Source organism: Choloepus didactylus, chromosome 11 (genome assembly GCF_015220235.1).
Source record: "Choloepus didactylus isolate mChoDid1 chromosome 11, mChoDid1.pri, whole genome shotgun sequence".
NCBI lineage: Eukaryota > Metazoa > Chordata > Mammalia > Pilosa > Megalonychidae > Choloepus > Choloepus didactylus.
In genome coordinates this window covers 65,737,520-65,809,608 of record NC_051317.1, presented here as the reverse complement: position 1 = coordinate 65,809,608, position 72,089 = coordinate 65,737,520, and the positions used below count along the sequence as shown (strand labels likewise).

The 72,089-nt window shown below is 41.0% G+C and overlaps 1 long non-coding RNA gene across 1 annotated transcript; it reads left to right on the top strand.

Annotated features, from left to right (window-relative positions):
* Positions 1-13,188: 13,188 nt before the first annotated feature.
* Positions 13,189-31,607, top strand: LOC119505901. Its single transcript, XR_005210899.1, has 4 exons — positions 13,189-13,314; positions 25,186-25,404; positions 31,059-31,109; positions 31,274-31,607. It is a non-coding gene; the product is annotated as an uncharacterized LOC119505901 (long non-coding RNA).
* Positions 31,608-72,089: the final 40,482 nt, after the last annotated feature.

The window sequence follows — 72,089 nt, the reverse complement described above, 5'->3', positions numbered from 1 at the left end:
ATGTAATGGTACTGTGAACAATCGAAAGTACGATTTGTTTTGTATGACTGCGTGGTATATGAATATATCTCAATAAAATGAAGATTAAAAAAAAAAAAAAAAAAAAAAAAAAAAGACATAATGCTGAGCAAAATAAGCCAGGCACAAAAAGAGAGATATTGTATGTTACCACTAATGTGAATTCTGTGAAAAATGTACAATGTTTTATACTGTAGAATGTAGGGGACCTAGAGATACCAATTAGTGGAGGCAGAATGATAATCTAATAAGAACAGATAAACTATGGAGGGTAATCTCAATGTTATGGGAATGCTCAGGAATGATTATGGTTTGTAAATTTTCTTGGATATAGTAAGATCATGTTGGAAGCAATAGAGATATTTTAAGTTTTTTTTTTCTCTTATTCCTTTGTTTTCTTAGGGGTTGTTAATTTTCTTGGGGTATGGTAGGAACATGTTGGAAGCAATGTAGTTATTTTAGATTATTTGTTTTTCTTACTCCTCTGTTTGGACATGGTTTATTAATTTTCTTGGGGTATGGTAGGAACATATTGGAAGCAAAGTAGTTATTTTAGGTTATTTGTTTTCCTTAATCCATTGCTTTGTTTGAAATGTTGTGGGGTTTTTTGGTTGTTGTTTGCCTGTTTGTTTTTAATTTTTTGATAAACAAAGTTAAAAAATTGAAAAAAAAATCAGTAGAAAAATGGGAGTAAAAACTAAATGACAAATAGGGTGGGATGGGGGGATGGTTTGGGTATTCTCTTTTCACTTTTATCTTTTATTCTTATTCTGATTCTTTCTGATGTAAGGAAAATGTTCAGAAATAGATTGTGGTGATGAACGCATAACTATATGATCATACTGTGAACAGTTGATTGTATACCATGGATGACTGTATGGTTTGTGAATATATTTCAATAAAACTGAATTTAAAAAAAAAAAAAAAAAAAAAAACCGAGGGCACAGAGCTAAGAGAGAGCCAACAGAGTTTGGCTTCTCACATTAGCCAAGCACCTGCCTTTTGCATGTGTCTGAGAAGCTGCAAACTGGGTCCCTCCAGAACAACATGGATCATGATGGGCTGCTTGGGACAGGGCCCAGAGGTGCCCCTTAGCATGGAGGTGCTATGGCATAGTATTTGAGAGTGCACCCATGGTGCCAGATGGCCTAAGCTCGAAGCCCAGCACTGTTACTTACTACTTGTAGGCTCCTAGGCAAGTTGTTTACTGAGCATCAGTTTACTTGACAGTACAATAGCGAATAGCATCTATTTCATAGGTTGGCATGAAGATGAAATGAGATGGTTCACATAATGTTCATGGAACAATACCTGGCATGTAAAAATTAGCTTACTCATCTAAAGCGGATGCTAACCCTGCTACTTCTTCGATCTCCAAGGAAAGAAATCCCATCACCTGCCCCAGTGTTCAATCTGCCCCAGTGTTCAAGACTTCCTTCTGTTAGGAAATTCTCCCTTTTCCCTTGCTGTGAAATTTGAGAGGACCCTTAGAGATTTTTAGAAACCAATTCACTCCTCAGATGAGGAAATTGAAGCCTGGAAAGTTTAAGTGACTTGCCCAAAGTCATCCAGATGATTAGCAGCAGGGCAGGGACTGGCTTCCTGTTCTCCTGCCACCCAAACCCACACTCTTTCCACACAAGCTGGCGGTATTGTTTTCCTTTGCAGGTCTCAAGCTCATTGTGGCAGAAACCTTTTGGTCCACATGATTCCAAACTCCTGGGCACAGCATTACAAGCCCTCCATGATCTGGCCCTCATCTCCCTGAGGGGACACCAATATAAAACATCCCTCTTGCTTATGGGTTCTGGATAAATTGCCAAATAAAGCAAAAATATGCAAATGGAGCCAGAATATCACCTGTTTAACAACTGTTTAAGGAAAAGTTTAATTGGAGAACATAGGTTAGTGTGAGAACCAAATGGGCCTGCCAATTGAGCCCCTGAATCAAGCAGACTCTCCCACGCCATCCCAGGCTTAAGAGACTGGAATGTGAAGGGGCAGAGGTTCTCATGTTGCATATGTTCCTGATCCCAAGAAGAAGAAGAAGGACAGGGCTGAGCAGAACACACCCAGAGAAATCACGTCATCTCCCTGAGGGTAGAGAGAGTGAAGGAGAATAGAGAAGCCATCTTTCTGCTTAGGAAAAATCTCTTTTCTTAGAAACCAAGAGTAGGAAAAAGGCTTCCTTTCTAGTTTCACCTCTTTCTGACCACCCTGCCTCTTGCTCCTGATCCTCTGGCTCTACCTTTTGATCTCACTCTGTAGTTTCTGCTCACTTTGGTCCTCCTTACCAGGGTGCACTTACCTTCTGGGTCTCCTAGTGGTGAGTACCCACTCATCTCTCAAGACTCATCATGTACCACCTTCCTTATGAAACTCTTCCTTCATATTCTCATCCCCGTCCTCCCGCCCCTTCCCCCCTCAAAAAGAACTCTGTGGGGTAGAATTGGACAAGCCTTTTGTTGTTTTCAGTACAGATTATCATTTACCCTTTAACCATCTTAATCCCCTTAATTTCCTGAAGGCGGATGCCACATCTTACTCATCTTAGGTTCAAAGACTTACACAGAAATTTGAACCCTTTTAGTTGAATAAATGATGTTGAATATGCTTTTATAAGCATATTATATGAGATTAAGCCAAGCCTTTGCTTTCTTGTCATATTAAAGAATCTCATTTCATTTACTGAACATACATTAAGTAAGTACCAGTTGATACACATCCATGTGTTAGACCCTACCAAGATATATAGCTTGTAGCTTCCCCTTTTAGAATCCTAGAGTCTAGTTGGAAAGATAAGGTATGTTCACAAGAAACAACTGAGTATATGTACATGATTGATATAAGTATTTTGTACCCATAGAACACTTTACAATATGCAAAGCAAAATCTGCACCATCTGCCACCTCATTTGATCTAACAACCATCCTGTAAGTGAGTCTGAGTGGATTTACTAACCCAATTTGGGATAAGGAAATGGAGCTTGAGAAGTATCAGGTGACTTACCCCAACACACCCAGGTGGTAAATGACGGATCTGGAGCTTGAAGCCAGACATTTAGCTCCTAACTTTGTGTGGTCTTTCACATTAAGCAGCCAAATGAAAGTGGTAAAATAGAGGTTATTTGGCCATGTCATGAAGGGAGAGTGAGTTGCACACACTGGTAGTGTCCCAAACACCTTTAGCTGTACTGAAAGGTCCAGTTTGTGTTCTGGCTTCCTGAATTTCAACACCCCATGTTTTGATGAAAACCTTCCAGTAGGTGAAGTCCAGGGCTTTTTGCCAAGCTTAAGGGAGAAAGCTAGAGGGAGTTTAAGTGTTGAGAAAATACTTTCTAAGGTAGAATGTTAGCAATCCAGGTGTACTAAACAAACAAGAATTTGAAGGAAATGCAGATATTGCAGATACAAGTATATAATTGTAATGTCTTTGTACATGCATGCTATCCTAACTGACAGCTTTAAGTCTATATGGAAATTTTTTATATAGAAAATGAGTCTTGAAAACTGAGTGGGATGGTGATGGAATGAATTTGAGTGGGAACTGAGTCATTTTCCAGTAAAAAAAAAAAAAAAATGGAATTACAATGAACAAGCCAGAATCATTCAGATAGAAATCATTCAAATTGGAGAGAGTACAGTTCGTTCCTCTGTGTAAACAAGTCACTGCGATTCTCCCATCTATCTTTAGATTGGTCTTTAAGGATGTAGGCCTTCCCGCATCTTCTGCCTAACTCTTCTGGTTATAGTATCCGTAATTTCTCTTAAAATCCTCCAGCATAGACAGTGTGATGTATATGTGTGAGTGCAAGTTAACTGAAATCATTAGCATGCACATTCGTGACCATTTGACGACATACAATCAGAAGTGTGTTCTGATTGTGGAGGAATAGAGAAGGAAATAGAAAATGGTTCAAGTTTCCTGATCTAAACCTGTATTTGAGAGTTGGTTAACTGGCATAAAGGATGCTAAAATTTTTTTTTTTTTTCTGCTGGTGAAATAAGAGGTGTGTAAGATACATGATTGGCCAGAAAGATTTGGAAATGTATGCCAGCCTTTGCCTGAAGTGGGTATAAGAATCTTGTGAGACCAGTAGTTTAACATCATTGATGGGGTGTCCCAGGTCTGGAACTTCATTTATCCTCTGCACTCTGCACTTGGTGGAGGATTTGTTTGCTGTGTCTGCCATCAGAAGTTTTGATACCTTTGCCTTTGGGGTGAATCTTTGATTCAATGGATGCCACATTGCCTGAAAGGATCCAGAGTGGGGACTTTTCTGAGCTTACAGGATCAGTTTATATGGATATATGTGGAATCTGACCTCGGGAAAATATCATAATGTGGCAGATTTTGGTCTGAGACTCGCTTCCATTGTTGCCTATAACAAGGTAGCTAGGTTGTGGGGAAAGAAGACATGGAGTTCCCACCCCCAACTCACCCAACCGCTACGTGTTGGAGAATACCAATATTTCCTGCTAGATCCCATCAACTATTAATGACCAAAGTAGCTTAGGTTCATTTGCAACAGTCCTTAACAATCCCTTCCATTTTTTCCACCTTCTTACTTCCTTCCTTGCCCTTAGCTCTGTAAAATGACATAAATCACAGGAAAAGGCACCAAAAATGTTTGCTGAACACTTAAGCTATGCCTTTTATATGCATTATTTCACTTAATCCTCATTTATAATGAGGTATCATCATCATATTTTAATATAAATTGAATCTTGAAAGGGTTAAGGAGCCACCCAAGATCATACATCTAGTTAGTGATAAAACTGAGATTGAAAAGCTGGGAGTCAGGATCTTTCTGGCAGATAACTACACACACAATTTTGTAAGGGTCTAATAATTGTCGACACTTTATGCTCTTGCACTGGATAGCTTTATTTGGGGTGTGTTGAAAAACTGGAAAATCAACATAATGGTCTGTGAACAGTTTTCCCCTGCAGATCCATCTTTCTGTGATGAACAGGGAGAATTCTTGTACTCTGTGAGTAGAGAAGTTTGTTTCCACTCATCAATTGTTCACCAGAAAATCTCAGTTATTGTTAGAAAGTGAAGAGGTGACAATTAGTAGACAAGAAGGAAGTGAGTCCTTATGGTGTCAAGAAGCACCTGAGATCTATGTGGATATGCTTTATTTGATAATTTTGAACCACTTTCATCACCAACATCAAAGTGTGAATGGCACTCCTGTTTCTACACATGCTCCCAGACTGGCCATTGATGATTTGAGTCATCTTCTTACCTGGACTTTGGCCTGATTTCACCTGGATCAACGTGGTGGATTTCTGGGAGCTGGAGGTATTGTTTACCATCAGCTTATAGCCTCTATGGATGACCCTGAGCCCTACACAGTTTGTCCTCCCCATTAATTGCCTCAAAGAAACTTCCTTGGTGCCTTCTTAGAGAGTTCTGTAAAGAAACATGTGTTGCCAGAAGTCCTATTTCCTCAGTGTTCTCTCTCTAAGACTTTCTATCAGAGTACTCACTAGAGTACTCTGCATTCAGTTGTGGTCATCATGGAGTGAGCTCAGAGGATGGATCTTGATAAGGAAAGCTTAGGAGATCATGCTTATGAGATTCAGCTCAAGGACCACAGGGGAAAAGTCAAGACAGAGAGTTAAGTTCACATTTTGAGGACCTTGTGTTCTGAAAACATCACCATGATAGTTACAATGTAAGAGGAAAGAATTAAAAGAATAACCTGTAGATACAATTAAAATAGATATCTCCATGCAATAGAAATTTAATAGAAAAGTAAATTTATCCATAGATAGAAGCCATATCCTAGAGCAGAAAGAGGTAGACTGGAGTTTAACTCTTGTGGAGTAATAAGGAATAAAGTATATATAAAATTTAAAAAATAAAACAGTATTGGGTGAATACTACATTGGTCAGAGTCATAGAGAGAATCTGAGAATTGGAAGATAATTCTAAGGAATTCATTCAGAACACAGATCAGAGAGATAAGGAGATAAATATGAAAGAGCTGCTATACGAGATAAGAAAGGTCAACTTAGAGGTTCCAACACATGGCTGATAGTTCCAAAACAGAAAGAGTGGCTGAGAGAGAGGCAATAGTTGAAGAAGTAACAGCTAAAAATTTGTAAGAACTGAAGAAGGTCATGAATCCTCATACTGAAAATCCATACTGTCTACAGGGTAAAATTGGAAGAAAAAAAAAAAATCTAGATTTCATGGCAAAATTGAAGAAGAAAAAAAAATTGGAGAAAATCTTAAACTGAGTGCTTTGGGGTTAGCACAGTGGGACAGGGAAGTGTCTTCAGACATCTGAAGAGCTGTGTCTTAGAAGAAGAGTCAATTAGAGTGCCTCTGAGTTCCTCATAAGGTGGCTGGGACCTGCTTTCCACAGGGAAGCAGATTTTGTGACCTTAAAGAGCTTCTAATCACAGAGGCTACCCAGAACAAACAGCTTGCCTTGCAGTAAGGGAATAGAGTGGATTCTATATCACCAGAAGGTCTCCTTCCTGCCCAGAATCCTCCATTTCAAAGGGCACTGGAGAGAAGGAAGGCAAGCTTGGGAGGGACTGGATGGCTGGGACCTAGATTATTTGGGCAGCCCAAAGTCTAAGGCAAATGGCCTCTGAAGGAGGCAGGGAAATGGAGAGAAAAAAGCAGTGTCCAAAAGGGAAATGTAATCTTACCTGCGTAACAATTTTGTGTGGGTCTGTCTTCTTTGCCATTTTTGAAATAAATTATATACCTTTCTTCAAATCCCACTCCACAACCTTACCAAGATTCAGGCAATATTTCTCTTTCATTGACCCATCTCTTCCCCCAGCTGTGTCTTTTAGCTGAGCGGCTCACCATCCTGAAACTGCCAGCCCTCATCACCTTTTGCAGAAGACATTGGACAGCTAACATAAAACTCACCAGTAATTTCTGTATATGAAGGGGTCACTGAGAGATGTCTATTTCTGAGCTCCTTTTTCCTAATTCCCTGATGAAGAAGACAGAGAGTGACATGACAACTATTTTATGGTTTACAGGGCTCTTTCAGTTACACTAATCTCATTCAATTCTCATAAGAAAAGGTGAAGTGATTATTATCACGTCCAAGAAATCAAGGATCAGGAAGGTTACATGAATGTCCAAAGACAAAAATCAACACTCAGCAACAAATCAAGTGCCGCAGGCTCCAAATCAAGAGACGGTTCTAATATTCCAAGTTGCCTCCAGGAAGGAGATTTTGTATTATGGGCAACCAATGACACTATGGAGTTACTGGTATCTTATCTACATGTCTCTACTCCCATGCTGCCTTGAGGGGTTCTGTATGTTCCTAACACACCCAGCTGACACTCAGAAGGGATATATACATAGAACCATGGTTAAGGATAGTCAAATGACTGGTATCAGTACCAATGCATAGTGCAATCTCTGGCATATGGCATACAGTAGGCACTCAGTAAATGTGTATTGGACTGAATTAGAATTACTGTTCAGATTTGTTATGGCTAGAAGGACTACAGTGAGTTAGCAGGGAAACCATCTGTAATTTTTCTCTCCCCATTGCTTACTCTGCTCTAGCCCCTCTTGTGTTCTTGCTGTTCCTTAAACACATCAAGTTCACTCTTGCCTTGAGCTTGGAGTGCTCCTTCCCCACCCCCTTACTTCTTCAGGTCACTCTCAAATGTCTCCTTCCCAGACCAGCCCCATCAGCTCCCCCCTTCCCCTTCCCTGTTCTGTTCCTCCCCAGGGCAAGATCATCCAATATGTCACATACTTATTTGCTTATTTGTGGGTTTTCTGTCTCCTCTTGGCAGGGTATAAGCTCCTTGAGGACAAGAGTTTTTATATTCTTTGCTGCCTGCAGATTCCTCAGCACTACTTCCTGGTAGTGAGTGCTCATGATTATTTATTGAATGAATGAATGAACAAATGCATTTATAACATTGTGTCTATGGGCTCCAGATTCGAACACCTAACTTACAAGCTGACTTTTGCACCACAACTGGTTCATAAGAGGAAATTTTAGGGCATTTTTGACACACTTATAATGAAATACAGAAACTAATTTACTAAATCATTTAAACTCGTCTCACCCAAGGTAAGTTGTGGACCATCCAAACCTTGGGATAGGTGTAGGGAAATAAGATTCACAGAGTTCTATCAGTAAGCTCAAAGCTAAGTAAAAACAGACTGGGGGCTTTTCTGAGCAGAAGTTAGGTCAGGGTGGGCTGGAACTAAAAAAGAAGAAAAAACATCTGAAAGGAGAAAACTAATCCATCAGCTTGTGGATACCCAATACCACTCACACCCCAAAATGGTTAAGTGCTCAACTGTATGTCACGCTAAGTACCGAGGAAGGAAAGCTAGACTGGGGCATGGGGTTTTCAAAGAAGGCTCTTTGGAGGACGTGGTCCTGGAGCTGACCTTCAAAGAAAGGAGGGACCTGTTGCCCCAGGAGGGAAGGGGTGCAAGGAAAGCATACTCCAAGCTGGGCCAGTGGAATGGGTGCTGCAGAAATGGGACCAGGGTGCTCCAAGTACAAAACTCTGTGCTAGCAACTCTAAAAATACCCATCCTCTCTCTATTTTTTCTTTGCCTCTTGGTGTCTTAATTTTCTTCTCACCCTCCTTCCTATTTCTTCCTTCTCTGATTATCCTTTCTGGCAACACTTGGTCTCATTTGCTCATCCATTCCCGCCAGGGAGTCTCTTACCAGCTGGGTGGGCCAAAACCTTGCTAGACTCCCCGCTGTTCAGGTACAGGTCGGCAGCAGCTCCAAAGGTTCCCCAACCCCCCGCTTGACTCAATTCTTTCAAATGCCAATTAACAGGTGTCAGAAGCGCTGGCCCAGACCAAGAGACCATGTCTGCATAACCACCCAACTATTTTGGCCATCCACCCTGTGAGCATAAATATCGTGGTGTTTGAGCCCTTGGGGCCTGTGGAGTTTACAAGTATGCTGTCAAGATCTCTTCATTGGGCTAGTGCTTGAAGTGCTGCCAAAAAGCCAGGAGACTCCTGTGCTTTTATGTGTTCCCAAGCGCAGGCCTCCCTGGCTCCGGGAGGAGCCCTCTGGGGACCGAGTGTCGGTGTGAATCTCAAACAGCGAGCTGACATTCCGGTTGGGAGTGTGACAGTGCATGCCTGGGTGATGATGCCAGGACGGCAGGTGACACGGGTCCACCACAGAGGGGGAGAGTAACTGGAGCAGCTTCTAGTTACATGTCCTCAGAGCTCTGAAGGATGGAATCAGGGTGGGGGGAACAGTTACCAAACGATGTTACAAAATCCGGATGTCCTGATCAAATTGAGACCACTGAGATGGGGCGTTCTGGGCACAGGCAATAGCAGGGTTCCCAACAAAGACATCCAACTTGGTCTAATCCAGGATTAATGACACTGCAAGCTGGAGATCCAAACCACTGTCAACCAGTGAAAACAGAAAGACAGAAGCGGGTGGATGGGTGGGTGGGAGCTAACAGAACACAGAGAGAGATAAGAGGCATCCAATTTGACTTACCCTACAAGCATCACAAAGGAATCCCTCCTTCAGGGCCCTCTACCCTCCCCCAGGCCCCACAAGGGCCACTGAGGTTCTGATGTGGGGTAAACATCTGAAAACAGGGTGGCTGCCAGGGAGGAGAAAAAAGAGGCGAGGGTGGAATGGTATGGGGTGGGGCATGGCGACAGGAAGAGCTCAAAAGATTCTCAAGTTGGGTGCCTACCAAGGTTGGCTTGTCCCAGAGGGCAGTTGGGCCCCAGCCTGGCGGGCAGTGGGGGGAGCAGGTGTAACGCAGGCTTCTGCCGGTGGGGCAGCATTTCCTGCCCCATGATCACCACCTCTCAGACTCAGCTCGGACCTGAGAGAATTTGCTGGACCTCTGGAATTTGCACAGCAATCTGGAAAAATCCATTGTAAGAGGCCTGATCCAGGCGCTACTGAGACACTCCCTCAGGATCAGCCTGGTTATGTTTCTGCAATAATTGTCTAGAAATCCCAATAGAAACGAGGAAGGCTCTCCTGATTTCCCTAGCCCTTTCACCATTTGTCACAGAAGCCCAGAATAGTATAGATTTTATATTTGTAGGAACCAATGCCCAGAGAGATGTTGTGAAGTACACAAGACCCCACACTTTGGTGGAAAACCTGATCTCTTGGTCCCTAATAATCTTTCTCTACACTAGTCCTTGTTCTCTCAGTTTTGAACATATCCTGTTAACTTATTGAGATGGTAACTTACAACAAGTAAATGCATCCTTGGGAATATTTCCTTTTTCCAAAATTAGACTACAAACTCTTTGGAAGCAGGCAGAGATGGTCTTTGTTCCTTTGCTCCCTGGTCCTGATTTAACTTTACAATGATCTATGCAGGGCCCACTCCAGGCACTCTGATGCTAACCCTGACAATTTGAGGGAAAAAGTCCAGAAGACAAAGTGTCCTGAGACATGGCCAATGAACATAACAAGAATCCCAAAGAAGGGGTAGAATCCTGCCCTCAAATGTCAAGATTTGTAAGAAGTCATCAGCCTCAAGGCAAAAGCCAGACACCTGTAGAGGTGAAATAGGAAGCTTTCAAAAGGATGAGGTCAGTTCTCTTGGAAAGAAATCTTATCAGATGGAGGCAGAAAACAAATAAGTTCCAATTTCTCTCTGCTCCATTGTGACTGGGGGCCACAGTGCTCTAAAATCAAAAGGCAGTGTAAGTTTTAGAAGGTTGTCAGTGGGGTTGTTTTTAATGTACAGTGAGTGCATGGCCAAAGGGGAGTGTGAGAGCTTCGAATCTTTGCCCTTCTTTGGGAGAGCTTCTCTGGGCAGACATTTCGCTGATCATAATCACTTTTACATGTAACTGGACCTTAATTCATTTGGTAGTATGAGCTACGGAAGGGCGGCACAGATTAGAGAGCTATGTCTGTAACTGACGAAATCTGCGCCTGGCGTGCGTTTGTGGGGAAATTAAAAATAAAGTGATGCTCATCTGAAAAATGCGTGGACTGGAATCAGCCGTCTCCTGACCGGTCACACATGGAACTTGTCGGAGACGACCAGGACAGAACAGTGAGCCCTGGGCGGCAGACCGGGCCGAGCCACCCGCCAAGCTCTCGGTAACCTGTCATAACTTATAATGGATTATTTTAGGAAATAGATGAGGACGGCTGGTGTACAGGAGCCAGGAAAGACTACTTTGATTTACCAAAAAAAAAAAAAAAAAAAAAAAGCTCAGTAAACATGTCTCAAAAAGGCATGACCCATTGTTCTTCACGCCACAAGTTACTTAATGCCTTGACTTGGTTTGAATTAACTCATCAAATCCTATCATGAAGATGACATTTGAAGGGACCCAAAATCTCCACACCAGGGTAACTGGTACTCTTCCTGGCTCTGGTGTGCAGGTCAAGTTTGCACATCACACCACAAGGAAGCTCTAAATGTATTGGGATTTTTAAAGTTTATATTTATTTCAAAGACTAGGGCTTCCTCTCTCTCTCTCTCTCTCTCTCTCTCTCTCTCTCTCTCTCTCTCTCTCTCTCTCTCTCACACACACACACCCATACACCCCTGAGGATATATATTGCCTTTGACTTCTCTTTGCTTCCAAAGCTACCCTTGATGTCTACTTACACTTGATTTCATCAAGTGTAGTAGCTCTGAACTAACTATATTTGGTTGCACAGAGAGGAGAAAGGGAAGTAGCATCTGTTGACACTTCTCTGGGCATTACTTGAATTATGTTGTTTACCTTCACAGAGAACTTTTGAGGTACTATCATTCTTTTGATTTTACTGATGAGGAAATGGAGATGTTGAGAGATTACGTGACTTGCCAAAGTCTATCATCAAAGCCTAGCTGGGTTTTGAACCCAGGTGCCTGTGGCCTGATAATGGACACCCAGTCGAGGTCAGACTCCAACTGTAAATGGGCAGGATCTGCAATGTCAGAAGAATTTTGATGTAGCAGGAGGCTCCATCTCAATCCTTAGCTCACCCAACCTTGTCCTCCAATCCAAGCTTCTTTTCCTGAAACAATTATGAAAGAAAAAATGCGCTTCGAACTTTGAAAGGTATTAGCAATTAAACAACTCAGTTTCCATTGTCAGCCTGTTTTCTCTGCCTTAGTGGAAAGTCTAATGGAATGTTTTACAAGGATGACAAAGATAGATAATGAAAGTCAAGCTTTTGCACAAAGCTTCTTTGAAAGCTTGGTAATTAATGGCTTTGCATTGTTCCTTAATAACTGTCACCTTTGAATAACTGCATCGGAACAAAGGCACAAACTCTGACATACGGTTGCATTTCAGCCACACTGTGTGAACACAGCCCCTAGATTCTCATTCAGAGGAACTGCATTTCAACCTCTGTAGAAAGAAAGTCCAAGAGGTAGCTGTTTCTTTCAAAATTCTGGTAATATCCAAACAGTGCATCAGAGATTAGGTATTAACCGTCACAGCTATGTTTCTGGGTAGGCTTCAGGGTTGTAGGGAAGGGCTGACAAGAAGTCTGGATGCCAGAACATAGTCATAACCTTCCTACGTGAAGCGATTATGTCTCACAACAATGGGTCCTGGAGTGTCTGTGTGTGTGTGTGTGTGTGTGTACATGTGACTTGCTGGGGAAAAGTTCATTGTGTTCTTTAACAAAGCCTCGTGTCCTCTATGGAGTAGAGGAAGTAGGAGAACAGCTACTGATGAGAGATTCCCGAAAAAACATGTCCCAAAGAATTTTTACTCCTGCCTAACTCATGCAAGGATTTTGCTATCAAGGTGAAAGGAAAGGGAGATAAACATTTAATAGGCACCTACTGTGTGCCAGGCACTATGCTAGGCACATTCTCAAATCTTTTTAATCCTCATCACGACCCTGTGAGGTATTGTTCCCTTTTTAGAGACAAGGAAGCTGAAGCTTAGAGAGGTTAGTTTACTTGCCAAACATTGCATAACCAGTAGGCAGCCCTAGATTCAAGGCCACGTGTATCGGACTCCCAAACTGAACTCTTTGTCCCTCTTAAAATTCCTGGGAATGGTGACATAGGAAGCCTTATCAGTGGTTCACACTGTAGTGTAACGAACTTATCCTGTCCTTTCCTGGGAGACAGTTTTGATTTTACAAAGCCTAAAGGTTCTGGAATCCACAACGGGGAAGAAAGAATGGTGGTGATGACAAAGACAAAGACACACATCGGACACTTCCTGATTTTACCCAGCCATAAATATCTCTGGCAGTCTTAACAGAGCAGGTCAAAGAGGCAGAGGAAGATGTGAAGAACAAAGTCTTTCCTCAACTCTCACTCCTGAAAAGATAGTGAAGAACGGAGATCTGGTATGTTCCAAGAGTGATGACGTGGGGATTTTAAATTTAGCGCATGGCCCTGGGTCTGCAGAGCCCAGGGGCTGAGCAGGTCTGAGGATTTGTCCACCTGCCCTTCTCCTGGGCTGTGCTCTTGGCATTGGGAGGCAGCGTTGTGGACACGAGCAGAGCACAGGCCCCGGGCTCTCCCTTCCCAGCCACGAGACCTACAGCACGGTTCCTGCCTCTCTGTTTCTTCATTTGTAAAATGAAAATAATAATGCCTACCTCACAAGCTTGTGAGAATTCAGTAAGCCGATGTGCACATACCACTTCGAACCTGGTAACAAAGACTACCGTATTGTCTGGAGTCAGGACACACAGGGAATTTTGATCAGAATTTCGGGGCTGAGTTGACCTTAGCCATCAGCAGAGGTTTAAGTTGCTACACAGTGTGAATTGAGGGGAAGGACTTTCAGCCCCAAAGTAATTCCCCTTTCCAAAAAACATGTCTGAAATTCTACATTTGGGATATATTCCTTTAGCAACTGCCCCAAGCTTCCTTTTATTAATTCCTTTAACGGAAAACACATTAAATCTGTGGCTATGACTCTCCCATCCCTCTCTCCCCTGCCCACTGGAATAGCCTGGGGAGTTTTAAAGAAAACTGATGTGGCTCCAACCCAACTCAAAAGAATCAGAATCTCTGGCAGAGGCCCAGGCATTATTAAAAAAAAAAAAAAAAAAAAAAAATACTTACAATTGTTTCCGCTGTGCAGACAGGGTTTCCACTTTGTAGCCAGGGTTGAGAACCCGGCACTGAATTATTTTATTCCACTAGAATTAAGAATCAGGAGGCCAAACAACACAACACAGTATCCCAAAACTTACCGGCACGTTTCATACATGAGTAATTTAAGTCATGGGGTTTTTTTTGTTTTTGTTTTGTTTAAATTGTTGTGTTGGTGATTGAATTCCACTTTAATGAGAACCAGAGGTGAGGTGGGAGCCAAAGGGTTAAAAGAAACAGAAAGGGGGATCTAAACTCTAAGTTATTACAGAAGAGCAAATCACACTTAGAAAATTCAGCTGCTTGTTACTCTAATACTATTTCTAACAGGAAAGGACAGGCCTCTTGGAAGGAGGGGCAGACCCTGTACTATGGGTGAAAAAGGCATGCTTCTTTGGGTTTCTAGATGTAACAGAATTCAGAGAGAGAAAAAATTCAATTAAGTATTTCAAAAAATGCCCCCCAGCAGGTGGGAGAAATAGAAAACTGCATACTTCAGAACCAGAGAGCTCTAGCTTCAAAACTTATACCGTTTATTAACTGAATGACCTCATAGAAGGAATTTTTTTTTCTGTACTTTTTAAGACCCTCTCTGAGCCTCAGTTTCTCGTCTATGAAAGCATGGGTAGTCTTATCTACATCGCCAGCACAGAGCAGGTGATCGATGCATCTTAATTTCCTCCCCACCTGCTCCCTCCTGTTCTCCGTTCCTTCCTGGAAATCGAGGCTGTTAATTACTCGAGAGATCAACAGCTTTTCAAAACTGAGATATCAGATTAGTGATTCCTGTATTTCTTAAGTGCTAGCTTATGGAACTGTCAGAGAGAAGTGAGGTGAGTACATGAGTCTTCAAAATAGCGAGAAAGGAGAAGGACGACACAAAAAGGTCAGGTGCACTGAAAGTCGGCCCCATGAGATTGGTGGTCAAACCCAGAAATCCACTTTGTGGAGTTTATACTGACTTTAGGAAACGGATGAGGGAAATTTCCTTTTTTTTCCCAAGGTCTGGAAGAGTTTAAATAATATTGGAATTACCTTCTTTTTTAGAGGCTTGTTAGAAATCATCTGTGAAGCCAATTAGTCCTGGTAACATTTTAATGGAAAACTGTAATCACTTTCCTTATATTCTCATAGTAAATTTCCTATACAATTTTTCCATTTAGTCTTGGGTTATTTTTGATACTTTATATTTTTCTAGAATTCCATTTTAATTTATACACTGGCTTTTTAGCTACACCTCTTTGCATCATTATAGTTTTAAATGGTTTCTCCATGGATTATTTCTAATATTATATTAACATTAATGTAATATGATATATTGGTATACTATCAACATAATATTAATATTAATATGATGATATTAACATATTAATATTTTACAGTCTCCTTAGAGCTAATATTATACATTGCAACAATACAGGTCCATTTTCCCTTGCCCTCTCCTTTATGCTGTAGTTGTCATATGTATTTCATCTATGTCACATGCCCTATAAGAGAACAATAAAATGCTGTAATTTTTGCTTTAAACAATCATATATCTTTTGAAGAAGTTAGGAAAACTAAATCTCTTATATTTATCCAAATATTTACCATTTCTCACATTCCTCATTCATTCCTAAAGAGCCAAGCTCATCTTTGGGCTTCATTTCCCTTTGGCTTAATGAAATTCCTTTAGTCCTTTCTTACAGTTCAGATATGCTCGTGACAAATTCCCGTAGTTTTCTTTTGTCTGAAAATATCTTTATTTCACCTTCATTCTCAAAAGATATAGAATTCTGGCTTGACAGGTTCTTTTTCCCTTTCATCACTTTAAAGATATTGTTTGACTGCCTTCTTACCTCCACAGTTTCTGACAAGAAGGTAACAGTCATTTGAAACACTGTTCCCCTGTATGAAATGTGTCATTTTTCTCTGACTCTTCAAAATTTCCTTTTTCCATTTTGGTTTTCAGAAGTGTGAGGTGACTAGGTATGTTTTTCTTTTCATTTATTCTGCTTTGGGTTTGCTGAACTTCTTGAATCTGGAAATTTTTGACTTTTGTCAAATTGGGAAGTCTTCAGCCATTTTCTTCAAATATTTTTTGTGCCCTATTTTCTCTCTCCAAACTCTGAGACTCCAGTTAGACATGTGCTAAACCTTTTGATATTGACCCACAGGTCCTTAAGGCTCTGTTCATTCTTTCTCAATATTTTTCCTCTTTGTTCTTCAGAGTGGATAACTTCTGCTGATCTATCTTTAAGTTCACTGACCCTTTTCTCTGTCACCTCCATTCTGCTGTGAATCTCATCCAGCAATTTTTTTTTTTTCAGATATTGTAGTTTTCAATTCTTACTATGGCTTTTATTTCTCTGCTGCAACATCCTATCTTTCCATTAATTTCAAGATATTTTCCTTTATATCACTGAACATAATTATAATAGCTGCTTTAAATCTTCGTTATTGCACCATATGGGTCATCTTTGAGTCTTTCTTTCTCTTAAGAATGGGTCACATTTTCCTGTTTCTTAATTTGTCAAGTATACCTTGAACATTATAATGTTGTGTTATGGAGATTGTGCCTTCTGTTATATTCTTTCAAAGACTGTGGACTTTTTGTTTTAGCAGGCAATTAATTTGGTTGGATTTGGATCACAAACTGTCTTCTGGGTGGCACCTCAAACATCAGTTCTGTTCTTTTAGTTTTCAATGAACCTCTCAGTGTCTGCTCTGTATATGCATAGAGCAAGGGTTAGCCAGAGATTTCAGCAGCATTTATATAAAACCCCCCTTACTTTCTTGAGGCTGTGGTTGTCCTGAATCCTCTCACTCTCCAAGCCAGTAAGATTGAAGGTTTTCTATTGGAGTTTCTGCCATTCTGTATGGTATAGACTGAAACTTGTCCCTGTGATAAAAGCCTTCCTCCAAGCTGAGACAATACTGGTTTTTGTCACTACTTATAAAATCTGAAAATTGTTAGGTGGTGGTAATGAAATGGCAAAAGGCAAGTTAAGGATTAGCTCTAACCATTAGTTCTGGCCAGCTCCTGAGAACTCCAACTGGCCAAACCTGGAGAGGACAACACAAAAAGGAGGAACAATAGATTCCTCGGTAGAGTCATTATGTATGCCAACTGCTTCTGATTACAAGGCACCTTTGGGCCCCCTGCTCATCCGTGTTGTCAGGGAAGGATTCTCCCTTAGCTCCAGCCAAGCTGACTTACCCATGGGACATGCTTGCAGCTTCAGGGTACTCTGTGAGCAGAGCAGAGAAGGGGTACCAGGACATGCTCTCAGCTCTGAGGAAAGAAGCTTGTCTGGAGCAGACAAGAAAGTCTGTTCCTTCAAGCAAATGATGGATGAATGTACAAACCTTAGTTATTTACATCTGCTCTTTTCTTCCCAGATTTAAAGCTCCTTAAGTGTAAGCCTTGTGCTTTCTTCTGCTCTTTGTTGCTCATAAAACTTCACATAAAGCCTGGCACACAGTAAATATTTGATAAATATTCCTTGATGCCAGTCCACTTAACTTTTTTCTATTTTTGTTATTTATTTCCATTTTACAATTCAACTCCACCATCTAAAGTTTATGGTTGTATCTGTAAGAGGGTTGGTCTGATGAGAGCTTATTTGACAAGAACAATCCTGTCTTTTGGCTGAAAACTTCAGGGAGAAGACAAGGCTTGAGATGATGGCCAGACTAGGTTCTCTAAGATCAGACACTATGACCACTGTGACATTTGGAACCTCATTGTGGTACATAGAATAATAGCTCCCTAAAGACGTCTGTGTCCTAATATCTGCAGCCTGTGAATACATTACTTTGCAATGGCAAAAGGGGCTTTGAAGATGTGTTTAAGTTAAGGATGCTGAGATGGGGAGATGAGCTTGGACTATCTATGTGGGCCCATTGTAATCACAAGAGTCCTTTAAATGTGGAAGAGGGAGGCAGACGTGTTCGAGTCTTGGCTGGCCCTGCTAGCTTTGAGGATGGAAAGGACCAATGAGCCCAAGGAATGCCGGCAGCTTCTAGGGAATCTGGAAAAGGCAAGGCAGAGGATTCTCCCTGAGAGCCTCCCAGAGGAATGCTGCCCTGACAACATCTTGGTTTAAACCCAGCAAAACTCATTTTGAACTTCTGACCTCCAGAACTGTAAGATAATAAATTTGTGGTGTTTTAAGCCACTAAGTTTGTAGTAATTTGTTCAGGCAGCAATAAGAAACAAATACACCCATCTAGATTTTAATGTTTTACAGAAACTTTTCTGATTGTACTGGACTGTCAACTTTAGTTGAGAGGAATGTTTCATAAGTCAAAGGATCCCTTGAATATACCACTTAGTTTTCAGAACTATATGAATTTTCTCTTTGGTAAATGATTAGCTACATTATTTATTACCTAATAATCTGTAGGTATATAATCACCAGTTTGTGTCATAAGTAATACAGATGTACCAGCATAAAAGTGCTTAAGTTAGAGGTTCACACTTTGTGAATAAGTTATTTTCTCTACTTTCATAATTCTTTAAATTTATAATTTGGCATTTTGAGCAGGAGTGATTTTCCAACAATTTATTGACTAGTACGGTACAAACCAACACCAAACAGAATGGATGATAGACAATATGCTCTACGAGTAAACACAGATGACAGTGAGCCTTGATGTTGAATTTCTTAAAAACTACAAATATCTCTATTTGCAAATGGATAAGCTCTAATGAATCCATCTTTGTTGATCAGTATACGCTAACAGGCCAACTAGGTTGAGACATTCCAATCTGATTGTGAAATGAGGAGAATGTTGATAAAAATGGAAATTTTTGATTAGAATATCAGAACTCTATTTCTTAAGACTCTTTGTGCTACTGAATATTTCTGCTATTAGCTTCTTGGTACATCTTTGCCCTATAGTTGAGAAAACTGGTAGATGGTAGATAGATAGAAATATGGATAGATATTTCAGGTTAGTAAAGGTAAGTCTACCCAGCAGCCTGGCTGAGTCACCTGGTTTATGATTGTTACTACAGACAATGGTGGCCCTTAGCTTTTGCAACACTTCCCACTTCCCAGTCTTCATCGAATGCATCGTATATAGTGTGGTCTTACCTAAATCTCTATGAGACATTCTACTCAAATATAGACAAAACAGTTGGGGAAGTAAATACTAGAACTCTGGACCTGCTGCCAAGAATCTCTGAAGTACAAAATGAAGAACTAAGTATAGTAGGCAGAAATGCCTGTGTAATCATAGCTGCTATATGGAAACTACCTAATGAATAAAAACCCTAAGGAATCAAGGGCTCACCTGTCATATTAGGGTTTCATAAATCAACTAAGGCAACATGAGTTGCCAAGTTACTTGGAAAGTAAAAAGCAGAGAGAATATTTGGGCACAGGTTGATGCCAAATCAGCGAATGCCTGGGGCCAGAGACAGTGGTTGAAAACCCAGTCCATAGGCATAAAGAAGCTGTCAGTACTTGGAAGACATCTCTACACAAGGCTAAATTTGCCATTAGCCTCCATGCCAACCCCTGAACCCACTTCGAACTTCTTGGGGACCCTAATGCCCTTCTATTGCGTTGTGCATATCCAAGACATTGCATTGAAATGGGTCGTGTGGCCCTAAATTTCTCGACCATATCACTTGCTCTGAAATGTTTCATCTTTTCTCCTCTAAGTCATTGAAAATATCCACATACATTTGCTTTATGATTAGCTAGGTCCTTTTAAATAACAATATCTCTAATCAAAGACCACTTCCTTTCTTCCACTACTTTTAATGGATCCCCTCTGTATATGTAATAAATTCCAAATTCCTTAGTGGCACACCCTGTGCTCTCCAGGATCTGGTTCTCATCTTACCAACCATGGATTGCTCCAGGCAAAAGGGAACTCTTTGTTTCCCGGGATGCACCCTGAGTTTCCCCAACTCCCTGACTTTGCTCATGGAAGCCTTTTGTCTAGATTGTCCTTTCCTCTATCTCCATTTCAGAGCCCTTCAAGATCCACTCAAATACTAACTTCTCCACCCTTCCCCCTCCATCCTCCCTCAGCATTAAGAAGTTTTAGTTCCTACCTCGGAACTCCAGTAGCCAATCACATCTCTATGGCATCACTTTCTACATGTATTTTGTCCTTTGTGAGCAAAGTTCATTCAAATTAGTAGATTGTCAGTATGGAAGGCTATTTGTGAGGTATTCTTGCATCTCCCTTGGCACCTAGCATAGCACCTTGCTCTGAGGTGCTTTAAAAAGAATTGTTGAATAAGAAATAAACAAATATTCTGAGGTGCTTATTTAACTGTGCTATACCATTCCAAAATTCTATATGCATTTTATTAGGCACTTTCATTCTGGATAAAATAACCCAAAGGAATAAGGTAGGAATTTTCAAAAGATTCATGGGTGAAATAATTTTGGGCACCCTAATAGTACCTGTATCTTCACTTACAAGCATGAGTAGCCCTTCCCAAAAATCCCCTTACATCCTTCAGACACATCCATCTCTACTGCAGTGGTGGAAGAAGCAGCTGGCTTCCTGGAAAGGTAGGAACAGACATTTGGTTTCCTGGCCATCAGCTGTTCCTCCCTTCCTTCTATTTTGTTCAGGTCTTCACCCGTCCTTTACTTGACTCAGAGAGCAAATCATGATTAATCTTATCTAGCCATTGTACTTTCATTTCTCTTGTCAATGACTAGCTTAGAAAGGAGCATGGATCCAAAAGTGGCATGAGTACATAAGGGGAAGTCTGTTTGGGGGCTTCTGAGAATGGTTTCCTTACAGATGAAAAAAAAAGACACATGGGAAAGGCAGCCTCTCTTCTGCCAGTCATCCTATAGATGTCCTACAGATCCTATAAATGTCCACATTGTCTATTCTAAAGTTGCCAACTACTATAAAATTGTCAAATCTCATAAACTTGGACTTTCTAATTTGGTATTTTCAATAATACAGTGGATTAACTGAAGTTACCTTTGCTTTAAAAGAAGCTCGTAAAGCCAATTCACAGTGTAAATAACATTTTAGGTATCATCACTGAAGAAAGAGATACTGGTTCTAAATAAGGTGAATCAATGCATGGATTGATAACATTCTATTTTGTTCATCCATTCATTCAACCAAGAATTGATAAAAACCTTTTACTGAAAGACAATTCAGCCGTGATTACAAACCCCTATCATTCACCCTTGAGGGATCAGTCAGAAACACTGAGAACAAATTAAGACAAAATAACCTTTTTTATTTTAATTTAGATGAGGTCACTAATAAGACCTAGTATATTTTAATTTAATCAAGACGTCTGGTAAGTCCTTGATGGTGAAATTTCTTTCTATATGAATTTCTGTACAAAATATTCTTTAATTCAGTCTGCATTAATTAGCAAGAATGATAACCACTGAGATTGGACTTCCTCTCAACAAATCAAAATTCATGAGACATTAACTCATTTACCTTCTAATGACTTCACAGTGCTCTACTCTGTGTGACACACTTCGAGGTCATCAAAGCCAATCTCTCTGAAGCATAAGGTGCTATTGATTATTCCTTGCTTTGGACTCCTTGGACAATGTGGCATTGATTCACTCTTATTTCTCAAGGGATTAAAAGGGGACAAAGGAGGTAAAAATTCAGCTCATCAGTTTCAGACAAATCATCAGATTTGGTCCATATGACACAGTAATTCCCTTTCTCTTCCCAGAAATGTTCTTGTTATTAATTTTGGAACATTATAAAACAGATGAACTATGGAAAGTCTGTGCATCATTAGTATCGGTGGATGTACAATAGAGTAATCATCACATGGGTGTAGCCTCTCTCATAGATTGGCATTTCTTCTGAAAAATCAAACAGGGAGTCGGAGTCATGGTGGTGGACTCATGCTTTGGATGGCCTTCCTGACGGGCAACCAGTTAGTCTTAAAAATCTGGGCTCCACCAACTGGCACTTGCTGGCTGGTACTGATTTCTCTCAGTGCTTTTCCTGTGATGCAAGCAGACAGACACTACTTTTGTTCCACTTCACCCACACGCCCTGAAAAGTCACAAATGCCTTCTTGATGGGTTGGCTTCTAGATCTGTGCAGCCCCCACAGCTGATTTTCTTTCTGGCAAGCTGCCTCCTGGTAAACATCACTGGTGAGCAAGAGAATATGTGGGTGCAGAGCGTTGATATAGGGCTGTGACTATGATTATGCTTTTGGTCATCATGGTTTCCAAATTGCATGTTATAAATACAGATTGTATTCAGGATGCAGGAAAAAGAAAAAGGCTTGGTCATTTCTCTTCAGAAAAGAGTTAAGAGGGTTTCCCATCTCCAAACTTCGATTGCTTTATCCCAGGAATTGAAAGAAGAAAGGATGTGGAGTGGAGTCTTAGAGATGCAATCCTGGTTCAGCTGCATCATCACATCCCTTTCTCTTGGCTTTCTTTTTTTTTTTTTTTAAATCAAATTCAGTTTTATTGAAATACATTCACACACCATATAATCATCCATGGTATACAATCCACTGTCCACAGTACGATAACATAGTTATGCGTTCATCACCACAATCTATCTCTGAACATTTTCCTTACATCAGAAAGAACCAGAACAAGAATAAAAAATAAAAGTGAGAAAACAACACCCAAATCATCCCCCCATCCCACCCCATTTGTCCTTTAGTTTTTATCCCCATTTTTCTACTCATCCATACACTAGATAAAGGGGGTGTGATCCACAAGGTCTTCACAATCACACTGTCACCCCTTGTAATCTACATTATTATATAATTGTCTTCAGGAGTCCAGACTGCTGGGTTGGAGTTTGGTAGTTTCAGGTTTTTACTTCTAGCTATTCCAATACATTAAAACCTAAGAGGTGTTATCTATATAGTGCATAAGAATGTCCACCAGAGTGACCTCTCGACTCCATTTGAAATCTCTCAGCCACTGAAACTATTTCATCTCATTTTGTATCCCCCTTTTGGTCAAGAAGATACTCTCAGTCCCATGATGCCGGGTCCACATTCATCCCCGGGAGTCATATTCTGCATTGCCAGGGAGATTTACAACCTTGGGAGTCGGGTCCCACGTAGTGGGGAGGGCAGCGAGTTCACCTGTCGAGATGGCTCAGTTAGAGAGAGAGAGGGCCACATCTGAGCAACAAAGAGGTACTCAGGGGGAGACTCTTAGGCACAACTACATGCAAGTTTAGACTCTCCTCTGCAGTAACGAGCTTCATAAGGGCAAGTCCCATGATCGAAGGCTCAGCACATCAAACCGTCTATTGGCTTTCTTTTACAGGCTTTTAACCCAAATTGGAAGATAGGCCCAATTTCTCATCTTAGGCTGCATTTCCCAGAGGCAGATTCTGAGCAAAAGGATTTGTTTTATAGTAAAGGAGAGAAAGATGAAGGACAGGGAGGGGGAAAAACCTAAGCAAGCCTGTGATTTTAGGAAAAATTTCACAAGACTATTTAAGCCTGATCCCGGGAACTCTGGAGTGTTCTCCTAGTTGCCCCACTGGACTGTTACTCTCCTATGCTAGTCAGTCACTGCCTGATGGTTGCCCCCAGGGATATGTTAACTCCAGGCACTGCTGACTTTCAGGCTTGTAGGCAAAGGGTCAGTCGTCTGAGAGAGTCACAAGTGTGGACCTAGAAGAAAATCACACGGGAGCCAGGGGAAGGGCACACCAAAATGGTACAATGGACCCAAGGGCAGGAGGACAGTGTCCACTACACTACTGGTCAGAGATGCTGCATCCCGAGGTTTTTCTATAGCTTTCAATGCCTGTCTAGGATCTTTTCAGAATGTAGTTTTGTGGGAGTCATAGCAAGATCCAAACTCAGTATAGTCAATACGCAGATCATGCAAGTTACAGCCTATACTTGGAAACTGGTCTGGCCAAAACATTTTATGGAATCTTGAAAACCATTAGAGTTGATGACATTTGGTTTGCCCTTTGTCTGCATCCCTGACAATTAAAGCCTGTCTTCTCCATCTGCTTTAGCTTTACCAATCCTTTAAATGCATCAATAGATCCTCCTCTAGAAAAGTGTCCCTGATGCAGTGAGGTGGTAGGACCACTGCCTAAGCTCCTACCATTTATTTGGCACTCAGAATCTGCCCATGTTATTCATTTTTATTTGCATATTAATTTTCCAAATAGACTGCAAGATCCTTGAAGGCAGAGATCTTGCCTCATACTTCTTTTTTACTCCTTCTCCCCTAGTACCTAGCAGAGTGTTTCCAGCCTATTGTAGGGCATTAATAAACTCTTATTGCTTGATTAGTTTTCAAGGTGGAATATTTGGTTAGTACATTGTAATAGGCTTCATTCATTTTCTTGTGCTGTTTATAGCTGTTGATCAGGTACAGATCAAAAAATATATTTCATTGATAATAGACCTTTTTCACAATATGCTACCTCTTCAGTTGAATTTGTGACCTTGATGTTACTCAAATTTAGACAAGAATGACCAGCCCATTTGTAGATATATAGTCATGTAAATCCACACAGAGAGAAGCAAGAGGTCAGTGTGGTGAAAGAACACTGGATGAGAAGTTAGGAAATGCCAATTCTTGTATCAGGACTGTTGCTAGTTAGCTGTGAGAGCTTCATCAGGTATTTCATACCTTTGTGTCTCAGCTGAAGAAGTTACATTTGATTATCCCTAAAGTTCCTTCAACACCAAAAGTTCTGTTAGCTGTGTTTTCTTTAGTTGTGAAGAAGCAGAATACAAGAAGCCCAATTTAACCAACTGCTTGAACTCTTCCTCCCCACTGGGCTCTATCAATATGGAACCATGATGATGTTATCCCACACATCTACCTTAAAGTTGACTTATACTCCATCTGTGGGAGGAAGAGCGTGAAAGGATTACCGGGGATAAGAAAAGGAGACAATAAAAACAGAAGATAGGGTGGAAAGTTATTTATTCATTTATCAAGCACGTGTTTCTGACCTACTACATGGGAGAACTGGGTTAGGTATAGGAGATATAGAGGAGGCACAGTCTTTGCTTTTGTAGAACTTACACATTGATTTTAGAACATTTCAGTCAATCAGGGAAATGGTGGCAGTGTTTTTGGTTTTTATTGCAGTAAACCTACTTCAAATGCCTCGTTAACACCAGCTCTGCTTTGACTCTCATTCCAGGCATCCACCTTGCTTCCTTTCTAAGGGGAAAGAGCTTTGGACTCTGATTCACCACACCTGTTTCCAGTTTCATTTCGGTTGCAAACAAACTGTGTAATCTCGTGCAACATGGCCAACCTGCAAAGCTCAGATCTCCCCTCAGTCAAGGAACACTTTACACTCTTCCCACACAATTTTTCCCAGGACATAAAGGTGTTGGGGAAAAGAAGCATAAAAAATGTAAGTTAACTATACAATATAGATAGTTGTTTTTTAAGTAGTCAATAACAACAACATTCATCCTTTTTAATTTGCTTCTTCTCCCTCAAAGGGAAAAATATGAATTTGTTAAATTCTTTGGAATTTATTTTTGCCAGTTGCTTTTTACCTCCAGTATACAGGTTTTTTTCTGCATCAAATTGCTGTACAGCTTATACATATCGTACTTTCTCATTCCCTTGTTCTGACTCAGGAAATATGGAAATATATTTCTCTGGAATGAAGAGGGGGAATATGCTATCATTCATTTAATAAGGACTAATGAAAGGTTATTAAAAATATTTCCATTCTAATTCACAATTATGATCTCCTGCAAATGGTGGAACCTAAAAAGACCCATCAGATGCCAACAGTGTAACTGAAAATGTTCACCAAATCAATTCTTAGTCTAAAAATTAGAAAAAGAAAGAAGACTTGAAGAAGCTCACATTTGACAATTCTTAACACTTGGAAAATCAAGTCAAGAAATAAAGCTCCTGGTAAAGGCCATGAAGAAGGATATTTACAATTTAACCACACGTAATTCATCAGGCCTTTGTCCATTCACTCAACCTTTCAACATTCACTGAGCTCCTAGAATGTTCAAGGTACTGCGCTGGGTGCTGGCAGGGCTTTAGGTTTCTAAATGAACGTCAGCATCTTCTGGGCTATTACTGAATTCACAGAGTAGTGGAGTGCATTAAAACAAGATCACATTGGATTGAACAAAGCCACCTCTTAAGGCTGCCTTTTAATATCAGGTTGAACAGGTCTTCCTATTTGTCCATCTGCTAACCTTTAAAAGGTTCTTCTTGCAGCGGATAAGGCCAGTTATCCTGATGATTACCCTGTCTCTCTTCTATAGTGCATGAAGGGCATCTTTGTTTGCCTCCGAGTGAACTCAGAGGCAAGCCCAGGGAACAGTGAAATGCCCAGGATGGAAATGAGGTGTCTCTATGACCGTAGACTCCTTCTCTGACCCCCATTTGTTGAGATCAACATGACTGACTCACCAGTGGATGAAACCAACAATTGTTTCACTCTGCCTTCCCGGAGTCACTCACTGAGTCAGTGGGTAAACTGGGATAAGAATCCAGTCTTGTCCTATCAAGGCTGAGTGGTTCTACTATATTTATCCAGGGTCTCATGACACTTAGTGCTTTTGCTATGCCCTCTAATTTGCACTGTGCCTGCTGTAATATCTGAATGGGAAGTTGCCAGCTAAAATGGTCATTATCCAAGAAATCTATTTAAACATGTTTATAAGGTCAAATGAAGTGGGTGGTGGATAAGCTAGATAGAAAACAACAAAAGCTTTGGCTCAGCATTGGCAGTGAGGCGAAAGCAAAAGAGAGAAGTCAAAGGATAAGGCAAGCTAATGAAAATTTTACCTAACTGAAAGAATGAGCAGTCGAAATATTCAGCCAACTAACTGATTTCTTATAAGAAGCTGGACAATGGATTTGACTCAGTTAAGCTCAATGAACTGAAATAGTTTGAGGCAGCATGTCAATAGAGACATGCTAACTGTGGAAGGATCCTTGTGTTCATAGTGCATTCCAACCAGAGGGAAGATTTGGAATAATCAAGAGAGATGCCCAGAATCCACCAAAAATGATCTTTGGTGGACTAACAATAGGTAATGGTGAGTGCTATGCGACTAGCGACGAATAAGGAAATTGGGGGTTGGAGGGAAACCTAATGTCTCTTGGAGCTCAAGCTGGGCTCCTCTGCATTCACAACTTTAAAGAATGCAGGCCCAGCAAAAGCTGTATCTCATCACATGACCCCTAGGCTCTGCTCAACTGTTCTTGAACATCAAAGAGGAAGAGAAAGACAAAGAGGAAAGAAGAGGGCAAGAAGAAACTGGTTGTTTCCTCTGTTCTTGATTTCTAAGAATGTGAACATGAGTTGGGGAGGCAAAAAGGAGTGTAAATGGCAAAGGATGGCAAAACGGAGTGCAACATTTGAAAAAGCCTCCTATACACTCCACGTGAGCTTGGATGCTAGTTTATAAAAAATAATAAAGTGGTGGCACAATTAAATAGATTCTACACAGCTGATAAGTATCCAGTATGATTACTATTGGAAAATTGGACACACACAGCCATTGAGTAAATCATAGAAGAGAGTTAGTATTTGTTTTATTATGAATGAAACTAACTTAGTGACCTCCTTCTATACAAAATTCACTTGGAAATATTACTTCTAGAGCTTGGTGGGACATGGTTTTGGCTAAGACTACATTCTGTTTGCACCTTTAGCCCTTGCATTCCACCACAAAAACTCTTTTTGTCCCCTTCTACCCGGTCCTGACACTTTCTTCGTTTCTAATTCCCCTAAGTCAAATATAACAGATCACTGAGACTAACTTAGTGATAAAGAAAAGGAGACAGAAAAAAAAGAGTAGAGAGTATAGGGAAAGAATGGGGGGAGGGACAAATAGAAGGAGAGAGGGAGAGATTAGGAAATAATCAGAGAGAAAGGGCACTGGGAAGACACATAATAGGTAGCTTTGATATATGGAAGAGATGGCTCTTCCTAGAGCTGTGCTGATCAGTGCCGTAGCCACTAGCCATACGTGGCTATTGAGCATTTGACATGTAGCTGGTCTGAACTGCCATGTGCTGTAAATATAAAACATATACCAGGTTTTGAAGATTTCATACAAAATAAGATTGTGAAGTAGCTCACTACTGCCTTTGTACGATTTATACATTGAAATATAGTATTTTGGACATCTAGGATTAAATAAAATACTTGGTATTTTTTACTTTTCTAATGTGGCTACTAGAAAATTTTAAATTTATAGGCAGAACACATTTCTATTTCATAGTGAAGATCTAGACCTCCCTGATCTAAACCTTCACTCCCTCCATCATCCCCACCACACACAACCTCCAAATTCCTTGTCCAAAAGTCAAGTCCTGAAAAAACTATGAACCTTCAATAGCAATGCCACTGCCTGAGGCAGGTAAAATGTCCAGCAGCTTCCAGACCTAGGGCCCGTGGGTGCCATCAGGTAAAGCAGATCTCAGACCTGCCCTTTCTGCCTGTCCGAGGTGAAGCCAGGCTTCCTGGGCCCTGCTGCTCCTCCAGTGTCCCCCACTTCAGCCCTAGGACTCCTGGTACCTGGGAGATTTTTCCTAACATTCACCACCCTCCACCACACCCTCACAGGTGCTCCCTCCCCAAAAAAGATTGACGTTTTTCCTTTTTTTTTTTTAATCATAGGGTACTTTCAGCATAATTTTTTGGAAAGCATAAAAATCTTGCACAGCTCAGAAAGCATAATATGTCAAAGGAAACATGGGACCAGGCCTAGAGTATGTTAGGATGCTAGGACCATTTCAGTGATTCTGGGGCAAAGATCAGAGTAACAGAAGGCTCCAAGGGAAAAGAAAAAGGAGAAAGAAAGAGAGAGGAGAGAGAACTGGTAGAGTGGGTACAATCCAGACTTTTAAAAAGAGATAGGCAAGTACCCATTAACTGCTAAGATTTACGCAGTCTGTCTTACCTCTAAAGTCACTACATGCCATGGACAGATGGGGATTCTCCCGGGGCTGCTGCTCCCATAAGGTCAACTTACCTGTTTTCAGGATGCTTGGGGACATAGGAGAGCCCAGATAGAATTTAGAGTGTGAATACTGGAGTGGAAATTCTTCACCACTACGGGATGTAGCACAAATCCTCCATCTCACCCAGGGTGGGGCAGCAGCAGCATGCTGTTCTGGAAGAATCACTCACCCATGAGGATGCTCCTCCTGTGCACTGAGCATCTTCCTCCCATGCTGAGTTGCTGCTTGGTGTGAAAAACCACATCTCCTCACTCTGAAGCACAGCCAGCTCAACTGAAAGCACAAACTTAACACAGCCATTTTCAGGGAATCACAAATAATCTGTATCCAAGTGAAGCCTCAGCGAGACTGCATCGGAAAAGAATACATCTTTTCAGGGTTATCCCCTGAGCGTTATGGGAATGATAGGAATCCATTTTCTTCTGCCTTCCCTCTGTCACCCCTCATCATATTCCTTGGGATTGGGGTGTGTATGGTGACTCTAGTCATTCATTAGCATGGAGGCCAAAAAGAGCCCCGAGATCAGCTCCCCAAATAGGAAGACTCTTGTGACTTTAAACTGGTGACTGCCTGCTGGGGTTAGAAATATCCCTTTCTTGGGCCCGTGACCTTGAAACTCATCCTTTTTGCTTGTGTCCAAGGGTTGACATTATGTTTCCTCACTTACTTAAAATTTGGGCCCCAATCTTCAGAAACAGTAGTGTGTGGTATTGTGGCCAAGACTATCTACGCCTTCTCCTTTTCTTTCTTACCAAACGAATTATAAATTCTAATTCTATTCCAGGGAGCAATAATGTGCCCAGCTGAAAGAATATATTTCTCAACCTCCCCTGCAGGTAGGAGTGGTTTCTGAGCTGTTGGGTGGGACCTTAAGGAAAACTCCTTACAAGAGACAGGCGGCTAACAACGTGCCTTTGTCCTTTCCTCCCTCTTCCTCCTTCCATATAAACCCTAGAAGTGATGGCTAGAGCTCCAGCAGCCATCTTAGACCCTGAGGTGGCCTTAAGGATGGAAGGCAAGCCCTAAGGACATTCAAGGGGAAAAGATAGAAGGATTCTGGAATGCTGATGACTTTGTAGGCATCTGTAACAGCCTTGGGTTGTCTACCTCTTACCTCTTTTACAGAAGAGAAAAATAAACCTTTACCTTAAGCCATGGCCATTTGTGATTTCTCTTATAAGCTATACAACCTAATTCTAACTGATACTTTAGAAAAAATTGTAGGTCAGTTCTTCAGAAATCAGATTCTGAAAATGCCATTCACTAACTTAACAACTTGCTAAGTTATCACTTTGCTAAAATTTAGTCTCCAACAATAATTTAGGAAGCTTATACCAATTTGTGTTTTGCTGGGGCCTCTTAAAGTTCACCATATTTGGGGATATTATGATTTCTTGTGTATTTTTTAAAATTTCTAGTGCTGAAGAAATAATGAATTTCAAGGATTTTGTAAACAATAAAGTAGATCTCTCTTCCAAGAAAATGTCCAATTCTTCCTATAGCCTTTCCTAAATTCATAGAAGAAACAAAAACTTCAACTCATGGGTGGGACTTGATTAGGAATACCTTTACATGCGTATCGTTCATGCACAAACACCCAGCACCCTTGTGTGAGCTGAAGGAAATACCCTCCCACTCATGCACAAACACCCCTTTTCTCACATGTAAACTTCAGATTCAGATTCATGCAGACTTACTATGTCCATCTGACAAAAGAAAGTCTCTGCTTAATCCATGACAAGCTGCAATGAGGGAAAAGCCATCCCATTCATATATAACACACTCAGCTTTGGAGAGGTGCTCAGATATGTCTGAAATGTGAGCCTGACATTCAGTAGAACAGCACTGACAAATCGGTACATTAAAGAGAGGTAAAAAAGACTGTGAATCATGTTGACAGGGACGACTATGCATCAGATTTTGTATATTACCCATGTTTTCTTTATAATAACCTTTTTTGGACATTTCTTTCTGGTATGTTTATACTTCTACACTGTATTATGAATGATATAGTTTGTTCCTGCCAACAGCTAACTCAATTTTCTTTCATTTTTTCAGATTTGTAAAATGGTAATAGGAACAACTTCAAAGGACTGTAGCACGGAATAGGTAAGATAATGCCCACAAGAGCATAGCACTACTCATAGCATATAATCGAGGCTTACAACTTTTGATCCTTGATATTATTAGTGTTCATTATAATTAGTGAATACTGGATGAATGCAAGCTCCTTAACTCATCTATTTTTTAATTTTATTTTCTGTTTTTTCTAGAAACCCCAAGCAACTTGTCTTTGTTCAAGATCATTCTCTGCTACTCCAGGCATGTCCTTACCAAATCAAACAATTGCCTTCTTCAACATCAGGCCCCCACCAACTTCCTGCCTCAACTATCACCACCACCCCCTTTACCAGCTGCATGTCTCACCCCTTCCTTTGGATTCCTGTGAGCTTCCAACACACTGCACCAACCCCTTTAGGGCATGGTTCACACTGTTTTGTAATTTGCCCCATTAACTTGTCTGTCTCCTCTACTAGATTGTATCCCATGTATTCATCTTTGTATCTCCAATGTCTACTGTAATTGTCTCCTGATAGGCGAGAATCTCTAAACGTTTTAATAACACCACTGCATTTTTACTTCTATTTTCAGGTTGAGTATCGTTCATTAATTTCATTTAGATAGCGTGATGGTTTGGAATTCTGTACCCCAGAAAAACATGTTCTTAAAATTAATCCATTCTTGTGGGTGTGGACCCATTGTAAGTAGAGACTTTTCATGAGGCTACTTCAGTTAAAGTGTGGTCCACCTTAATCAGGATGGGTCTTAATCCTCTTACTGGAGTCCTTTATAAGCTGAATGAAATTCACACAGTGAGAGAAATCCATGCAAGAGAAGCAAGAAGCTGAAATTCAGTGGAGACTGGAAGAGAATTAAGAGGCCAGGAGAGGCCGCCATATGCATTGCCATGAGACAGAAGAGCCCAGGACCAAGGATCACTGGCAGCCAATCTGTGGGAAGAAAGCATTACCTTGATGATGCAGAGATTTCGATATTCTCTTAGCCTCAGAACTGTGTACAAGTAAATTTCCATTGTTTAAGCCAACCCATTACATGGTATTTGCTTGAGCAGCCCAGGAAACTAAAACACATAGCTTGGGTTCATATCCAGCTCCGCCACCTACAAACTGTGAGACCTTGGCCAAACTCTCCGTGCCTCGGTTTCCTCGTTTGTTACACAGGAATAACAATGGTGCCTATTTCAAAAGCTTGTTATATGGATTAAATAAGTTAATACATTGAAAGTCCTTAGACCAGTGCCCAGCACATAGGAGGCACTATAAGTTTTTGGTCTTATCAAACAAATGTTTGTCGGTGCCCACTGCATGACAGGCATTGTAGCAAGCTGCAGGGATATGGCATCGGGGGAAAACAGATAATCCCTGCCCTCCTGGGGCTGGCATGACCTGAGCAGATTTCCAAAGCTCTCTCTCAGAAATCTGGATTTCAAATGTGTAGTTAGAGTCCAGGAATTTGTATTTTTAACAAATGCCCTGAATGAGTTAATACAGGCAATCAATGAACCAAAATTTGAGAAACACAGAAAACATATCCACTCCTGCAGAGGTAGATTGAAATCCCTGCTTCAGTTCAATTGCTAGTTCCTATATATCATGAATCCTTGAGAAGAGCCAAAACTCTGAGCACTGAATAATGGAGGGACTAAAGGACAGAGCTGGTAGGAAGTGGGGGCTTGATTTTTTGTTGGTGAGAATGGTTCCATTGAATGTGTGCATATGGAGGAGCAAGGAGCAGGGAAGGAAGGGGAGGCTCCACAAATATTAACAATTCCCATGTTGCTCTATGAGCAGACAGTGAGGACCATAAACATGGCGAGGTTTAGGAACTCTCTGTCAGCTCTGCTCTTCCCCCTTCCACAGAAAAGACCAACTTGGAAACAACTACCTCTGTGTTTTTCTGTACCGCCCCCCTCCCAACATTGTTGAATTTTCCCTCAAAAAGTAGATTGGCTGAAAATAAAAATAGATTCAAGCAGGTTTTAGATATATTCAGGATAACAAATCTGCATGAACTATTTATTTCCAGGGATGTTTAGGACACTCCCCTCAACCTTTGGTTTAATGGGATATTGGGGCAGACCTGCTAGCTGCCCACCTCTCTTCCTCGCAAACCTCAATGCTGCCGGAAGGTGCAAGAGCCCAGCTGAAAGGCCACCCTTCCCAGCTTCCCTTGCAGACCAAGTTCTGACCCAGGAGGTGTGAGCAAAGTTTTATGCAAGGAGTTTGAAAGGAGGACAGACCTAGCTGGGCTGCACCATGTTCCTCTTTGTCCTTCCCCTTCTTCTCGCCCAGAATCTGGACTTGAGACAGGAAGTGGAGCTGCTGTAAACATGAGATGACCGAGAAAAGGCCAAGAGAATCACAGAAACCTGGGCCTTGGTATATCTGAGCCATTGAACCAAAACCATTAAGCACTTGCCTCTGGACTTTGTGAAAGGTGAGGTAAATAAAACCCCTAATTTGTGTAAGCCACTACTTGGAGAGGGGGAGGGAGTTGTTACTTGTAGCTGAACACATTTCCTGATATAGATATCAGATGGCTCTGGTGCCAGGACTAGTGATAAAACATAAACCTATTTCCTAGAAATTTTCTGGAACAAATAAGAACTTGACCCTGAATGTTAGAGAAAAAAACAAAATAAATTGCCGCCTTATGTGGTTTTCTCTTATATCTTTAGAATAACTTATTATTCTCTCATTATTTTGATTACTGTTTAAAGTAACATTTTTACCAGCAATAACCCAGGCACAAGAAAGCCTACAGTTTTGAAAAATAGATAACACCTACTTATCCTTATAAAATCATAAAATAGAGATTTAATTTCAATTTGGGACTCAAAATGGGCAGATGCAGTTGAATACTTCAGGGAATATCTTTTGCCAAATGAACTTTCAAAAAGTTTCTAGGCCAAAAGGCTGTCTGAAGCCAATATGGGAATAACCAAAGGCAGCCATTTATCCTATCAACGAGGTTAATGAACTTCACCTGTGTCCTTAAGGACCCCTATAAAACAACACTTGTTAATCTAAAAGTATTCAGGAGATACCAACGTTTCCTCCTCCCGGATAGTTGAACTTATTCTTTCCAATATGTCCACAAACAATTTCAAGGTAATTCTGGAAACGGAGGTGTACATTACGCAATTAGAGAAGCATTGAATTCATCTCCTCAGACACTGAATATGATTTGATCCCAGGTCTAACTATAACGTGAAGGAAGATAAGTTTAACCTCACATTTAGGCATCTACGGAGAATCTCAGTAATGGAAATAAATGATTTGTGAACTAAGTTTTTTGCAAGTAGAAAATTCAACCACTGATTCTTTCTATAAACTATATCTTCAAAGACCCAACACCATTTTTTCCTCTCCTAATTGGTATTATGAGACAATAAATCTGTTACATTGGAAATGATGCAAACATAACTGCGTGGCATAGTGGCATATGCAGGCCATGTGTTCTAGCAAATCCATTAAAATGTTTCATTTATGCTTTGATGAAAAGCACAACAATCTTCCAAGAATATTAATCATTATTTTTGGAAATGTAAGATTAATATCTGACTTAGCTCAGTGCTAGAATATGACTTAGTAAATATCTGCCAAAGATTCATTCATTCAACATACTTAGTACCACTTAATATTTAGTATCATGCTTTTGCTGGCTGAAGTGGCATTTGTAGATAATAATGTGAATACCACAAAAAGCAAATGTGCTATAGTTTAAGATCTTCTAGTATAAAATACTCAAGAAAAATTATTTAAGGGAGGATCAAGAGGGATATTTTATAGTAAAAGAGAACCATCCAATCTTTTCTCATTGGCATCCTTCCTTGAGAATTTGGTTAAGGGTTAAGTTGAAAATAACATAAAGCCATTGAAACTTGCTTAACCAAAAGTATGCACCTCAGGACAGTAGGCATATCTGGACCTCACAGGAACTAAAATGTCAGAACCTATGTCAGTTTCTCTATCTCTCTGGGGCCCACATGGTCTCTTGTTTCTGCTTTTCTGTATCAGTCTCTTTCTCCAGCCTTCCCTGCTTCTCCATGCATATGACTGCCCAGGACCAACTTTGCATCGCAGTCTTGTCCAAAACCTCAGCAGAAACTGGCCAGCATCTTTGAATCCTGATTCCAGATTCTGGGAAAAGAAGATCTGATTGGTTCAGCTTGGGCTAGATGTCCCCCCACTGGTCCAATCATCTTTGGCAATGAGAGAGAGGCAAAGCGACGCAGATGTGACACAGGAGCTCACCTCCGTGGATGGAGAGAGGGGGACTTCTCAGAGATGGGGAGCATGAATCAAGCAGACACCCCCAAGTGTTTTCTCCACTTGACCAGAACAGAAACATTTCAGTTGTGAGCTTTAGTGTAAACGTAACGGTCAAATCTAAACACCACTCAGCTTTGCAGAGAATCTACCAGAATGAATGCATTTATTTCCCTTATCAATTCATTCTGAACACTCCTTGGACCTCTAAGGCAAATTAGTTTGACTGAGCGTTACAGGAGCATCTGACTTTTTCTTTTTTAAGGACATTTTAGGAGGTATGAATTCCCATTCATTCCTGCCCTCATTCTACTTCATTCCATATACTTTCTACCTGAAAGTTTGTTCCTATAATTTTGTAGGTGTTCAGCCTGATTTCTCTCCCAAAACATGTCATTCCACATAGCTATGGGTGCCTTTGACAACAGTGGAGATGACTGTATTGGCTTGGAAATCTGACAGTGCCATCATAACATCATACAATCCTCAGAAACGTTCACTCAATTCAAGTTAAAATGAAGAAAGTCTGAATCACCCCATTTTCCCATATTCAAATCAACAACTTAAATATATTTTTGGCTTTCCAATATCATCTTCTGGAACCAAAGGGCCCTAAAACTTTTATCAAACACTTTCCCGTGGTTGATTCTAGGGAACTCAGCCTGGTTACACAGCAGCACGGTTTCACTTTAAGACTTCTTCCTATTTAGGAAATCATATGAAAGCTTTTCCCTTGTTGCTCCAATTCCTACAAACTAATCTCAGTGAAAAATTACAAAGCTGATGAATATTTAAAAGATATGTGGAAACACAGTTTATTAAATAAAGCTTCCTTCTCAGATATAACTTGTAGCTCTTGACTTAATTCCTCTGTTCTCACCAAATGATGTATATCAGACTAGGGCAATGGTTACCCTGAGCAGTACACCCTGATAAGGGTCTCAGGTTTTCTCAGTAGAGATAAGAATCTTCTCAGAACACAATTAATTTGAGTTTGCATGCATTCATTAAAAATACTACTGTATTTATCTAGGTCTTATAAAGTTTTTTCAAAACACATCTACACCAGTGAACTCTATCATTACAACTCCCTGAATCAAACAATAATCAATTATAATGAAGGTAAGAAATATTATCCACCCCCATTTTAAAGATGAGCAAACCAAGGCCTGAAATAACTTGCTTTGTGACTTGGTCACAACTTTCTAAAGGATCCTTGTCCTGATCTACAGAAGGAAAGAGTTCCTAAGTTCCATCCAGCACTGATTATAATTTTTAATTAGTATTTTCTCAACAGAAAGCACTATTTAGTGCTATTTAGTGATAGAGCTGAGACTAAGAATTCAGACTCTTATTCTAGATTCTTTGAAGAGGAGTAGGGAAATGTCATGAATCAAACAAAAATAGGATGTTATGACTCCAAGAAGTTTGAAGTTGCTGAATTAGAGTTTTCATTTCTAAGGCTATGACAATACCCAGAGTGAATTGTAGAAGACAGTGTAAATAATTTTAAAGGTGAAACTCAACTCTCACTGGCAGAATCTTAGCAACAAGTGGAATATTTAAAGCAACTCAAAAAAAAAAAAAAAGTTTATCTTTCAAGCTGTAAAATGGTCTTATTGAAGAAGTTCATCCATTTTCTAGCCAAGTGACCCAAATGAAGTTACAAATGCAGGTGGACCTGAAGCAATTTTTCAAAATGGAAAGGTTTTTATACAAGAAACTTAGTTCTCACAAAGATCCGCTTTGCACTGTGGCTTGCTGCCTGCACCAGATTTAGTTAACGGGTCAGAGGCAAAACACTCTAAGCTCAGCACAGGACTGTTGAATTTCTGCCCGGGGGCACCAGGGTTCAAGCACTCAACAACACTGAGCTTCTCAGTTCAGGAAGACTGTCGCCAGATAACTTACTCTGCTAGACCAGCTGTGAACTGGGCACCGCTTGGCAGAATCATTACCCAACATTAAATTAAAACCCTGGACCAAGCTACACAGAGCTTTCTGTGGGAGAAGCAGCTCTTTCTCAAGTCAACACTTGCAATTTGGAGGGTCTGCCCTTACAATTTTTTTTTTATTATGGGCTTATGATTAAATGACTATTTTCTCTGACCATGGTGTCTTTTTGGTTAAAACGGCTTTATTGAGATAAAATTTACAAACCATAAAATTCACCCATTTAAAGTGCACAATTCAAAGTTTTTTTAGTTTATTTGCTTAATTGTGCAACTATCACAATTCAAGTTTAGAAAATTTAATTTAATTTTGGGTAATCTGAATTTTATTGAAATATCTAGAAATGGAATAAAAGAATATGTACTTCTCACAAGAGAGGTGATGAGTCTGCTGTATCCTGGAACTTGAAGTTGTCTGCTATAAGATCTGGGGCATGTGTCTGAGCCTGGCTACCTTCTGGAAAAAAGAGGAAAGTTGAGGGCCATATGCCCCAGAGGTTATTTGCATATATACCCTAACTAGAACAGTGAGAGAGGCTTAATAGGGAAATTTAGAGGGCTTATTCTTAGTAGGGAGAAGTAATCATTTTTTTAGAGCACAGGCAGCAGCTTTCTTACCAAAGGGAATGCTTAGAGGCAAGGCCTCTTAACTTATTTGAGGTTGGCTGGGATATACACACTGTAAGTAGTTTAAGGTTTGTGACTATTGTGCCTGTGCTGGTTTGGATGTATTATATCCCCCAAAATGCCATGTTCTTTAATGCAATCTTGTGGGGGCAGATGTATTAGTGTCAATTGGGTTGGAATCCTTTGATTGTTTCCATCGAGATGTGACTGAATCAACTGTGGGTGAAACAGAGATATGGATCCTGCCCATTCAGTGTGGGTCTTGATTTAGTCACTGGACTCCTATAAAAGAGCTCACAAACAGAAGGACCTCAGAGCAGCTGCAGCTTGGAGAGACATTTTGGAGACAGCCATTGAAAGCAGACTTTTGCTGATGCTTGGGACATGATAGCCCAGAGTTTGCTCCAGAGAAGCTAAGAGAGGACAAAACATTCCAAGAGCAACATTTTGAAAAATGCACAGGAGCTGAGAGAGGAGCTGGAACACCATCTGGGATCAGCAGATGCCAACCATATGCCTTCCCAGCTAACAGAGGTTTTCTGGATGCCATTGGTCTTCTTTCAATGAAGGTATACTCATGTTGATACTTTACCTTCATGGCCTTCAGACTGTAAATTTGTAACCAAATAAATCCACTTTATAAAAGCCAATCCATTTCTGGTATTCTGCATAATAGTAGCATTAGCAAATTGGAACAGTACCCATTACACTCAGTCAAGCATCTTCAAGAGGACTTGAATTGTGGCTCTCTGGGTAAGTGGAAATGAAAGATCTACCATGTGAAACCAGGGTTGTGGGTGGAGAGGCCAAGAGAAGACCCAGGATGCTTGTTGGCTCTACCAGGCATGGTTAGAAGGACTTAGTGTGATTCTGCCATGTCAACTCAGGTTCTCTGTAGCAGTGGAGGCAAAGGCAGGTAGAACAGAGCAGACAACCTGTGGAGTGGCAAAACCTAAGGAGCAGTATTCGGGTGTCTCTCAAGGATTTATCTGCCACCCCTAATCCCCTCAATAGAGAGAAGATTTCACGAATGGCAGCAGCATTGGTGGCCAGGAGAGAATCAAACCCAGTAGGCCACTGCTGCTGGCTCAAAGTGTAACACTTAACTTACAGTCAATTTGGTGATCACTAGGTAGCTACTCCTGGTAGAATGAACTCTGGAAAGGGCCATGATAGGGGCAGAAGGCAGCAGGGCAGCTGTTAGTAGCTTGAGGATAAGGTCCCCAAAGCCTTTCACCACCAATGGCAGCATCAACAGTGATAAAAGGATGGCTATTCCTCAGGTTGGAGAAGAAAGAAACCGTCTTTCTCTGAACCCCACATAAGTGACCAAAATCCTATTCCAGTAGCTACAGCCAAAGGTGAGGTTCTGAGCCCAAAGAGCTGGTCCAAGGTAGAAGGAGCCAGTGAGTTGAATCTGAGCTAAAATCCTACTGGGGAATTCTGTCAAAGCTTAGGGTGTCAAGTTTTCAAAGGGCAGACATGCAATCCTACATGGACAAAATTGAGTTGGAAGCCAGAGGGAGCCTGGATTGAGACAAATGAAGCAGACCCCGGGTGACTTTATCCATTGGCAGGTGAGAGCACAGAGCAAGGGGCTGACCTAAAAGTACAAATAGGGGTGGGAAAGTCACACTCTCCCACTCTTTCTGGGGTTGGTCCCTGGTAGTGGCTTATTGGAGAAGAAGAAACCTCAGGATTGAGTTTTTCCTTGGGTCTGGAGCATTCTACCCAAGGAGTGAGCCTGAGCCTGGCTGGTTCTCTCTGGGAGGAGTTGGAAAAGACACCTGAAGGGCAAGAAAGAGCTCTGAAACTGTTGAGAGCTGGAGTTGTCAGTGAGTAGATGCCCAGATACTGCTGACTGTTTACCTTTTGAACTCACTAGGGTTATAGGGTAAACCAAGTCAGTTTACGATTTGAAAGATCGTCACTCTCAGTACACCCACACCCCCCATCCCCAGCTCCCTCACGCATCACACACAATAATTATCAGATACCACAGACCACACAGATTACAAAACCTACTCTAGAAAGAAGAGTTGAGATCAATTTGTTTGACTCAGACCTGAGAGAATATTCTTATTTAGCAAAGAGACAAACAAAGGAAGATAGCATTGTCCTTAACAACGCTGGTTAGAATTCAGAAGCCAAAATTTATCTGGGTTCAGTTTCCCTTACCAAACTTTAAGTATTTCCTGGTCTGAGCCAGTCCTAAAATGCCAGAAATGCCCTGTAGCATCTGGCATTTTAGTATTTCCAGCAATTAGGGGGAAGAAAAACCTAGGCAGCAATTTCACAAAGAAAAAACAAACAAATCCCTAAGTGGGAATTTTAACTTTAATTTTTAGAAAAAGTTAAATTCTTGATTTTCTCTGTTCTGGACGGCTCTCTAACTACATGGGAGTATGTCTGGAACGCCTTTGACCCTCAGATCAAATTGTGGATCTAATTCTTCTCCTTTGTCAATTATGCTGTGTCAAGATTTCAGACAGACTGAAAATCATTAAGTGGGAATCTTAATGTGAATAGAGGCTTTCAAAGTGACCTCCTTTGGCGGGGACACACTTGGGTGGCAATGACTGGAGAGGGACGAATTTATGAAGTGAGCAGCTCCTCAAAAACACAAGTCACTCAGAATTCGCGGAAGCAGGTGCGAAATGACCAGGTTTCAACAGCTGAGGTAGGATGATACTTTGTAATAAGAGAAGCCATTCCTGGGACAGGATCCAGTGGGACCAAGACTAATCATGGCATGCTGAGATCGAGGCCAGCGCTCCGGAGCTGGGTTAACCCACGCGGAGATGACTAGCCCGAGGCTCAGAGGGGAACGCGGACCCAGGGGCGGTGCCGTGGGCACAGGGGGCGACGCGGAGCATAACTCCCGCCCCCAACCCCTTTGTAAGCACGTCAAAGGGGAGCCTCACACCAACGTCAGATGGCAATGAGTGCAGTATGTTGCACGCTGCAGGCTTTTCCTAAGAGCGGCAAGAGAGAGTGACTAAAGCAAACCAAAATTATCAGCAGGCATGGGGGCGACTTGACTAAGGATTTTCTGCCTTTTCTTTCAAAAGATTGAAAGAGTGAAGAATTATCCTATGGTTTGTCTTCAGTTTCAAAGTTTAGAGTTTCCTTAGAAGTCCCTCAGAAAGAAATGCATCTGCGTGTTTTATTTTTTTAAAAAAAGCGCACCAACCCATGGAGGCCGCGTTCTGCGAGCCAGGTAAATTTTCTCAATGGCACTTTTTGCCACTCTTAATTAAAAAAAAAAAAACAACATTGTCCTCAAGCAAGAACTGACGGGCACACGGGGACGAGAGAGTGGAGAGTGTGCGGAGCCGGGCAGCCTTTCCCGGGGTCTGACAGCCCCAGAGGCCACTCTGAGGATTTGAAAGATTCTTACTCCCTGAAAGGCGGGCGTCTTTGAGAGCCGAGTCAGGACAGCCACCACTGGGGTGGGTGGGGCTGGCCAGGAGTGTCCCCCTGCAGAGCCACCCTCCAGGGCAACCACACAACGGAGGAGGATAAAAACGTGATCCACAAGCTGAGTGAAGGTCAACATGGTTCTTCAATGTTGTGATTGTTTGCTTTGTGTTTTTAACAAACGAAAATAGTGTGAAATGCTACGGCGGAAATAAAACTTTCCACGTAATTGCAACCTGGGTGGCATCCTTGCAGACCAGACACTTGAAAAACGACATTATTTTATTTTTGTTTTCTTTTCTAATATTTTTTGCTTGTTTTTGTTTTTGTTTTTTTCATTAGAGAAGTTGTGGGTTTACAGATCAATCGTGCATAAAATACAGGATTCCCATATGCCAACCTCCCCCACCAAAACCTTGCATTGGTGTGGCACATTTGTTACAGTCGATGAAAGCACTTTTAAACAAGTGAACAATTAATTAAAATCCATGGTTTAACTTAGGATTCACTGTTTGTGTAATGTAGTTCCACGGATTTTTTAAAAATTCTGTTACCATGTATACAATTTAACATTTTCCCCTTTTAAACATTTTCAGATATATATTAATAGTGAGTGCTGTTAATTGCATTCACTATGCTGTTTCCATCACCCCTTTATAACCTCGTGACTCTGCTTTTGAGAGGTCAGAGTTTCAGGCAAGATCAGGGCTTAGTGTGAAAAGGAAAATACAGGGCTCCCTTTTCAAAAGTTATTAAGAATTTCAAGACAGTGGCAGGAGAGCATTAAACCAAGCTGTGCAGGTCACAGGCCCCTAAAGCCAACCTGGCTTTAGGAATTACTCTGTCTCAAGTACAGAGCCTAATAGCTCTGTTTCTTCGTTGGATGAGGCAGTGCTGCTTAAGGTAACTCTTCAAGTCCTGTCCTCTTGCCAAGGTTTCACGGTGCCATTGCCGGAGGAAAACTGTGAGGTCCCAGCTGCAAAACCAAGAAGGCAAGGACAGCTCACCAAACCAACAGTCACCAGAGAGCACCAGGGTTTCTAGATTTTATTAAAAAAAAATTATTGTAGGCTTTTCTAATCATAAAAATAATGCATATTAATTAAAGAAAATTTAAAAATACAGAAAAGCATAAAGAAAAATTCATTCATAATACAATCACCCAGCTATAACCACTGATCACATATTGTTAGGTATACTAATTTTTTCTATAAACATTTTACTTGTGTGTGCAGGTCTGAGTGTGTGTGTATAGAAGTTTACAAAACTGGGATCATACTCTAATATTATTTCATAACCTTTTACAATTTAATATTTTAGTATTTCCCTTTGTTATTGAATATCTCCTAATCACCTCATTCTTAGGGATTGTATTATATATACATATATATCTCATACATTTATCACCTATATGCCACATATATAGGTATATATACACATCTGTGTGTATATATGTCTATGTGTATAGGACATGTTTAATATATAATATATATATATTTAATTGATATTCTCATATATAAACATTGTGTGGACTCAAATCAAAATATATGCCACCTGGAGTATATGAATTAAGTCATTATTCACACAAAAAACACAGGTTATGCTGGCCACACACGGCCAGATTAAAAATAAAATTCCCTTCTCTTTTGCTTTACTCTTCAGTGTTTAAAAACAAGGCATTGGATTGATTTTTTAATTATAAATTTTTTAAAAATCAGGGCATTCCCAACCTTGGAACTGATTTTATCCCTGCATAATTGGCACATTTTGGCAAACAATTAGTTCAGTGAGTGCAATTCTGTTGGGTTTAATAGGTAAATGGCATTTCTTGATATTCCCAAGTGACGATCCATTTGAAATCAACAAATGTTCACAGAGGAGATAGCCAGCAATATTCCTGCTCAACAAGCTGGAGCATTTCTTCATTCAGTCACGCAGGCGGGGGCGGCAAAGAGCCTTCCAGATTAAAAACAATAATACTAATAATACACTAAAATATTTCTAAGCATGAAGGGATGTTTCAGAATTGTGTTGTTTCTTTTTTGTTTGTTTGTTTCAACATTCTTTCAACAGTTCAGTCAACTTCTCATAAAATTAATAGTAAATACTTTTTTTAAAAGGAGTGTGTGTGTACTGATATGTTTGTGATTTGTTTTGTGTTATTGAAATATGCTACCCTGGAAAATGCTCAGCTATAAATACCATTCTTTATAACATGAGCTGGACCACTGGTAAGTGGTTTTGCAGTTCTCTTTGAACTGCGATTTTGCTGTCTTCTACTACCTTCTTGCCACAGGGTGCTTGGAGATAAGAGCTGGCGATGCAAAGGTCAGGAGGTTGTAGTGGAAAGGGCACCTCTCCCAGTCACAGAATTGGGTAACATATACTGAGCAGTTACCTTGCACCAGGCACAGCTAGATGCCGTGACCTATCTTCTCTTTCCATACCTTTCCAGCTGCCCTTTTAGGTATTACTAGACTAATTTTTAGAGTGAAAAACAGAATCAGACCACTTATCTGTCTTGCCTGAACTCACATTGCTATTAGGTGACAAAGTCCAGAAGAGAATCAGATCTTGTTTTCTCCAAGCAGAATTGCTTTTCCAACTAATTTACCCCACCTCCTCGGAGGGACAGAAACAAGGGTGGTTCTGGTGCACGGAGGTCTGTGATGGCTTTCAGGATGATTTCTCTAAGTTTCTGCCCTTCACGGCATTAACTAATGGCTGGCTCCTTCTCGAGTGTATTCCTTTAAAGATGGTAGCCTGGTTAGACAGAGGGACAACCTAATGTTTTTTTTCTGGTAGTCTTAAGAGTTGAAAAAGGAAAGTGTGTGTGTGTGTGTGTGTGTGTACATTGGACATGAAGCAATGGGAGGAGGTGGGCAATAGAAGGAGCTAAAGTCTCGGGAACTCCACACATGGTCATAGTAAAGCTGAACTTTGCCCATCTGGTGTTATAGACCCGATCTGACCCATGTCCACAGGCTTCTCGCCATACCTGTAGCCACAATTCATCCCATGCCATCTGTTGCATATAAACACACCTCTGCAAAATCCCATGATTTTCCTCAGGGCTATAGTAGCTACTCCAAGAGGTCAGATTCCTTCTGGGGATCGAACTCCAGCTCCAGTCAAGAAAGGCTGCTACATTGGGTGGGGTCAGCATGTATCCTCAGCGGACAGGGGCTATGTTAATGTCCCCACCCCTGCAATACACATGCACACTAAGTTTGCCTCCTTGCTCCCAGGCACATCCTTTACACAGAGAGTAAACCACTGACAGCTTATTAAGGCCAGTTTTGCCACCAGTGCCACCACCACACTGCTAGCGAAGAAAACACCTGGAAAATGCACCAAAAATCTGCCCCCAGCCTGCCTAGCACTATCTAACCATAGGTGCTCAGAAATATTTGTTGAATGACTAATTAAGTTCTATGGACTGTGGGATCACATCATCTAGGAGCTTTTTAGAAATTCAAAGTCTCAGGCCCCGCCCCAGGCTCTAAATCAGAATCTGCATTTGAACAAATCCAGGGGATTCATATGCACATTCAAGTTTGAGAGTCCCTGCTCTGGACTCCGGAAGAGGGATCGGTAGCCCTGGTTGCACATTAGAATCCTCTGGAAAAATTCTTAACCATACCAGTAACTCCCTCTCCCTATTAGATTTTGATTTCGTTTGTTTGGGATGCGACCCAGGTAGGGGTATGTGTTAAAAGCTCCCCAGATTGGGCTGCCAGATTCAGCAAATAAAAATGCAGGATGCCCAGTTAAATATGAATTTAAGATTAACAGCAAAAACCTTTTTTTTTAATGAATTTTATTGGGACGTATTCACGCACCATACAAACAATCCAAAGTATACAATCAATGGCTCACAGTATCATCTCATAGTTGTGCATTCATCACCATGATCAGTTTTAGGACATCTTCATTACTCCAGAAAAAGAAATAAAAAAAGAATACCCAAAACATCCTATACCCCTTATACCCACCCTCCTATTATTGACCCATAGTGTCAGTGTGGTATATTTGTTATTGTTGATGAAAGAATATTAAGATATTACTGTTAAATATAGTCCATAGTTTGTAATAGGTACATTTTCCCCCGTATACCTCTCTATTGTTCACTTGTAATAATGTCATACTTTTGTTCCAGTTCATGAAAGAACTTTTTTACATTTGGACTGTTGATCACAGTCATCATGCACCGGATTCATTGTATTATACATTCCCATGTTTTAGCCTCCAGGTTTCCTTCTGATGACATTCATGACTCTGAACTTCCCCTTTCCACCACATTTCAGAACTGTTAATTATTCTCACAATACCATGCTACTGGCACTTCTATCCTTTTCCAAATATTTGAGTTTGACCTACTTAAAAATTCTGCACATATAAGATAGCATTCACTCATCAATCTCTAGCCTCATTCTATATCCTGGTAACCTGTATTCTAGATTTTATGTTTATGAGTTTACATATTATAATTAGTTCATATTAGTGAAGTCATACAATATTTGTCCTTTTGTTTCTGACTTATTTCACTTAACATAATGTCCTCAAAGTTCATCCATGTTATCATGGGCTTCAGGACTTCATTCCTTCTTACTGCTGAATAATATTCCATCGTATGTATATACCACATTTTGTTTATCCATTCATCTGTTGATGACACTTGGATTGTTGCTATCTTTTAGCAATTGTGAATAATTGGCAATTGTGAATGTTCTATGAACATCGGTGTGCAAATGTCTGTTCGCATCCCTGCTTTCACATCTTCTGGGTATATGCAGAGTAGCAGGTTGGCTGGGTCATAAGGCAACTCTATATTTTTCTTCCTGGCGTACAACCAAACTTTCCTCCATGGTGGCTGTACCATTTTACATTCCCACCAGGAGTGAATAAGTGTTCCTATTTCTCCACATCCTCTCCCACACTTGTAGCAGCAAGTAACTTTTTACTATAAGTATAGCCTATACAATATTTGAGACATACTTATATGAAAAATTTCTGTTGTTTATCCAAAATTCAAATTTTACCAGGCATCCTGTATTTTATGTGGCAAACCTATCCCCTGGTGATGCAGACAGAGTTGAGGATCTCTGGTCTATGCAGTCTCCTCTTGTCCTGGATTATGGTCCTGATTTCAAATATTCTCTCCAATGGTGGGCATGGATCACACTTTCTCATCATGGTCATGAGTAAACTATTCAGCCCGTGCATGCCTAGTAAAGTCAGTGGGTGGAGAAATGGAGTGGATAAGTGACCTGCATATACAGACTAATGCTGGGATCCTGTGTCATGTATTGACTTTTTCAGGGCACCCTAAATGTTCTGTATTCACTTTTTTTCAATAATTTACAAAGCATTTGGCCATTAACAGTATTTTTCAAATTTAATTGGGTGCCATATATATGTGTGTGTGTGTGTGTGTGTGTGTGTGTGTGTGTGTGTGTGTGTATTTTTTTCCCTTAATCTGGCAACCCTACAGAGAAACCACTCTGCTACAATCTTCAGGAACTTATCCTGAGAAATGAGTCCTCCCAAATTTAGTACTTGTCTCAACTTCTGTTAAACTTTTTTATTCCAGGCCTATGACCTTCCACAGGTCAAGACTGCTGGAAAAATGTGACTACTCTTCTAGCCAAGAATTTTAGTCCATTCTTCACTGTTCCTGTTATTTAAATTAAATTTAATAGTTTGGCATTTATCTCACTCATATATCACACATGGGATAAATTAATATTGACAGACATTTGTTGCTAATAAAATGATCCCAAACCTTTTGGTATATTCTTCCTTGCATTATTTTGTAAAGAGTAAAATTTAGACAAGCAGTGGCTATGAAAACAGGGAACTGGGCCCCACAGATAAGCCAGGATGTGTATGAAATGAATATTCATGTATTGCTGGTTCCCACATGGAACCTAGGACTACAGATGCCACAGATGAAATGGGGAGGTTGATGAATCTCACATATGCTCAGCCAAGTATCACAAACATTGTGGGAAACTCTGGGGGAGACTCTTGACTGGGACCCAGTTTGCTGCTGAGGTTGAGGTGGGTGGGTGGGATGATGACGTTTTGCTGGAGACAGCCTGGGGGCACAGCTGAAGCACGGGCCTGCCTCTGAGGAAGAGATTTTATTTGTGTCATTTTCTCTTCCCCACTTTTCCCTGGCCTGATTGTTTCCTACCCTATCCTTACGGCGGGCCAGGAAAACGCGATGTCTGTGCGTAGATGCAGGAGGGATGGATACAAAGACTGAATTTGCAAACCGGATATTCAGGTGGAGGAAGTATCCCAGCAGGCATCAAGAAAGGGTAAAGAGATGAAAAGACTGTGAGAAAAGTTAAGAGATATGGAAGACAGTCAAAGACATGTCAATATCTCTCTAATAGGAATCCCAGGAGGAAAACTGAGAGTAAATGGAGAGAAGGAAACAGTGAGATAAGCAGACAACAAAAAAGCACATGTATAGGAAATTTGAAAAACATGATTAATAAGTATATATATGTACACCATTTTCAATCTAAAGGTAGGAGATAGAAAACATAGATATGTAATGATAGATAGATAGATAGATAGATAGATAGATAGATAGATAGAATGTTATATGGTGTGGTTCTCAAAATGTAGTCCTGGCACAAACATCATCATTTTCACCTGGGAACTTCTTAAAAATGCAAATTCTTAGGCCTCCTCCCAGACCTACTAAATCCAAAACCAGAAGTGGGGCTGAGAATATGTGTTTTAACACAATCCCACCCCCACACATCGCCCACCCCTGGCCAGGTGATTCTGATGCCTGCTGGAGTTCGAGAAGCTTTGATATAGGTGGTAACTCTCACCTCCCTGGCCAGTGCTTCTTGGCCTCCCATCCTCCTCTGCTTGTCCTCTGTACATCGGGGTGCCCCAAGGCACATGGTTCTCTTGATCGGTCCCTCTTGCTAGTTGACTTCATTCAGTCCCTTAGCCCTAGATGCCATCCAAATGCTCTGATTTCCTTCCAGAATTTCAGACCAACCATCAAAGTTGAAACTCCATCCAGTTCCTTAGGCCCATCATACACTGGACAAATCAATCTACTCCATTCTCTCCAGGGTGTATTTCAAGCCTGCTCTGGGTTATGTGGAGGGTGGAAGATGTCCTAGGAAAAAGAAAATCTCAGTTTGGTTACCTCACCCCCACCCCACCTACACCTTCACCCCTTAATCAGGCCTGGATTAGTTCCGTTTCAAATAAATACCCAATTGAGATCATCTTGGTTTCACCTGATTTCTTCACCAGCCAAGAATGATTCCCTTCACCCTGGGTGCACTTTCATAGACCAGCTGCTCTCATTCCTTAAAGACTCCTAAAGTCACCTGCTATGGGCAACTGATTACAAAAGCATGGAGGCATGGAAAAGCCAAACCTATGGGTTGGACAACACAAGGGGCACCTCAGAACTCCCCCAAATCTTCCAGATCTGCAGCCTGGTGCCAGGCCAGGCTGCCCATGGGCCTCCTCAAGGCAGAATTTCTTTCTTGCTGCTGACATCTAGCTCCTCTTCTTATCCCTTTCTTCTAAAGAAGGGTAGAAATTCTCACCTTGGTTAGTCATTCTTTCTGGGGCAGAATGTTCTTCAACTTTCCCTTTTTCAGGTGCTGCCCCTTCCGTTACAGGGCTGGACTCACATCTTCTCTGTGACACTTTGACAGGGATTAACTTGCACATGTCTATGGTTCTCTGGGGTTCTTGTCAGCCAGGTGGGAAACACAGCAACATCAGGGTCAGCCTTCCTTTCTGCTGTCTCACACAACCTTTAGACCTGACTTTGCTGAGAAGCAGCAAACCTCGTGGTTCGGAGCACAGACTTAGGAGAGAGATAGGCCTGAGCACCAGTTCAGGCTCTGCCAGTCATGAGTGTGGACAAGATACTTAACTGAGCCTCATTGTCCCTGTTTTTTGAACTATTCAATCGTATTTACCTCATTGCACCTTTTCATGCATTTAAACCAGGTGACATGGGAAGAGCCTAGTAGTTTGCCTCACATGTATCTCACACTCAGTAATTGTTCTACTGTTGCCATCATTGAATTTATTATTTTTAATTGCACACCCCAAATCAGACTCATACACTCCAGTGTTAGGAGAGCCCTGCTTTCCTTGGGCACGATTCCTGGCCTACACACAGCCTCAGGTCCATTCCACATCCTTCCTTATTCTGCTCTCTATCTGTGGTGGTGGGGAGAGACCAGAGGGGATGGGGAGGGCCTCTGTAAGGTTACATTTCCTGGGCTCCCATGACAGGTGGCTTCTGACTGGGTTCAGCTGGTAGTGGAGGTGAAGGGTAAAGGTGGGGTGGACAGAATCCGAGAAGTCTCCTCCCTTCTGTTCTGCTTTGGTGGCATTTCTTACAGAGGCTGCAGCTCCACTGTGGCTTTAGCTCCCGCCTGACAGTTTCCAACTTCTGCTGGGTGATCGTAATCTCTGGGCCCTGGTGACATTGCTTCCTTCCTTTGCCCATGTCGCTTAGGGAGTGATTGAGGGTCTCCTGCTCTTTTGTATGTTTGGGTTCTCTCTATTCCTTGTTTGGCTTCTCCATTTCTCCATCTCTTTGCAACTGTTCTCTGCATTAAATTCTCTCTCTGATAATACCTGAAGTGGTTTCTATATTCCTAGTTAAACTTGGCACATACATATGTCCTCTCCCTAATGCTTACTCCCTTATTTGGGACTGCTCTGGATTCTCCCATTCCTTGACACTGCCTGCAGAACAATCCCGTAACTCCTATGGAAAAGGCCACAGAGCGTTTATTTCAGGCTTTCCCTTAGTCCTGCCTCTGCCAGGACTTAGTGTATTTGTATCTGCAGCAGAAATGGCCTCTGGGTAATGGAAAAATGATGCCCCCCACCCCCACTACAGCTGTGACCTAAGTTAGATCTTGGAATAAGGAGAGACCTACAGGCTGGTAGGGATGTTTGTACCCTATAGGAACAATTCGAAATAGTAGAGAAGGCATGACTTCAAAATGGAGAAAAAGCTCTGTAGTTTGACAGACTGGATGTAAACAGGATAAAAAGGATATATGGATGAGCTTCACAGTCACCCATGCCCCACCAAGCCCCTGCAAACAGTCTCATCGGGTCCTCTGTCCAACTTTCCTTTCCTGGGTTCATTTCTCGAGTCTAGTCTAAGCTGGAAGATCTTTGTAAACAGAAAGAAGGTGCATGTTTTTTGGAAAAGCTGTGATGTGCATGAGCGAGGGATGGGAGGAGTCAACAGGATAGAAGTATATTGGTTTGGGTATAGACAGAGGGGTTCCTGCTGCTGCTGTGAGGAAGAAACTTTGGAATTATAGATGTCTAAAGAGGTGATTAGGCACCCTTTAAGAATATCTATACTAAAGATCTATGTTATCTTTCAAAGAAGGGCTGGAGCCAGGTTACTATTTCTTTGAATGCAATGTTTTATAAGAACAGGGTTGCAAGGAATCTCTAATTTTGTGCAAGTTATGTGAACAACAGACAAATGGCCATTTGTCCCCAGAAGGAGGCAGCCCAGCCCCAACCCTATCAGTAACCTTTTCAACCAATGAACTAAAAGACTCCGTTTTGTAGGCCTTGGAGACAAGGCTGTGCTGCCAAAAAACAACACAAGTGTTCTTCCTGGAAAATTCATAAAGCAAAACTCACACCTCAGGTACCATTTTGCTCTCAGAGGTACACTTTTAAATGTTAACATTCCAAGAATTCTAACAGTGGCTCCCCAAATATGTATGGAACTCAGGTTTTGCCACTGGCCACAGCCCACCCCCAACACACATTCATTCTTGCAGCCACCTTTGCACTGCTGTCCCCCAGATCTGCAATGTTCTTCCACCTGAAATGTCCTCTGTATTCCTCTTTAAATCCCACACAGTCCAGAAACCCACCTGTTCCTTAAAGCCTTTGCCATACTCCAGGGTGCATTGGTGCCTCCTTACCCAGATGGTCCCTGATACATTTTGACCCTACATTTTAGCCTTTAGTAACATTCTGATTCCTACTGGTCTCTCAATGGTCCAGGGACTGTGTTACCTCTGCATATGGGGGTGTATAACCAGATCACACATTTTCAGGGCTTTTGTATCTGATACTAACTGAGTAGTATGCCACACACACAACAGGTGCTTAATAAAAATTTTTTCATTGTTTTGAGTTGATCCACATGATCTTCCCGTTTCTTAATGCCATCTCCCACCCAATCCCTCCCACCATATACACAAACATATATATTTTTTTCTCTCCTGGTTCCTTGTTTTTAATTGTATAATACAGAGTCATATCACATACCAGAGGTTATTCTGTGTTTCACAAAGAGAAGGTTTTATTACAACTATACCCAGACAGCCCCTGGAAGTTGCCTCTCAGCAGCTATTGCCTTGTCTTCCTTGCTAGCAGAACCCCAGTTCTGTCTTGGTACAGCATGGTGGGCCTCAGGAGATGAATGCCATTGGTCTAAACCAATCATGGCAGGCCGACTCAACTCTGCCTAGGAGGCTAGTGGCAGACAGGTGACTCGGTTTGGGCCAAGTGACTCCAGGAAATGTAAGGAAGTCTGCTGGGGGGTTCTGGGAAAGAATTTTTTACCTGATAGAAAGTAGCCAGTCACAGAGACCTTTTTGCCCTCATCTCCCATTCTGTTTAGGAAGCTGTCATGTGAAGGACATGATTTTGGAGGCCCTGCAGCCATCTTATGGTCATGAAGGAAACATTTATAATCAGAGGATGGCAGAGAGCAAAGATAGAAGGAGTGTGGGTTCTTGATAACATTGCTGAGTCCCTGAACTTACCCTGGAGACTTCTCATTTTAAACTTCTTGTCATGTGAGAAAAACAGCTTCCCCATTTACCTAAATTAATTGCAAATGCCCATAGTGTTGACTGAGACTCACTCCAGACCTTTAAGGGCAGCACAGCTGGGCCAGGCTAACGAAGATATGTCCCATGTGCAGCTCTCTCTCTCCTCCTCTAGCCTGTAAAGCTGGAAAATCCAACCTTGGGACCGGATGGACATGAATTCAAACAGAGCCTATTTCTATGATGCTTCCAACAAGATCAGCTATTTTACAAGTTTACCATGATGCTAAGAACTAATAAAATCACCAGGAATGTTTTGAGACCCCAGACTCAACAAATGTGAGTCCTTTCCTGGATTTATCAAATCTGTTGCAAAAAAGACATTTGTGATAAGCCCTACGAATTGGAACCATCTGGCCATGTGAAGTTACATAATGGAAAGGGTGAAAGAGAAAGTGGAATGAATGTCTAAGAGGAGACTACTTGAGTCTTGTTTTCATTTGATCCTTAATACCTTCTTTTGCTTACATAACAAGATAATCATTAATGGTAAGTTTCTTTTCTTTTCTTTTTTTTTTTTTTTGTAGATTTCTTCTCCTGATTAAGTTGATTATCTCAAATTTTGGGGAGCCAAGAAGTGCTTAGCCACGAATGACTTTTCTTTAGAAACATAAAACTAACGACCTTCTGGCTTGGCACATCAAGAGTAATTTAATGATAATTAAAAACCCCATAATTTTGATATCTTCCTTGACCTTCCCATAAAAAGACCAGGCTGTGCACTCTAATAGCTAATTTTTGATAGCTTTATTCCTCTGACTTCATGAGGAGATATTTTTCTTCTCCAACTACTAATCAACAGGCAGCTGATGAAAGACAGTGTCCCCAACTCCTACATAAGCCAAAGGGATTTTTTAAGACTTTACAAATCAAAGGCCTTTAAATCACATTCAATAAAGGGAAAAATTTTTAAGGCATTTATATAGAGCTTTTGTGTGTGTTTTTAACATTCTTTTGGAATAAGATTCAAATCTTTAGCTGTATTTACAGAAGCATGCTAAAGTATAAACTGAAACTATTTGCACTATTCAAGGAAATAAATGCTTTTACTTAACAATATGGCTATTTCAGGATCTAGTGGGGAGTTTGGGTGGTAGAGAATAGAAAGCGGTGCTTTTGAATAATTCACAGTCAAGATCCCGATCAGTAAAAGAGTGATAGAAGGTTCAGTTAACAAGGGCAAATACAAATATCTGATCAGGATTATGTCCATACATCCTTGGAATTAAAAAAAGGAAAAGCAAATTGAAATGACAAATGAGATTCAGCTTTCACCTATCCAATTTGGAGTACCTGAATTGACATATAATAATCAGTGTCAGATACAGGATTGTGATATACACACAGTGTTTGTGGGGGTATAAATTGGTACATTTCTGGAAAGAAATCTGGCCATCCATTAAGAGATATTAAATATCTAAACTTGACCCAGGGATTCCATGTCTAGGAATCTTAGTGTAGTAGCCACAGGTTGAGGAGGATATTGCGCTCCTAGTGGCTCCTGGGTTTTGCTGTATGAATCCTATCTGCTGATTGGTCTGAGGTCAGCCAATCACTGTCTCTCCTGGCAGCGGGGAGACAGGGAGGCAGCTGCCTGAAGAGCCTCCGAGGTCCCGCCTTCTTGACGCTTGTTTGCGCGCCGTGTTCTTCAGCTTAATAACTCCTCCCATCTCCTCCCAGCAATCCTTCCAGTAATCCCCGTTGTTGCATAACCTACCAGAGTGGTGAATACACCTTTAAGATGTTCATTCCCATTGTTTCCACGTTTAGGAATCTGGTCTATGGAAATAATCTGAAATGTAAACACAAAGAACGCCAGAATCATTTATAATATAAAAAAGTGGAACACGGAAGTGCTCAAATACTGGGAAATGATTGAGTTAAGCAATATAAACTAAAAATTATGAAACCATTTAAAATTATATTTCCAAAAACATTTACTGACAATGGGGGGATGTTGACATAATGTTCAATGAAAATTACAGTTATATAAAATTATAAATATAGCATGTTCTCAACCACCTGTTATACATGCATGTATACCTAAATGAATGGAGACAGATACAACAAAGCACTTACCTACAGTAATAAGATTTTGAGTGCTTTTAATCTGTATAACTTTTTCCAATTTCCAAATTTTCAACAATGAGCATGTGTTACTTTTATAGTCAGAACATATAGCTTACTTTAAATAATTATAACTAGGTGAACTTTTTGTTTTACTTGACTCCCCATGGTGACTCAATGAAATGCAGTTCAGAGAGTTTTGGGCGGTGGTCTCCAGCCTGACTTCACATTAAAGTTTTCTGGACCTCTTTTATCTATTTATCTATCTATTTATCGCCTTTACCTAGATGATATCTTTACTTTTCTATGGTCAAAGATGAGCTAAGTTCACCATGTGTCATCAGAAAGCATTAATGTTCCGTGGGGTTTCTTGAACCCATCTCTTCTCAGAGCTGAGCCACTTCCTACAACCTGCAGGCTCAAATCCACTTCAGTCGTGGGGGAAAGTCCGCACTTGAGATGAAAGGGATGAAGTAGCCTTCTTTAATGTTTAGGCTCTGAGCAGAAAGCCATCTCAGTATCTGGGCATGGACAGTAATTGCACCTCTGCTTTGCTCTGCTTAACAAAATGTCTGACTCTTTGTTTTGCTCCAGATCTTGACTAGTAATGAGCTTGGCATGCCTCTTCCATTTCCTTTACTCTTTCTCTACTTCAAAGTTTATGACCTGTTGATCAACTTCATACGTGTTGATTAGCTGTTAGAGTGCCTTTTAGGACATGGGGAGCTGTAAAATTATACTCCTGTCCAGATGATTCTTATTTAGTTCATGGGTGGGAAGAGAGGAAGCCTGGAACCAGCATTTTTAAAACTCCCCAGGAGAGTTTAATGTATAGCCAGAATTGACAACCATAGGCCTAGGGTTTCTTTGAATTGACTCTATGGTTAAAGCCTGCTGAATCCAATGTGATCTAACTGAATGATTAAAAGTGATGAAAATGACTTCTCTGTCCATGCCAAAGTCTGAGCCGTTTCAGGCATGTGCACCAGCCCTCATGTGCCCTCTACATCTCCTCTGTGACTTTACCTAATTTCTCTACCCCAAGAGCTAGAACCATTTCCAGCTCCTGGGCTCCAGCTCTATTTCCACATGCCTGCTGGCCATTGAGACCTCCATCCTCTGGGTTCTCAACATCCCAAATCCAAGCCTGGCCCATGAGTCCTCCCTTCCTGGCCTCTCCCTGTGCCGCATCACATCACTGATGGTGCTGCCGTCCATACTACACCCAAGTCAGACCCCTCCGACTCATCTCTGACTCTGTTCACTTATCCCTGACACTAAATCTTACAGAGCAGGGATCACAAGTGTGTTAGCTGAAGAGGGAAATGTGGGTAGTGCCTGGGTGTGGCTATGGGGAAGTGGAGCTTGCAGGCTCCATCAAAGACATCACGTGTTCAATTTTTCTAACACTGCTGGGCAAACTGAATAGGGCAGTGCTCTTACATGGAGTCTCCCTCCTTTGTATATCTCAACTGTGTCCCCTCTCCTTCATCCTCTCTCTCACTGATCTATTCAAATCCATGTTTCTCACCTGAGCTACTGGGACAGTCTGTCCATGATCTGTCCCCACAGTAGTGCCAAAGTCACCACTAAATCCATCACTACTACTTTTTAAAATTTTTTTCTGCAGATTTTATACAGATATATTCACATGCCATATATTCCATCCAAAGTATACAATCAATGTCTCACTGCATGAACAGCTAGTTGTACAATCATCACACTCAATTTTAGACCATTTTCATTGCTCCAAAAAGAAAAGTATCAGATAGACACACAAAACAGAAAATCCCAAACACCCCATATCCCTTATCCCCCCTATTATTGACCTGTAGTATTGGTGTGGTACACCTGTTACTGTTCATGAAAGAATATTGAGGTATTAAGGTATTACTGTTAACTATAGTCCATAACTTGCAATAGGCAATTTTCCTCCGTGTACCACTCTATTATTAACTCTTTGTATAAATGTCATACATTTGTACTAGTTCATGCAGGAACTTATTTATATTTGCAGTGTTAGTTGGTGACATACATGACTCTAAATAACCCCTTTCAACCAAATTCACCTACAGTTCACCACTAAATTACTTAAAATCCCAGTAACGAGCTACCCTCACCTCTATCCATTTCCAAACATTTAAGTTCAACCTCATTAAAAATTCTGTACCTAATAGGTAACTACTCCCCCTTCTCTAACTTCTTTCTAGCTCTAGGTAACCTATTCTAGTTAGTTCATAGAAGTGAAATCATACAGTATCTGTCCTTCTGTGGCTGACTTATTTCACTCAGCATTATGTCCTCAAGGGTCATCCATGTTGTCACATGTTTCAGGACCTCATTACTTCTTACTGCTTCAGAATATACCATCGCACATATATACCACATTTTGTTTATCCACTCATCTGTTGATGGACACTTGGATTATTTCCATCTTATAGCAACTGTGAATAATGCTGCTATGAACATAGGTGTGCAAAGGTCTGTCCGTGTCCTTGCTTTCAGATCTTCTGGGTATATACCATCGCTACTACTTTTGAGTACCTTGGAATACTCAGACCTTGGAGCCAGCCTGCCCGGGTTTGACTCCCACCTCTACCACCTTGCAGCACTGTGATCTTGGGAAAATTACTTCATCTTTCTGTTCTTCAGTTTCCTCATCTGTAAAATGGGAATAATAATTATGGTACCTATTTCATCAAGTTGTTGTAAGGATTAAATTAGCTCATTTATGCAAAGTTCATAGAACAATTCCTGGCCCAGAGTAAGCCATATGTGTGTATGTATACACACACACACACGCACACACACACATATATATGTACAAACCATTAAGAATTAGTAATAATAATACTATTATATCTATTATATTGTTAAATAAAGCCCAGCTCCTTAGAAAAATCTCCCAGACTCTCCACATTCCAGGTCCTTTCTATCTTCTAGCCTAATCCTCTGCTACCACCCATCCCACATACCAGCCTTTGCCACTCTAGATGATTCACTTGTAATTTCCTGCCTCCTGGACTGTTCTTACCGTCTGTTCCCTGGAATGCCCTTATCTTCCTTTCTGGCTACTGAAATTCTGTGAAATCTTCAAGTCCAGCTCAAAGGCAAACTTATTCTCGGCCCCTTCACTGATGCTCCAACTTGGAATTAGCTTTTCCCTCCATGCAATGGATTTGTCCTTCACTTTTTACATTCACTGATCATTCCTTTTATCATCAAAAGAATACATGGATTCCTTCTTTCTCCTGCCCCACCCCTCCAAACCCCACCCTTGACTCCACCCCACTGTCCAGGAAACTGCAGTCTCCTGAAGATTGAGCTCTTGTCTTGTTCACATTGGAAGCATTTTTAATCTTTTAACATATACTTTATTACCTTGTATGTAGCAAAGCACCTGGTATAGAAGCAGTGCTAAAGTTTGTTGAAGAGAATTTTTATATGTGTGTAGACACTGTCATGGTGTCTATTCCAAGCTGAAACAGATACTTTGTAATTATTTGGTGACTATAAATAGGATGTGAAACTGGACACTCATGGCAAAATAGTCTCTCTGAGATCCAGTGGTCTGGCCTGGGTGGCTGCATTTATAAGACAAATGCTGGAAATCCAAGTTATACATTGCTCTGTGTGTGTCAGCTCAGAACTCTTGGTTGCAAGTATTATAAAACCTGACTCAAACAGATTTGAACAATGGAGGAAATTTGGTGCCACCTGACAATGAAGTAGGAAAAGTTCAGGCAAGGCTTGATACAGTAGCATAACAATATCACCAAAGACTTGGTTCTGTTCTGTCTTTCCTCTCTGTCTTCCACATGTTGTGCTGAACCCTGAGGCTGGCTTCTCTTATGGCCACAGGATGGCTGCTGACAGCTTCCGGGCAATCCATGCTTCCTCATTCATGTCCACCAGCAGGGCCACTATGTTGCATCACTTCAGGGTACACCAATCATTCAATTGAATTAAATAATGTGAATGGTGCCCCTTAGAATTGTGCAGTGTGAGGGCTCTGTCCACCAGAAAGAGAGAGTCTCCAAAGAACAGAGGGGAACTTTCTTTCCAAGTACTCCTCAGGAAACATTTTGTGACATTTATGGATCCCATCTTCTCTGCCAGTCAGAGCCATAGGGAGAGACCAATTGGACTGATTACATCATGCTCCATGTTTGGGATGCCCTGAGTTCCTGCCAAGACTAGAAGGATGGGCAGTGGCTCAGATAGAAGAGAGCAAGGAAGAGGGAGTTTGCTCCATCAACTGATGTTTTATATGCATATGTGTATATTTGTGTGTGGCTGCACACAAATGCATTTGCATTTACTCAACAAACATTTGCCTACTTGTGCCCAGTACGGTGAACAATATTCAGTCTCTGCCCTCAAGGAGCTTATAGTCCTTTCTCTTTTCCTCCTCCCTTTCATTACCAAGTCATAGTGCTGAATCCTTCTCTTATCCTTAGACACAATCTCTTCAGAATCTGTGCTCCCCAGTGTTGCCGTTGGCGAAAGCTGCTGGAATGCAAAATACCAGAAATGGATTGCTTTTTATAAAGGCGATTTATTAGGTTACAAATTTATAGTTCTAGGGCCATAAAAATATCCAAACTAAGGCACCAACAAGAGAATACCTTCACTGAAGAAAGGCCGATGGCATCTGGGGTTCCTCTGTCACGTGGGAAGGCATGTGGCCGGAGTCTGCTGAGCCTCACCCAGGATTAGCTTCTGGTTTCTGTTGTTTTCTCCAAAATATCTCTGAGCTGCTGTCTTAACTTCTCTCTCTCACCTCCTGTGCATCCTTGTTTGTTTCTCCCAGGGTGTTTTTTCTCTGAACATCTGGGGGTCCTCTCTTAGCTTCTCTGGGGCAAAATCTGGATTTCATCTCTTAGCTTCTCTCCTGGTTCTGGTTTCAACAGCTATCTCTGAAATGTCTCTGTGCATTTTCTCTCTAAGCATCTCTGAGCGCTCTTCAAAATGTTTCTGTCTTTTATCCTCTCATAGAGGACGCCAGTAAGCTAATTAAGATCCACTCGGAATGGTCACATCCCCATGGAATCAATCTAATCAAAAGGTCCCACCCTCAATTGGGTGGGTCACACCTCCATGGAACAACCTAATTAAAAGGTCCCACCCACAAGTCTGCACCCACAAGACAGGGTCAAAAGAACATGGCTCTTCTGGGGTACATAATAGATTCGAACTAGCACACCCAGTATGCACCTTCATTTCATCTGGAAGGTGAGTCATTGGATTACATTTGAGCCATCAGTACGTGTTCAGAGATTGAGGCACTTTTAGGAAACTATCCTGTGGCATCTGTGGGCATTTTTTCTAAGGGTGGCCAAGGTCATGCCAGCCATAGAGAAGGGATTGTTCAGGGCCTCTGAGTAGCCCGGGGGGGGCAGGCAGATTTCCTCAACTAAATGATCCCAGAGCTATTCCAGTCATTCAACCCACATTGCTATTCATCCAGGCTTTGGCTTTTTTTCTCAATGAATTATGCATTTATTTTGGATCCCAGACATTTTGAGACAGAATTAAGAAAATGATTTCCCCATGTTTAATGATATTTCTGACCTCCCAATGAAGTTCAGATTTCCAGTCTCATTGGAGTTAAATCTATCAGATGAAATGGAGGAGACCACAAGTCTGGGCTCTGTCATTTATTAGTTATTTTTATAATAATAAGCCAAGTCACTTGGCTTCTTTAGGTCTCAGCTTCATTAATCAACAATAGCATGCAGGAGATATTTATTGGGTGCCTGTTATGGGCCAGACTCTGTGCTAGATGCTCAGGATATAACTATAAAGGCAGTTTCCTCACGTACAAAGAGAATGCGAGGCCCAGATAATGTCAGCCCTCCTCTTAAGCAATAAAGTATATGCTTAGGAGATGGACACAGTAGGGATACATCCCTGAGCCTGGGAATCTGGTACCCATAACCAATGGGTGTGATGAGAGCAGAGCCCATTCCCACCTGTCATGATCATCTCTCTCTCCTTTTCCATCCAGTGTTGGGACTCTGCATGACCAGGGTGTAAGCTGCATTCTGTCTGGGCTTGCTGACCTCCGACTTTCAGTAATTCATCATTTAGTTCATAGATTATAAATATCCTATCCAAAATAAGCCATATATTCTCCCTTCCTTAAAGTATATTCCCAGAAGAACAGGTGTGTTTTATCTCCTTTCATATAAACATCAGCGCCTGACCTGTAAGTTCATTTAAAAAAATCCATTGGTGGGTGGTAAAATTCCTTTTGGACTCTCTAGCTGTGCATGGAGTTGTTTTCAGAGTGATCAGAGATCATCTGGACAGCAAGGAGAAATTAATCACACTGGCGGTTTGTCTGCTGCTATAAACCAACCAAAGATAATGGCGCCTGTGGCTGTGAGGCATAGGGGAAGGAGGATTAGGATTGGAGCCAGGGAAGCTGGGTTTGTTGAAGTCTCAGCTCAGCTAACTTACCAGAGTCTCAATTTTCAAAACTGCAAAATGGGTATACCAACTTCTCAGAGACATTGTAAAGATTACATGAGATAATATATACAGATGTTGGCTATCATTCTTTTTATTCCAAGATTATAAAGTACTTTTTCTTAGAAAAGGCTAAGAAAAACCCTCCAGAGGTCATCATAGAATTTCAAACCTGGATAAGACCATGACAACCATCCAGCTCATCCAGGCCAACTCCCAGAGAAGTTGAGTGACTCACTCAAGAGAACAGTGTTGGATGCAATAACAACCACACACACAGACACAAACACACCCCTAAAATTGGTTAAACAATGGGGTTATCATTTCACATGACCAGAAGTCTAGAGAGTTGGCTATTTTAGAAACTCAACATTGTTAGATTCACATTGGCAAGATGGCTGCAACACTCTAAAGTATCATGTCTTCATATGGCAGAGTCCAAAGGGAGGAAGTCTGTGTGTCTGTGTGTGTGAGAGTGTGTGTGTCTGTGAGTGTGTGTGATGCGGAGGGTAGAGGAAGGAAACTCCCCATATACATCTTTCTTTTTTCTCTGAGAGAGTTAATATTTCCCAGAGGCCCTCAGTAGTCTTTTCCTCAGGCCCCATGGGCCAGAACTGAGTTACATGCCCATCTCTAAACCAATTATTAACAAAAAGGAACGGGGATTACCATTGTATATTGTTAGGTAATTCATGAATTTTGCCTTGAGATTGCCTTCCCTGAACATATTATTGACCTATGCCTAAATAAATTTATGATTTTATTGGTAAAGAAAAAGTGGGGAGTGGCTACTGGATAGGCAGCCAATAGTGTCTGCCATACCTGTCAAATAATCTGTCATTCTTCTGTAGCCTCTGTGATAGCTAGTGGTGCATTGGATAAACTAGTGGTTCTTGTCACATAAAATAAATAAGTCTGTGGTATCCATGGTCTAGTTTATTTTATATGCAGGTTAATTTCTTCAAGGTTTGTGGGTTTTGCAATATAAATAAATATTTCGTACTATTCTTCATTCTCCAAGTATAAGGAAATACTAGATTAAATTTGTACTGGTTTGAATCTATTATGTACCCCAGAAAAGACTATATTCTTTTAATCCATTCTTATGGGGGCAGATCTATTGTGGGTGGGACATTTTGGTTAGGTTATTTCAACTGAGTTATGACCCAGGCCCTTCAAGGTGGGTCTTAATCCTTCACTGGAGTCCTTTATGAGAGGATAAAAGGCAGAGACATTTTGGGAGAGAGTTTAGACAGAAGCCCGAGACATTCTGGAGAAAGCCATGGAAACCAGAAGCTAAACATGGGCTAGAAAGGCCAGCAGACTCCAGCCATGTGCCTTCTCATGTGACAGAGGAACCCCGGAAGCTATCGGTCTTTCTTCAGAGAAGGTATCGTCCTGCTGATGCCTTAATTGGGACATTTTCATGGTCTTAGAACTGTAAATTTCTGAATTAATAAACCTCCATTGTAAAAGCCAATCCATTTCTGGTATATTGCATTCAGGCAGCTTTAGCAGACCCAAACAAAATTCTACTAAATTGATTATTAAATAAGCAATAGTGGGATTATTTATTCATGAATTCATAACGTTTGTTTTAAGTTCCTACTGTGTACCAGGAGCTATTCTTAGTGTGATTCATACATGGTGCTGGGATAAATGGTCAACTATTTGGAAAAAGCAAAGCAAATAAATGGGTAATTGATTAATGTGTTAGATATTTTAAAAAAACAGTACTTATACAAACTTGCAGTAAGTAAGGCCTATCACAAAGGAAAGGAAAAATCATAAAAGAAAAATTTATGTACAAAAAAGTACCACATTTCTACATATCCCCCAAAACAATTATTTAAAGGATAAAGGTTACTTAAAATCATTCAAATAATTTTTATGCTATGTATATTTTACCACAATGAAAAATTTTTTTAAAAAGAGAAAGGACAAACAAGGAAAAATATTTGCAACATATTTAAGTGGATTTTAACCTTTAATATATAAAGATCTTTATAAATCAGTGAAAAAGAGGAAAACCTTTTAAAATGGTACATGAGCATGTAAGTCATAAGATAAATACAAATGGCTAATAAATAGATGTAAAAAGTTCACCTTCACTATTAAAGTGCATAAAATTGTATGTTTAAACAATCTGACACCTTTTAAATTTATTAAACTGGCAAATTATATTAACAAGTATTGGTAAGACTATGTAGGAAATGAGCATTCTCATTTATCACTGGTGGGAATATGAATTGGTACAAATTTTGGGGAATGCAACATGTTGAAATACAATGTAATCTTAATGAGATGCATATCTTTTGATATAGATTTATTGTAAATAAGTAGACCTAATATTGAGTACTACTGTGTGCGAGGCATTGCCTTAAGCTCTGTGCATATATAATCCTCACAGCAACTCCATTTACATATGAGGAAACTAGATGTGCAAGGAAGTGGCTAACATCCCCAGGTACACACTGATAGTACATGGTAAAGCAGGGGTTAGACACCAGCATCCTAACTTGATTAGACAGAATTGCCTTGATTGCCTAAATAAGACTCTATGCTTAGCTGTCAAAGATAAAAGACAACTCCCTGCAAGAAAGAAGAGGTGTATAGGGTGCTTCCAAACTGTTTCAGCAGATGGCCTCCAGCTCTCCAGAGGTGGGAACCAGGGAATCCACCATTTAACAACTTGACAAGAATCACATAAAAACAGCTAATGACTTTTCCAGTGTGTCCTATGTGCTCAGTGCTGAGCTAAGTGCTTTACTGGCTTCAATTGGTTTAATCCTTACACTTACACTCTTCCCATTTAAAAGATGAGGAAACTGAGGTTAGAGAGGTTAAGCAATGTGCTAGCAAGCAGTTGGTTCAAGATCATTTTGCCTCCAAAACTTAGTCTCTCACCACTAACCATGTTGTGTAAGGGCAGGGTTTGGGGAAGACAACACCACCTGATGACTGCAACACGGGGCATTCCCACACCTCCTCCAGTAAATGAGGCAGGCTCTAGGAAGTGTAGACCCCATCTCACAACAGTTAGAGCCTTCTTCAGGTTGGGCGGCCAGTCAGCGGGCTCCACCCTAGAATAAAAAACCAAGCCAGGACCCAGAACCCAAAGCCCATGAGCCTTGCAAAGGACTCTGACCCTCAGAGGCAGGCCATGCAAACTCCCCGTGAGGGTGATGAAGGCAGAGGAGGGGGTGGACAGCCTGAACCCAGCCCCTATCATAATGAAACCTCTCCCAAGAACTGTCCCTAATAACTGGAACCTTCCCAGATGCTCAGGACCTGATCAAGAAAGTTAGAAGCTGGAAGCTGCTTTGCTCTCTCTACACCTGTGAAATTCAAAATTAAAATAAGACTATACAAATGTTCAAAGAAATCCAAGAAAGTGCTATTTATTTCTTATCATTGTAATTTTGATGTTATTTTGAAATAACAAATTTCAATTTCTTTTCAGCCGCCCTAAGCAGTTGCTTAGTGTGCACCAGGGCACCAGCTTTTAATCATTGCTAAGACCCAATACTGCTTGATGCCAGCCAGCTGATTAGGAACTGGTCTTCCCCTTATCTTTACCCCACCCCACCCTATCTCCCCAACCCTGGCAGGGTGGGGAGGGAAATGAGCAGAGGGCAGATATATCACAGGACCACTGGCAGCCTTCATGGGTGGAGAGGAGATTTGCTGCTATATCAAGTATAGAATTTTTATTATTCCACCAGTGTAGTGGTTTGAAACTGTATGTAACCCAGAAAAAAACATGTTCTTAAATTTAATCCATTCCTTTGGGTGTGAACCCATTGTAAGTAGGACCTTTCAATGAGGTTACTTCAGTTAAGGTGTGTCTCGCCTCAGTCAGGATGGGTCTTAATCCTATTCCTGGAGTCCTTTATAAGAGAATGAAATTCAGACAGAAAGAGAGAAAGCCACTGGAAGCAAGAAGCTGAAAAGGAACCTGGAAGAGAAGAAAAAGGCCAGGGAATGCTGCCATGTGCCTTGCCATGTGACAGAGGAACCATGGATCGCTGGCAGCCAGCCCCAGAACACCAGAGTCTCTGGGGAGAAAGCATCTCCTTGATGATGGCTTGATGTGGATATTTTCCCAGCCTCAAAAATCAAGAGCCAATAGATTCCCATTATTTAAGCTGACCCATTTCATGGTATTCACTTAAGCAGCCTAGGAAACCAGGGCAACCAGCGTGGGCCTCTGACTTCTGATACAAAACTGTATGATTCAAGGCACTGAAGGTTGCCGCTTTCCTGGCAGTGAGCCTGGGACTACCTGATGTCCCCACCTGTTCCAGGGAGCACTACCACCACCACTCTGAGAAAGTTTAAGGCACTATGGGAAGCAGAAAGAAAGTTGTGCTTTGAATACTGTCACAAGTTGTATTTGTTCAATATACTGATTTCACTAGCATCTATTAGGCACCTACTTTTTGCAAAGTGCTATGGTAGGAGAGCCCCTTGTTATCTCACTTAAAGCTCAAAGCAGTTCTTTTAGGAGTTATGAAACTACCCACTTAGAAAAACAGGAAAACTGAGAAGTTAAATGATTACTGACTGAGCTAAAATTTGAACTCAGTTCTGTTTGGCTCCATTATGAATTCCTGAATACCTGTGCCCTGGGGCAGGAGGGCCTTGTAACCTCCTGTAGCAAGATTTCCCAAGTTGGAGGCTTGGGGCAATGGGTATGTGGGTGATTTCTCCTGGACTAAAGTTGCAGAGACAAGGATTGCCCTCCAAGTATGGAGACAGTGCTGCATCCCAGAGGAGATAATCTGATTTGAATTGCATGCCAGGCAGGGGGATAGACAAGCATAGAACTGCTCACATGCTCATCCGTAACACATCCTTGAAAGGTAGCATAGAGGTACATTCTCCCACCTGGAATGTGGCGGATAAAGCAAGTCATAGATACCAATCTTGGCCCCATTGGTACCACGCTGAAATGGACAACATAAGCCATTAATATCCAGAATGGCTAAATATATACCAAACAGAGTATTTAAATCAGTAGACAGACAAGATAGAAAAGATAGAGTTAGAATTTTACAAAAAGATGATGTTTAAAAGTACTTTAAAGACTATGCTGTAATAGAAGCAGAGTCTTTTAGCAACCAGTGTTTGTTTCAAACAGAAAAGGCTCGCTTCCATCAATCTTTAACTAATGTGTCAGGAAACTGGGTAGGTGACTTTTTTTTTTTTTTAACTTTTCATAAAGTCTCAATAAATCAGGTTCAAACTGACTTGTAAATTTCCAGGCAATCCACATATCACTGCACACCACCCCCACCCCCCTTCCAACCCCATCCCCAGAAACCACATAAACATATCAACAGAAGCAGGTTCCTCTCAAGGACAGGCTGCATTCTTCAGATTACTAAATCTTCATGAAAAGCCACCATTGTCTTGGCAAGGCGTTCAGGCTACCCAGATTGACCATCTCCTATGGAATTGCCCCTTTCAGGCCAGAGGGGGCTCCAGCCAACCAAATGGAGGTGATCTCACCAGTGGATGGGGATAGGGGATGGGGTGGGGGGAAGGTCACTAATTTATCTTAGTGGGGTGCTAACTTTGAAGCACATTGAAGGCTACTTAAATGTTAACATTTCAGAGGGGAAAGCACAAACACCCAGCTTTCAAGCCATCAGATATTTCTTTTAAGAGATAACCACTTCTGACTCAGAAGATAAATATTAAAAATAAAAATACCCAATCCAAACAAAAACCAGACTAGCTTCCACCATCCGATCTTGGTGGTCTCAAGGTAAAAGAAAAGTTGTGTGTGTGTGTGTGTGTAAGTACCGCCCAATACAAGTTTTCTTTTTTTAAAAAGTGGTTTCTCTTTCTCCACCTTTCAAAGATTAGCTAAGTTAAACAAATTTATCTGACCAAAGCAAATCCCATTTACAAGTGATGAAACATGTCTTTGAAAGATAAATAGAAAGAGATATTTCATTAGCATGAAGCAAATATATTTATATACATCCCTCTCCTAATCCTGCAATCCATAAGGGGAAAAACTCTCTTAAAAATTTAAACAATGAGCTTTTAAGTCATGGCACCATAGCATGTTTTAGAAGCTACTTACTTATTCATTCTCTCTCCATGTGTGCAGCCACCGCCAAGAAGTTTGCAGGGAGAATGTTACAAAGAAAGAGCAAAACTGATGTTCTTTATTTGCATTCAAAGCTAAAATTTTAGTTGTTAATGCCAGAGTATGAGCTTAAAACAGGAGGTTTCAAGGCCCAGATTTTGACTTTTTCTCCCTGGCAAGGTCTCTTCCTTAGAAAGCACTGATATCTCTCAATGAATTTGCCTCTCTGCTTTCAGCTGGTGACGCACCCATGGGGATGAGAGCTGCACCCAGCCAGATCCTTCTCCAGGGACTCTGCATTCACCACTCTGGGAAGAAATCCTTTCAGGTCAGTTGCAAAGACAAAGCTTGGAGAAAGGAGAGTAGGGCAGAGGTGCCATCCTAATTCCCCTCCCACAACAGAATCTTCCCGAAGCATTTACAATTGGGACAGAGCTTAGAAACTGAACCAAATTAGGGAAATTTCCTCTTGTAAATGGTTTTAGTAGACTAATTAACCTTTCTTTCCAGAGTGCACAGCAAGGCACTCTCCCAAAGGACCTGGGCTTTCCCAGACCAAACCCAGCTAACTGGGAAACTGAACAGAGGCAAGGGGCCTCTTTTACAGCAGAGGGTCTGATACCATCTCAAAAGAGCTTTTGAGACTTGAAGGGTTCCTGATTTTGTATACGTAGACAAAATACACATATATGGACATTACAAGAGGTGCCAGTCTAGCTACAGTTCACCGTAGAACTTGAGCACTATAAAATTAAAGCAAAATGAAAGGCTATCTTTGGTTTTTTTTTCTCTTAATTCACATCCTTGTCCAGACTAAATTCTGCCTCTTCTCCATGTCTTTGTTTTCAAAGGCCATTTTGAGAGAGAAGAAAAAGCAACCAACCAACCAACCAACCAAAGTCAAGTAACTCCGCATCTGATACACTTTTCAAATCCAGGAGACATAAACATTGGGGTCCACAGTGGTTTTAAATCTTTTTTCCTTGCCTTCTCCCACACTCCTTCCTCACCGAAGCCTGTCTGCCTTGTTTTTCTTGTCATCCTTTGGTATTTCGGCCAGAGGAATGAACTTGCTATTGGAAATTTCAGGTCAGGTGTGAGGTATTTGGATTAACCTTGACAGAAGTAGCAAAGATTAACTCAAGAAAAATAAAAGTTAGCAGAAGACATTGTAGTAGATGTTTCCCCAGGAACAGGACTAACGAAGAAAAATAAAAGAAAAAGGACATCATTTCTGACATATTTCAAAGACACAAGAAAACATATAGATTGTATAAATTAAGAGTAATCTTAAAGTATGCCAAATTCATGAAAAATTAAGGAGGCAGCAACAAAAATGTGAAACAATATAAATACGATTCTCTTCCCTTATTCCAACCCCCCCCCACACACACACACACACTCACATTCACAAACACAGAAACTCCATACATGCCTTCTACAAATGTTCTTTGAATATTTTTCTTGGGATTTTCTTTTCATCTCACCATTGACAGCCTCACAGTTCTCTGACATCTACAACTCCAGTCATCTTACCTACCAGCATGACTCAATCCCACACTAATTCTTTTCATCACTCAGAATGACTCTACCTCCAAGATCTCCAGTGCTGGAATTCCACACACAGACCACCATCTCTTTACCTTCCATGTTTCTCACTCCCTCATTCCTACTGAGCCTAATCTCCCTCTACCCCAAACCCTCCCTATTATTCTTATCCATTAGCCCCCGCTAAGTTCATTTTTATCCCTACCCAATCTAATGTCAGGTCAATTATTTCAACAATGCCCTGTCTAGCTCTTCAGCATCTGCTACTGCGTTGTCCTATTTCCTTATTCTGGGAACTCCCAGGCTTTGCATTCTCCATTCTCCTCAAGAGCTGCTAAGTTTTGCTAGAGAAAACCAAATAAATTCAAATCCATGATGTTTCCCTCCCTTGGCATCTCCCTGTACCAGGAACCCTCTTCTTGAACATTTTCCAAGGGCATCAGAACTCTATTTTTACATCGCTCTATGTACTAGTATTCTCTTGTAGTCCTCTTTGATGCCTAACTCCCACATCTTTCTCCACCTGTTCTTCTAACTAGATGTCATGTCCTGTAGATTTTTATCTCCACAATGATTTTTAAGTCAGTTCCCATTACCGTTGCCCCAGTTCATTCCACCAATATTTCTACTTGGCAGTTTCGACAGACTCCATCCTGCTCACCCAACTCCCAGACTCTTTCCAACCCACTAATTTTTCTAAAATACCTCTGGAATCATTTCAATTCTGCAAAGAAGCACTCCATGCACCCCCCTGCACCCCTTGTTGGCAACCAACTAAAATACAAACTCCACAGCATAAGTCCACCTGCAACAAGGCCCTGGCCAACTTTTTCAGCCTCATCTTCACTAGTCTGCTACTCTTTGGCCAATTTGGAAAGGCACATTGTTTTTGCACCTTTATGTTTTTTATCAATTCCTACCCATACCTACTTGGCTTTCAAAATTCTACCATCGTTCAAGGCTCTTCTTAAATGCCTTCCCTTCCATGAAGACTCCCTAGTCAATGATTTTTCATTCCCTTAAGCTCTACAATATATTGTTTGGGCCACCGAGAGTGAACCCAGCTCACCCCACATTGGATAGGTTACTTATACACTTGTCTGCCTGGGAATCTTCTTAAGAACCCTTGGTTTTAGCTCTTTATTCCTACAGAGTTTGTAAAGTGCCTTCTACAATATAAGAGCTCAACAAATATCTGTGAAAATAGAAACATTTTTAAAGAGTGAAAAATAACCAGATGGACCTAACATTTCAATTTTCTACTCTGCTTCTAAGTGATGGGGTGGTCCACTGGGTACCTGCACCTCTCCATACCTTGTCTTAGAACTTGAAAAAAAGAGAGGTCTAACTCAAATGCAATATAATTTCTTCTTCTAGGTGAATAAATTTGGAAAAGTACTGACAAGCTTAGTTTGCCACTTCCATAAGAAAAATCTCCTCTAAAAGGTGGAACTTCCAATCACAGCATTCTTGCCATCAAGGCTAACTACATAAAATCGTATTTAATGGGAAAAGGTCTGTGTAGTAAGGTTGTGATCTCAACGCTGCCTGACATCTCCTGACCCACCCACCTACCCCCAACATTTTTATGTGCAGATATTTAAATTGCATATTGTTTCCCCAAGACTTAAAATGAATTCCACAGAGTCCTCCTTTCAAAGTCTTATTGGGTCTTGTGAGAAATGGTGACAGGATCAGGGGCTGCCATTATTTATTTTTTAATTTAATTTCCTGATTCAGTCTCACCTCTCCCCATTCACATGGTCCAAGGGTAAATGGTGACCCCCAGTCTGAAAGTGGTGGCTTATTTATTTATTTATTTACTTAGTAGCTCCTACTGCAAAACACTATACTAAAACTCTGTTATTTTGCTAACTAAAGCAGATATGTTTTTACTTTGTCTTTTTGGTAAACCACACATTGATTGATAGGCTAAAGGACTTACTTTTACCTCTGAAATGATATTTGACATTATGGCACACTAAGGAATGTGTAGAATGAATAATACTATATTAAACAGTATTATTAGATTCATTACATACTTATGAATATAAAATATTAACATCAAAGCCTTCACCTATGAATATAAAATATTAACACAAAGTCTTCACCTAAAAGAATAAGAAGGAACTAGAAAAAGTAAGACTCTGAGAAAGTCACTTGACCCCCATTGGCTGTTGGTTATAGAATTTACAGCTCAGCAGCAGTATTACTAGCTTATATCTGCAAAGTACTTTACTTTCAATAGTGCTTTCATATATTATCTCATTTAGTCCTCATGAGGTCTTTAGGGAACAAGCAGAGTGTGCATAACACCCCCATTTAACAGATGAGAGAACTGAGTCACAACCTACTCGTCAAATGGCATGTTGTGTAGGGTCAGCGTTACCAGCCAGGAGCCCTAAGTCCTGGTCCTGGCACCTTGCACCATATTGTACAGCCCCTGAAAGCACCCAGAGAGCACCAATTCCAAAGCCCTCCTTTCTGAGCTGAGGCAACAAAGGCACAGCCTGCTCCAGTGTCTCACGGCTAGTTCAGGCAGAATGTAGGTGAGAACCAGCCCTTTTGAGTCCTAAATCATCAGACTGCCTCTGCTCATGAAAAGAGAATAAATGAAATAAAAATGAAACTGTTCTGAGGGGGCATTGATCATGCAAGATCAAAAGCACTATATATTTGCAACAGTCAGTGTGTTCAAGTTAAGAGAAAATGACCATGAAACTGGAGCAGGCAACAACAGTGCAACTTGAACCATTAAAAAATAATAATACTGACTGTACTGAGTTGAATAGCATCCCTCCCAAAATTCATGTCCATCTGGAACCTCAGAATGTGACCTTATTTGGAAATAGGGTCTTCACAGATATAATTAATTAAGGATCCCAAGATGAAATCATCCTGGATTTAGGATGGGTCCTAAATCCAATGATCCTTGCCTTTGTAAGAGAAAGGAGAGGGAAATTTGGACAAACACACATACATACCAAGAAGTTCATGTGATGTTGGAGGCAGTGGAGTTGTGCTGCTACAAGCCATGGAACACCTGGGGTCACAAAAGCTGGAAGAGTCCAGGAAGTCTTTCCTAGAGTCTTCAGAGGTATCATGGCCTCCAAGACTGTGAGAGCACAAATTTCTATTGTTGTAAGTCACCCAGTTTGTAGTACTTTGTTACAGCAGCTCTAGGAAAACTAATATGCTGGTTTACAATTGCAATCCAGTCAAATTTACAACAATGTTAATTTGACAAATTTAGTGATACATACAGTGATATATAATCTCTAAATTTGATGACATAATATCTCGCATTATATATTTTACATACTCAAACACATCTTATTGAGCAGCATGAAAATTAGGCAAAAATAGAGAGTAGGTAACTTGAATGACTTTAATTGATGTTAGACACTCAATCAAATGCACGGTTTTCCTCCTCCTACTTTGTTCATCTCCCAGCATGTTTTCAGCACCAGTGGCCTCCGTTTACCCTGGTATTCTGCACTCTCTTATTTTGATCTCTTGCACCATTTTCTTTCCTTTTTGCACTACGGCTACCCTACCCTACTAACTTGACAACCCCCTACACACACACACACACACACACACACAAACACACACACATTCACCACAGAATTCCATGCCTCTGTGCTCATGCTATT